Source organism: Oryctolagus cuniculus, chromosome 7 (assembly GCF_964237555.1).
Source record: "Oryctolagus cuniculus chromosome 7, mOryCun1.1, whole genome shotgun sequence".
In the NCBI taxonomy this organism is placed as follows: Eukaryota; Metazoa; Chordata; class Mammalia; order Lagomorpha; family Leporidae; genus Oryctolagus; species Oryctolagus cuniculus.
The window spans coordinates 13,933,411-14,005,499 of record NC_091438.1 but is presented as its reverse complement, the minus strand read 5'-3'; the positions used below and the strand labels follow the sequence as shown (position 1 = coordinate 14,005,499).

Below are 72,089 nucleotides of genomic sequence, written 5' to 3'. Positions count from 1 at the left end.
AACCTTAAGGAAAAATCTAGTTTTAACAACTAATAGGTATATCCTGTGACTTCAGTTTAAATTACAAACTGCAATCTTCATTAATTTCCTTTTATATTTGAATCAAGGCATTTTTTTCAGATACAAAATTAAAAATGTTAATTACTAACACATTTAAGAAAAATAAAGTGTAATTATTTCTTGCCCTATTGCACAAAGATTTGTTAAGCGAAAGACTGTGTTAATTTAAAAGCTATTACAGTTATGATTAATCTTAATAATTGCAATACTCATTAAGAATATAATTTGCTCAAACCTTTAATTAAAAGTTGAATAATCATTAAAACTGTGTAATGGGAAAAGAAAGGGTCCTGAGTTCAAACACTTTTAATTTAGTATTAAATCTGGTGAAAATTCAAATATTTTTCAGTGTACTAATTGAATTAAATGTTTGACAGAAACTTATATACTTTACTTCAGTTAGTAAGTCACAGCACACCAAAAATCCACTTTGTCTAAATGGTAACATCATTGATATCCATGAACTCAACACTTTTAAAACAGCAATAGACAAATATTAACCTCATTCAAATTCGACACATTTCCTGATTCTTTATGGATTCTAAGGCATCCTTGTCTTTGGAGAGTTAAAAGTGAAGTAACAGGGGTTGGTGTTGTGGTATAGCCAGTTGAGCTGCTGCCTGCAGGGCTGGCTGCTCCACCACTTCTAATCCAGTTCCCTGCTACTGTACCTGACAAAGCAGTAGAAGGTGGTCCAAGTCTCTGGGACCCTGCACCCACACAGGAGACCAGGACGAACCTCCTGTCTCCTGGTTTCAGATCAGCTCAAATCCAGCCATTACAGCCATTTGAGGAGTGAACCAGCAGATGGACAATCTCACTCTGACTTTCCCTCTTCTTCTCTCTTTCTCTAACTGTGACTTTAAAATAAATTAATAAATCTTTAAAAAAGTGAAGTAACAGTCATTTAAAAAATTAACCTATTGAGGCCGGCGCTGTGGCTCAGTGGGTTAACGTCCTGGCCTGAAGCACCAGCATCCCATATGGGTGCCAATTCGAGACCTGGCTGCTCCATTTCCAGTCCAGCTCTCTGCTATGCCTGGAAAAGCAGTAGCAGCTGGCCCAAATCCTTGGGCCCCTGCACCCATATGGGAGACCTGGAAAAAGCTCCTGGCTCCTGGCTTTGGATCAGCTCAGCTCCGGCCATTGTGGACAACTGGTGGAGTGAACCATCGGACAGAAGACTTTTTCTCTCTTTCTGCCTCTGCCTCTCCTCTCTCTATGTAACTCTCTCTTTCTCTCTTTCTCTCTCTCCTTCTTTCTTTCTTTCTTTCTTTCTTTCTTTCTTTCTTTCTTTCTTTCTTTCTTTCTTTCTTTCTTTCTTTCTTTATGACAGGCAGAGTTAGGCAATGAGAGAGAGAGAGAGACAGAGTGAAAGGTCTTCCTTTTTCCATTGGTTCACCCCCCAAGTGGCTGCTATGGCCAGTGCTTTGCGGCTGGCACGCTGCGCCGATCCGAAGCCAGGAGCCAGGTGCTTCCTCCTGGTCTCCCATGCGGGTGCACGGCCCAAATAACTCTGAGTTTCAAATAAATAAATACATCTTTAAAAAATTAATCTGTAATAAATAACAGCAATTATGACACTGGCGGATATTAATAATGCATGCAGTATCAATCACAACTTTGAGGCCAACACACTAAACTAAATTTCTATACTTTTGTTATCAGTTTCTGATTTTTTTTTTGATCTTTTTATAAAGAGAGAAATGAAAAATGAACTTTCCTTTGGGATGTGGAGTCTGAATTAAATTCCAAATAGACATGTGACAAGAATGGGATAGAGCCATCATGGAGAATTAAAAAAATACATATTTACTAAGAAGAATGGTTATTGCAAGTAGTGTTATCTTTCAGGATATTTTAAATTAAGTTTTTGAAGTGTGAATCACTTTTTTCATTACATAAATTTGTGAAAAATTTACTTTTTAAAATATTTTTATTTATATTAGATGACCAAATTTCATGTATTTCATATATACAGATTTAGGGCAGAATGATACTCCCCACTGCAGCCTCCCTACCTCCCATGCTCCGACCTTCCCAACACCTTCCTTTTATTCTTTTAATTTTTATAATGACATAGTTTCAGTTTATTTTATAATCATAAGCTTAATACTCCATTAAGTAAAGAATTCAATGACTAGCAAGAAGAATAAAAACACTGTTCCTCAACCATAGAGACAAGGTCTATAAACAATAATCAAAACTCAAAATGTCAATTTCATTCATATACATTACATTTTAAAGATTTATTTATTTATGAAAGAGTTACACAGAAAGAAAAAGAGAGGCAGAGAGAGAGAGAGAGGGAGAGAAAGATCTTCTATCTGATGGTTCACTCCCCAATTGGCTACAATGGCCGGAGCTGCGCCAATCTAAAGCCAGGAGCCAGGAGCTTCTTCTGGGTCTCCCATGCAGTGCAGAGGCATAAGGACTTGGGTCATCTTCTACTGCTTCCCCAGGCCATAGCAGCAAGCTGGATCAGAAGTGGAGCAACTGGGACTTGAACCAGCACCCATATGGATGCTGGCACTGCAGGTGGTGACTTTACCTGCTGTGCCACAGTGCTGGCCCCTACATTTTTTGTACTCTATTAGTTACCATAGATCAGGGGAAACATGGTATTTATCTTTTTGGAACTGGCTTATTTCACTAAGTATCATGGTTTCAAGTTGCATCCATCTTGTAGCAAAAGACAGAATTTCATTTTTTTAACCACTGTGTAGTATACCATGGTGTACAAATCCCATAATTTCTTTATCTAGTCTTCAGCTGATGGGCATCCAGGTTGATTCTCTATCTTATCTATTGTAAATTGATCTACAATAAAGGTAGGCATACAAATAACTCTTATACACATTGATTTCATTTCATTTTGGTAAATTCCAGGAATTGGATGGCTGGGTCATAAGGTAGACCTATTTTCAGATGGCTGCACTATTTTACACTCTCACCAACAGTGGGTTAGGGTATCCTTTCCCACACTTCCTTGCCTGTAGTTATTGTTTGTTGATTTCTCTATGAGAGCCATTCTGACTGGGGTGAGGTGAAACCTCCTTACGGTTTTGATCTGCATTCCCCTGCTATCTAATCATCCTGAGCATTCTTTCATGTGTCTGTTGGCCATTTGAATCTTCTTCTTTGAAAAACTACTGTTCAAGTCCTTTGCCCATTTCAAAACACACTGGATTATTTGTTTCATTGTTGAGTTTCTTGGCCTCTTTATACATTATGGATATTAATCAGTATCAGTATCAGTAGTGAGTTTGCAAATGTTTTTTCTCATTCTGTCAGTTGCCTGTTCACAGTTACTGAGTGTTTTCTTTGCAGTGCAGAAGCTTTTTAGCTGGAAGTAATACCATTTGTTAATTTGGCTTTGATTATGTCAGCTTCTGGAGTCTTTTCCACGAAATCTTTGCCTATGCCAATGATTTGTCATGTTTCCCCAATGTTCTTTGATCAATTTTGAATTGATTTTTGTAAAATATGTAAGGTAGGGATCTTGTTCCATACTTCTGAATGTGGAATGCTTTGACAACCAAAAGGTTAATGGTTCTCAAACTTGAGTGAGCATGGAAATCAACTAGAGAGCAAATTGCAAGTACAGATATCAAAGCTTCTCTACCAAAGATATTGGTTCATTATGTCTAGAAATAGATTTGCAAGTGTTTCAGATGATTTCTTTTGCAGGAGTCATATATCTTTATTTTCATATGCACTAGAATGGAGTATCATTTTACATGATAGCAAGTACTGGTTTGTTTCTCCCATGACAATGCCTTGAGGTTAGAATACTAGTGAAAGAAATTTACCTGCACCCATAGAGAAGAGGCGTGGGGACCCAATATCCAATACAAGAAAGCAATATGACATTTAGGATACTTACTAGCATGGCCAAGAAGGCCCAAACTGCAGAGACTTATTAATGCACCACATAAATGGCTCTCTATAATCCCAATAATAGTGAAAGGGAGCCAGGGTATTTATAGATCAACTCCTGAGAGTCAACAGTAGAAGTAAAACCATAACATAAATGTGAAACTAGAGGGGTGTTAATTTCTTATCACTTCCTGCCTGCTTGAGAAGATTAATTTAGCAGAGCTGATCTCCAGCACAGATGAAGTCCCATCATCAGAACACATAGCAGTGATGTTCATGATATCTAAGCGTCAGGGTCCAGGTACTGACATTGTCTACCACAATTTCACCGGATATATTTATACCTCCTTCTTTTATGTTATGGCATAAGAGACAACATACATATTTCTTAATAAATAAGCAATAAATGAATGAAAGAAGAAACATAGCAAGTGAATGAAGGGTGAATGCTATGTTCAAATATAACTACTCTCAATAGGAAGATGCAAAGACTTTACAAAAAGCATCATATTACAATACAATTGCTGGCTTCTAGTGAATGTCTTTTTATCCTCTGAATTAAATATTAATCCTTTTTATCTGATTTTTCTAATCTTGATGTTTATGCCAACAGGATTGTTTTTGCCTTCAGAAGAACAAATGTGAGAGTAGATCTGAAATTTTTAGTTTTAAAAAACAGCATAAGTGTGCTCGCTTCGGCAGCACATATACTAAAATTGGAACGATACAGAGAAGATTAGCATGGCCCCTGCGCAAGGATGACACGCAAATTCGTGAAGCGTTCCATATTTAAAAAAAAAAAAAACAGCATAAGTAAATATGTAACTGAACAACACTCAGATATAATCTCTCTCTCTTTCTCTCTCTCTCTCTCACACACACACACATACACACACATTACACACAAATTACATCTCTCAGTGATACATATCATCAACCTCTTGAACGTGCTGATCTAGATAGAAAGTAGGAAGGCCTTTCTAATCCTTTGTCCTTTCAATGTGTTTCAGATTTCTCTTCAACCCTAAACAAGTCAAGTTCACAGCACTGGAGGTTGAAAAAATTCAAAATCTCTAGTGACTGCTTACTATTCTGCTAGGAACTTGTATGGGGTTAGGAGGAGAGCGTGGTATATAAGCAAATAATCAAGAAGTCTAAATCATAATCCTCTCTCCCAAAGAACACAGTAAATAATCAGTTGTACATCCGTACCAATTACTTAATGAAATGCTGGAGTTAGAATTCTCAGGCTTAAAAACATTAAAATGATGACCCTGAGGTGTCATCTAGTCTAGGATATATTGGTGCATGACAAAGAGAAAGGTTAGAAATAAATTCTATGAACTGGACAGTATATATCTTGCCTTAATCAAATAAAATAGGCATAAAATCAGTGCCCACACATGCACACAGCTTCTGTCTTTTTTTTTATAACCAATATGTAGCACCTAATTTAGAGAGAAGTGTTCTCTCCCTTAAACAAAGCAGTCACATAGTTTCGATTTCAGGTGACTTCCTTAAACTGTAGTAGTAATTAATAACTATTTCAAATTTCTATTCTATTGTACAGTTAAACTTCTTGACACTTACTGTATTGTTTCAGAAAATGTTTGTATACTTGATGAAAGTCCAGAGCTGTAAACTGCCTACATGAAATACTTGTAGCCTAAATATTAAGCAATGATACAGAAGCTGCATATAACAGGACCTTCTGGTCCAGGGAGCAGAGTAAGGAAAGTTCATAATGGGTTCTCCAGAGTTGCTCTCCTCCATGCTTTGTTGGAATATAAGAAGTAGACACCCAAAGGGCATTATGTAAATGTCTTTTGCAATGCATCTTACATGTGGATCTAATCAAATTCTCTGACTTCCTTAATAGTGATGCACTCTTCAAATGACTTAAACAGCTTTGAGAAGTTCCTTAAATTGCTTTGTATAGGTACTATGAGGATCAGTGGAAATTATTTGGAGCATTTCACACAATGCTTGACATATAATGTTTTCAGTAATCATTGCTTATGTTATTTGATTATTAATATTATTATGCCTACCCAAAGACCAGTGAGGCAGAACACACAGGCAGCATTCAGAGAGTACTTAGCAGGAGAGAGAAATAAAAATAATAGCTGACATCCACTCAAGCATCACAAAGTTTCAAGAGCTGTACAAAGTGCATGAACTCATTTAATCTTTTCATCAATCCTATTTTATTTCCAATTGTACACATGAAGAATCTCAGCCTTGGAGTGATGAAGAATCTTGCCTGAGGTCATACAGGTGGGAATGGCAGAACTGGCATTTAAACCCAAGGAGTCTAGAATTAGAGGCAGGTTCTTGAACAATATCCTATATGATTTCTTGGTAATAAGAAAACAACTCTTTCAGTAACAACATGGATTTAAGTGCCGTGTAGGACATGCACAGAAGGAATGGGAAATATGGTTGAAAAATGAGAACAGGTATAGTTTCTTTCACTATAGCTGGCTCACATTCTATACCTCTAAGGAGTGAAAAGGAACCAGAATGAAACACTAGAGGTCTGCTCTATCAGAGGTGTCCCTGAGTGCTATGTTAATGAAGGTGTGATTTCTTTATGACTAAATAACCTTTATAGGTAGCTGCATAGTGGTATGTGGTATGTTCTATCACTATCAATTTATCTTTTGTTGTTTCATTTTTATTTTTATGTCTTAAAGTAAATATTCCTTTCTGAGATTGTTTTAATATTATGCTATATTACATAGTGCCTGACAATTGTTATTCTGATGTCTCTCTAGGGGAATGGTGTCTTTATTTACAAAATGGTCACTCAGTGTGAGACTTAGGTTTATGTGTATGTGTTCCCCATGGTTATTAAGTCTCATATAAATACATGCATACACTCATCTAAGAAACCAAATACTTTCATGCATGTGCATGGGCAAGTACATGTATCACCTAAACTAAAACAAACATATATATGGGGCATTTTGTTGCTTTGATTTATAGCATTCAATTGCACTTTGGAGCCACAGGTTTAAAACATTTTCTTAACATTATGGAGTTATTTTTTCACTAAGATCTATTTTCAATTAACTTTATACACATGATTAACTCTATGCTAAGTAAAGAGTTCAACAAATAGTAAGAAAGAAAAACTGTCCTTCAGCAGTCAAGACAAGGGCTGTTCAAAGTCAATGAATCTCAAAGTGTCCATTCCACTTCTATAGATTACTTTTAGATGCTCTATTAGGTGTCAGAGATCAGGGAGAATATATTCTTTAGGGATGGATTATTTCACTAAGTGTGATGTTTGCCAATTTTATCTATTTTGTTATAAATGACAAGACTTCATTTTTTTTACCGCTGTGTAGTATTCCATAATATCTTTATAGGTCTTCAGTTGATGGGCATTTGGGTGGATTACATATCTTAGCTATTATGAATTGAGCTGCAATAAACATAGGGGTACTGTTAACTCTTTCATATGCTGATTTCAGTTCCCTTGGGTAAATTTCGGATGTCTGGGTCTTATGGTAGGTCTATATTCATATTTCTGAAGTTGAATGTAGATATGTGGGTTGATTTCTGGAATTTCCATTCTGTTCCATTGGTCTATGCATCTGTTTTTGTACCAGTACCAGGCTGTTTTGATTATAACTGCCTTGTATTATCTTGAAATCTGGTATTGTGATACTACCAGCTTTGTTTTTTATGTATAAGCTCTGTTCAGTGCTCCAGAGTGAAAGGAGTGTCCAAATTGACACTAAGAAGGGTGTGGTAAATCTCTGCTTCTTTTTTTTTTATCAGAAGGGAGTTTGTTCTGCTCTGTTGGTGTAGTTTAATACTCACCTCCTCTCCTCAAAGGAGACCAATGCCTGGGCACTAGTGCCAGTGAGTACAATATTTGTCCCCCCGCCACAATGACCACACAAAGGATACATGCACTTATTGGTGTGAGCATGGATCCTGCAGCAATGATCCTCACCAGGGAATCAGGGGTCCCTGAGCATGGGGAACTGCCCACAGTGACTGCCTCAAGTCCTAGCCACACTCTGAACTCTCCCAGGAAGCCATAGTGTTTTCACAGTCCTGGCACACAAGGCCTCCACAGTCACGAGCACCCTACCCTTTGTCATCTCTCTCAGATAGACTCAGGCATCTCCTCTTGGCTGGTTGCTGGGTGCATGGGCACATGCTGGTGCAGCTGTTACATATGTCCAAAATGGCACATGCCCTCTCTCAGCTAGTTACAGGGGCCAGTGCTGGGTAGAGAGAGAAATGCCCCCCTTAATTTCCTTCGAGGTTGGTAGATACACTGGCCCCCACAGGCCTCCAAACAGGACTCACAAAGGCTCTTCCCACATTTTTATCACAAATGACTTTGGCTGCTCTAGTCTAGTTTCATCTCATTCTCCAAAGCTGGTGCTGAGCCTGTTGGCTGCTGGGGTCCTGAGTTGTGTGCATCCACACCTTCCATATATGTCCACAGATTCTGCTCCATGCTAGTATGCCTTGGAAAGCAATGGATGATGGCCTAAGTACTTGGGCTATAGTCACCCATGTGGAAGACATTGATCTAGTCCAGGCTCCCGGATTTGATCTGGCCTGGCCCCAGCTTTCACAGCCATTTGGGAATGCACCTGTGGGATGGAAGATCTACCCTCTCCCTGATCTCCCCCATCTCTCTGTCACACTATTTTTCAAATAAATAAAGATCTTGGGGCCAGCTGTGTGGCAAAGTGGGTTAAGCCTCCATCTGCAGTGCCAGCATCCCCATACAGGCCCTGCTTCAAGTCCCAATACTCCACTTAAGATCCTGCTCCCTGCTAATGTGCCTGGGGAAGCAGGGAGTTGGATTGGAAGTGGAACAACTAAGACTCAAACTGGTGCCCTTATGGGATCCTGGAGCTGCAGGCAGTAGTTGAACAATCTATACCACCGTGTTGGTTCTACTCCTTTACTTTTAATCAGAGAAATTAATCCATTTACATTTAAGGTAATTACTACTGCCAATTTTCTATTTGATTTCTAGTTTGTTGTAGTTCCTTCATTTATATTCCATCTCTCTGATAATCTTCACTTGTGGTTAGAATGATTTTTCTTTATTGTGTTTTGATTCCTTGCCTGTTATTTCTGGTAAATCTATTATAGATTTTTGCTTTGTGCTTACTATGATGCTTACACAATCTTCTTTTGCTTATACCAAACCATTTTTGATATAGTAGAAATGTAATATTGGTTGTAAAAATAGGGAAAGAAATAAAAAATAAATACTAGTAGAGCTCAACATTTGCACTCCATTCTTCATGTTTTTCATTTTTGATGTTTCTTTTAATATCCTCTGTATTGCTTATTTCAACATTTTAATGTAGTGATTAGTGTTTATTTCTATTTTTTATTCTTCATGCTGAAGATACAAATAGCTTATGAACTATGTCATATTATCTGATTATTCTGAATTTGTCCTTATAGTTACTCTTACCAGTGAGTTTCCTACCTTCTGATATTTTCTTCTTACTCATCAGCATCTGTTTCTTTCAGTTTGAAGAAATCTCTATCATTTCTTGTAAGATGTTTCTCAAGGTAATAAATTCTCTCACCCTTTGTTTTTCTGGGAATGTCTAGATGATAATACTTCCTGCATCCTCCTCCCACAGAATTTCTTATGTTTTTTTTTTTGTTTGACATCACCTGAACATTGAAGAATTGGTTATAATTTGTGGCTGCCTCTTGAAATTCTAAACAGTCTATTTTTTCTCAGTATTAATATACTGCTTTTTCATCACTATATGGCACTCTAAATTAAAGAGTGTTGCCATTCCACTTTGGTGTTTTTTTCACTGTTTCCATCCCAAAAGACTACCTAAGTTCAGAATTGTTCCTAATATGCAGTTTGTCTTTGTCTGTTGTTCAGAATAAACTGGGGGAAGTGTCTGAAAAGGAATGGTCCATCACTACAGGTCTGTTCCTGTGGCTGTGGTCGACTCAAGAGCCTGTTCCTCTGGCTACTAACATCATGATGCTATATCATATCCAGAACCTTCAGTCTACTTAGACTCATTCAACCCACCCTTCTGTTGTCTGTCTACTATTGAAGTGCATTTTCTGCCTGACACCATTCCTACCAACCAGCAATTTTGGTCTCTAGGATATAAGACAGTATAGCTGGGGCTCCAGATCTCCACAAGGCACCAAAGTCTCTGGAGGCTCCATGTGCAGGCATTGGCCTGATGGCAGGAACCATTAGGATCTGCTCATTATTGGGATTTACTGGCCTGGCCTTAAATACCAAAGTAGTCATGTGATTCCTTATTATTTCCTCAAGGTTTATGGAAGGGTGATTGAGGCAGCCCGAAAGGTGTCTAGGCAATCACTGTGGGAGAGGGGTCATCACACCTCAGAGTTATTAGGTCTGTGCAATTTGAGGGTGCACACATGGTCCACATGAGGCTGGCAGTGATACACACCAGAAACAAGTTTACCTTACAAGAGCACAGGTGTCCATCTGATATTGAAATCAGGCTGGATTTCACCTGGCTCTCAGTCACTAGGCTCTTAGGGGTGTATACTAGCTCCACTTGAGTCTTTTGCGGATGCACAAAGAAAAGAGTCTATTCACCAGAGTGCAGGTCTCTTGCTGAAACAAGACTAGAGGCTCCATCTGCAAGCACTGGACTCAGGTAGAGGCCTTTAGGATTTAACAGATGCTGTGTCCCTTGGCAGTGGGTCTGACCTTGAACTCCAAAGCAAAGTTTTAAACTCCCTCTCTTGTCTTACATGTTCCTTCCATTTTATTCAGGAGGTTGATAGAGAGGTGGCAGAGGTCACCTATCTATGAAAGGTACAGATACTTAATCTGCTAGAGCCCCGGGTCCCTGTATAACATTAAATTTAATCATATTAGACCTGGCACTGGGATTCAAACATAGGAAATGAACTTAATTCTTTCTCCCTCCCCCAGGAAGGAAGCATCTCTCTAGGTTGTGCTATGCGGTGCTAAGGGAGGGGTGATATGGGCAAGTTTTTCCTTCCTGCTTTCTTTAATGTGACTTTCTGAAGATCATATTAAAGGCAAGCATTGTTGTCCCTCACCCAGCTTCCACAGCTCTTCCAGATGTGACTTGGTGAGTGAACAACTGTTCACATTGGTGCTCCCATGTGGAGGGGGTCACTAAAATGTCTCGTTGTCTTGCATCTGAACCTTGCTTTTCCAAGCTTCTGTGTCCTCCATTGATAACTTTGCATAGGATTGGTCAGTTGACTGTACTGATTTTACAGGGTAGATTTCAGTGTCCTGTGGTGTTGTTTGGATATGCCCCATTAGCTTCTGTTTCAGGTGAGTGGTTTAGTAGAGTGTCCATATATCTTCTTCAGTTATAATCAACCTTCAGTGATATTTGAGGATTTATCCATTTGTTGGGTTGCTGGGGTTGTAAGACTTCCTTCAAGAGCCAACGGTGGATGAGTTGGGCTTAGTGTGTTCTTTTCAGGGCCTCCATGAGCCAAGCCTCTGAGAATGGGCTGCTCAATTGCTTTTAGGGGCAACAAGAAGACAGGTGAGGGCTCCCAGTTGTCTCCCTGGGGATACAGCATGGTGAGCACTCAGTCAAGGCTGCTTGGCTGCTTGTTGGCATTGTGAGTGGGTGGGTGGGTGGGCTGCTTGTCTGCTTCCCTGTATCTGTTTGGGCTGAGCTGTTCAGTGCTGCCTGCCTAGCTGTTTCAGAGTTTAGGGTGGGTAAATGAAGCTGACTGATTTCTAGGGCAGTGTGAGAGTGGGAAAGGCTTCTCTCTTCCTTGGAGCTCCTCACTGGGGCTTCAGTGTATTGAGCTGTTAGGTCTGGTTTCCTGGTTAAGTCCTGTGTTCAAGGGTGAACACACAGGTCATGTGCTTATGTCTGAGCCATGGAAGAATAGGGAAGACAACCTGATTATTTTTTCCTTCCTTCCTTCCTTCCTTCCTTCCTTCCTTCCTTCCTTCCTTCCTTCCTTCCTGTCTTTCTTTCTTTTCTGTCTTTTCACTTATTTCAAAGTCAGAGCCACACAGAGATAGCAGAAGAGGCAGAGAGAGAGAGAGAGAGAGAGAGAGAGAGGTCTTCCATCTGCTGGTTCACTCCCCAACTGGCTGCAATGGCCAGAGCTGGCAGATATGAATCCAGGAGCTAGGAGCTTTTTCCAAGTCCCCCATGCAGGTGCAGGGGCCCAAGGAGTTGGGCCATCTTCTCGTGCTTTTCCAGGCCATAGTAGAGAGCTGGATTGGAAGTGAAGCATCTGGGACTCAAACCGGCTCTCACATGGAATGCCAACACTGCAGGCAACGGCTTTACCCACTATGCCACAGCACTGGACCCAACCTGATTATTTTCTAAGGGCCTCTGCCTGCTGAGACACTAAGAGTGAGCCATCTGTTTTCTTCCCAGGGTTACGGCAGGTTGGGTACTGTCTTAGCAGGGTTGTGGAGCTAAGTTTAGCAGAGCTGTAGTTGTTTCAAAGGACCCTGGGTGGGCCGAGCGTTACCATGACTCTATGCAGCAGGAATCTGGGTGGAAAAGAGCAGAGTGTTTGCTGGAATATTGCTCCAGGACAGTGTAGCATTGTGTCTAAGGAGGAACTCTCCAGACTGGGCTCAGGACCTAAGAAGGCTGCAAGGGCATATGGTGGTAAACACTGCAAACGTCTTTGGCATTAGTGAGGACTCCTGAGGGGCTCCTACTTATCTTTGTGTTTTATCACCAAGTAAAGTACTTGTCTAGTGTGAATATTGTGAGATAGAACCTTGGATGCTGTGTGCTTAGTTCCTTCTTTATACGGCTATTGCGTATCTCTGTGTTCCATGGTATCTCTGCAACATCGCCACCACACTCTGATGCTCTGCCTCAAATATTCCAGTGATTTAACTGTTGCTGTTTTCTTTGGTTTGGTCATTTTTGTGTGGAGGGGAGTGCACCAGACACCTCATTTAGCCAACTTGCTGATGCCACTGCTTATTATTGTCTTCTGAAAAGTGACAGAGATCTATTTTCCTACATATTTACATCTTCTTTAATATCTTTCAACAATATGTTGTTGTTTTCAGTGTACAAATATTGAAATTTATTTAGTTTATTTCTAAAGCATTTTATTTTTTCTTGCTATTTTAAATGGAATTGATTTCCTAATGTCTTTTGGATGGTTAATCACTAGTATGCAGAAATACAATTGATTTTCATATATTATTCTTGTGCCCTAAAAGTGTGCAGAACTTGCTTAATAGTTCTAATAGATTTTATTGGATTTTTTAGTATTTTCTACAGATAAAATGATGTTATATGTAGTTTTACTCCATCCTTCCCATGATGACTGCCTTTTATTGGTTTTTCTCACCTAATTGTCCTGGCCAGAACTTTTAGTGCAGTGCTGAATGAAATGTGGCAGTGGACAACACCATCTTATTCCTGAACTTAAGGGGAAATCGAATTTTTTACCATTAAGTAAGACATTAGCTATGGGCTTTTGTAGATGCTCTTAATTAGGTAGAGGAAGTTCCCTTCTATTCCTTGTTTTTTGAGTGTTTTTATAATGGAAGAGTATTGGAGGGTTTCAAAGCATATTTTTTTCCTTTGCATTTACTGATATTATCACCTATTTTTGTAATCCCTGTTGGTGTGCTGTCTTACATTGTTTCCTAGCAAGATGTTAATCCTTTTTTTTTTTTTTCTTTCTTGGAGTAAAATATACTCGGGTATTGTGTGTGATACTTTTTATATAATACCTTATATGGCTTGATAGTATTTTGTTGAAGGTATTTATAACCAGATTCTTAAGCAGGCAGTTTTCCTCCTTTGTAATTTTTTATCTCATTTTAATATCAAGGCAACACTGGTCTCATAAGATTAGCTGCTAAAAATCATCTCTACTCTTTATTATGGGACAATTTGTAACTGGTTGAGGTTAATTATTTTTCAAATGTTTGGAGAAATTTTCATGTGAAGCTATGTGCACCTGGCTTTGCTTTGTGAGAAGTACCTTGATTAATAACTTAAACTCCTTACTTCATTTATATGTATATTTATATTTGATTTTTTTTCAAATCAGCTTCAACTGTTTGTGTCTTTCCAGGAATTGTCCTTTCCTCTAAGTTAACTAATTTGTTGGTATACACTTGTTAATAATATTCCCATATAATGCTTCTTATATATGCAAAGTTGTATTAGTGTCCTCTTTCACCCCAGGCGTAACTACATTGAGTCTCTTTTCCTTGTACTTCAGTATGTCTCCAGGATTGTAAATTTTGTTAATCCTTTCAGAAAACAAATTTGGGTCTTGTACATTGTCTCTGTTGTTTCTTTCTTTCTTCTTCTTCTTCTTTTTTTTTTTTTTTGACAGGCAGAGTGGACCGAGAGAGAGACAAGAGAGAAAGGTCTTCCTCTGCCATTGATTCACCCTCCAATGGCCTCCCATGTGGGTGCAGAGCCCAAGGACTTGGGCCATCCTCCACTGCACTCTTGGGCCATAGCAGAGAGCTGGCCTGAAAGAGGGGAAACCGGGACAGAATTCGGCTCCCCGACCTGGACTAGAACTCGGTGTGCCAGCACCACAGGCAGAAGATTAGCCTACTGAGCCACGGCGCAGGCCTTCTGATAGAATGGAAAAATTACTTGCAAACTATGCAACTGATAAAGGGTTAATATCTAGAATACATAAAGAGCTTAAGAAACTCAAAAACTATGAAACAAATAACCCAGTTAAGAAATGGACAAAAGACTTAAAAACAGATATTTTTCAAAAGAGGAAATCCAAATGGCCAACAGACATATAAAAAGTGCTAAGGATCACTAGCCATCAGAGAAATGCAAATAAAAACCACAATGAGCTTTCACTTCACCCCTATAGAATGCCTTTCATACAGAAATCAACAAACAAAAATGCAGGTGAATATGTGAGGAAAAAGGTACCTAATCCACTGTTGGTAGGAATGTTAACTGGTCCAGCCACTGTGGAATACAGAATGGAGTGACCTCAGAAAGTTGAACATAGACCATATGACCAGCATTCCACTCCTGGAAATTTACCTGAGGGAAATAAAATCAGCATATGAAAGAGCTAATAGTACCCCCTGTTTATTACAACACAAGTCACAATAACTAAGATATTGTATCAGCCCAAATGTCAAGTGAAGACTATAATTATGGGGTATGTACATCATGGAATACTGGAGAATGGTAAAAAACAACAACAAAACAAAATCCTATCATTTGCAACAAAATGGATGCAACTAGAAAACATAGTGAAATAAGCCAATTCCAAAAGGACAAATACCGTATGTTCTCCCTGATTTATGGTAACTAATACAACACCTAAAAGGTAATCTGTGGGGGTGAAATTGATGCTGTGAGATGCAATGACTTTGACTAGCTCTTTTCTAGACTGTATGGAAGAGGTTTATATTCCATACTATGTGTTGAATTCTTTACTTAGTATAGAATTGATCTTATGTGTTTAAAGTTAAATGAAAATAGATCTTAGTAAAAAATTAGAATGAGAATAGATGATGTAGGAAGAAGGGTGGAAGTGTTGGTGGGAGGGCAGGTGAGGTGAGAAGAATCACTATGTCCCTAAAGTTGTATTTATGAAATGCATGGAATTTATATAACTTAAATAAAAGTTTTCTGGGTTAAAAAACAGAAAAATTAAGGTAATTTGAGTATATTTATAATTTTGATAGTAATTAATGAATATGGAACAAGGATGAAATAAGGAAACAGTCATAGCAAGGTTTATTAGCTGTATACCTAGTGATTATTTTCCCTATATACATGAGCCCTGTTTTAGGTTGGAAGTATCCTTAATCTTTGCTAGATTATCATTTGGAGCCAGCCGTAGGATACTCTGTTGGATCCTGACATGAGTAAATCCAAGCTGAGGTTGCCTGAAAGTGGTGGTCCCCACAGCAAATGTCAAAACAGAAGTGCCCTGATTACAAGGGGTTAAATTCCATCTTTCCCTTGACACATTTGAATTAAGATTCTTCTTCTATATGCTTCCCCAGGAATACCTCCTTCATATTCATGTATTAGGGGATGAATTGACAAATGAATGTTCTGATTTTCTAGTTTCTATGGCTGCTATTATTCTTTTTAAATTCTATTAAAAATAAGTAGGTAGTTTCAATGGCAAAATTGGAGTAAACAGGAGGAGAGCACACTTATCATCTTGTCAGGAGTAAGAAGAATATTTTTGAGAAAGGAAAAGGAATGGAGGGAGAGAAGACAGAATTTCTAAGAGAGAGAGAAATTCTACTTTTATAAACAAAAAATAAATAAAAATATGAATAGCAACTTGAAAAGTAAAATTCATATTCTGGTACCCCTGATGTCATCAAAGCCATATTGCCAGGCAGGGCTTAGTTTGATTGTGCAAAGTGAAAATAAAACACAAAAGAAGTGGCAACATCTCATTGTTCATTTTTGTGTCTTTTGTGCTTCATGTCAGAGCTCATTTGATCTCAAAAGAAAAGGAAACTCTGAAAGAGTTTTACTTACAAGGAACACCAAGAACACAAACAAAAAAATACAGTTTAATAAGGAAGTGACAAATCTCTTTTGTCTCCTAAACAGTGTCTTCAATATGCAAATGAAAAAAATCAATCAAATCCAAGCTTGACCATATTATAACCATTTGGGGAAACTGCTTTGCTTTGCATGTCCCAATTCAATCTCAAATTATCCCAAGGCACATAACAGATATGGAATCAACCCTAAAAAATTCACATCTGAAAGTAATCTCTACAGAACTTAATTTTAGTGATCTTGTGGTCAAAAACTCCTTTGAGTATCTATGAAGACTATTCAGCTTTATTCTAGAGAAGAAAACTGCCTGTAATTTCAGGAATTTCAGATTTCTGTTTTAGTCTATCTTTGTTCTAAAGAACATTTTTCAAAGAGCAAAGATTAAGGGAATTTAGAGTTCCCTATGTTATCACTGTAATTTCTTTTTTAAGAATCCAGGTAATATTTTTCTACAGTGAAACACAAAGATTTTTCATTGATATCAGAGATTACTTAACAATCTCCCAAGTTTTCTTTGTTTTCATTGTCATTGCCACTGTCTTTAATTTAGACCATTTTATATATCTTCTTCTCATAGGTGCTTTTGGAAACCACACTACTCATTTAGTCTGTGCCTGCTGTGTTTAAATTCTGACTGACCATAAAGCAAAAATGAAGGGAAAGAGAACATTGAACATTATATCTAAATGAATCTTCAAACTACATTTCAGCATTCCTCATCCTAACAACCTGAGGCATTTTAAAAATTTCACACTGAGAGAATTGTTCATCTTTGTTTGGATTTATGTATAAATTAACCTCTGACATGAGTTTGATTCTGATCTGACATTGCCATCTTCCTCTCAATGACTATGATGCTTCAAACTGTAGAGAAAATTAAGTGATTCCTATTTAAGGCCACTGCAAGAATTCACAGTCATCAATCAATCATACTACTATTTGTGTTTTCATTTCTATTGAATACTGTATTCACCTTCATTTGTATTACCATATTGCAGGCTATAATTATCTCAAAAACACTTGGTAATTTTCAGATTAGCTTCAAACAGCTTTATAAGACTGTAAGAATTTTATAAAACTTTCTAAACTGTATGATTTCAGAAGCTTACTGTTTCTCTGCTAAAACACTACTAAAGGGATATAAGCTGTGTTAAAAAAATGTCAATGATGTTAACTGTAATTAAAATGACAGCCAATTATTTTTCAACACAAGAGTCTATATATAACACCGACTATATTAGCCTTGCTTTGAAGAAATCAATATTAGCCTTATGTAGAATATAAATGTAGGAGGTAAGAAAAAATTCTCTCATTCGGTACAAAGGTCCTTATACTAATTATAATATAAACTCTTATAGAATGGCATAATGGTGAAATCAGTAAGATGAAATTCTACAACTGAACAACAGGTAGTAATATTTAGCTATTATTTCTTATATACTAATTGGTCTGGTTCACAAATTCCCACCTATTTTTTTTTCTTTTTTAACCCAAACAGTGCCTAATATTTATTTGCAGAAAATACATGTCTGTATTCCCATCAATGCAAAGTTGAAAATTACATAAATAATATTGGCTTCAATGTTGATTAGTCTGAACTCTTTTATATGAAAGTGATAAATTGAAAAAGGCTTCAAAACATAAATAAATTAATTAATTAAAATGAAAGACATTTTGTTACAAATAGCTTCAATGTTCATTTAAAGAACAACTTTAGACTTACACAATTTCTTATGGAGCATAAATAGGATCAATAAATCTCAATCTTTCTCTTTCCATCTGGCCATGTGTTTATGTTTGTTTTATTTGCAGGTGAGTTTTCCATTATTGGGGTAACATATCTCTTAGTGGCCTGCGGCTACATTCAGACTCTTTAGAAATAGCCAGTAGGAAAAGCAAAATGATGCAAATAGTTTCACATAATGCAGACACACATACAGATTCATACAAACACTACCAACCAAGAATTGAGCTTCACCAGGCCTCATTGGCAGGAATTACATCAGGTGCTCTACCTTGAAGTTAAGAGCAGTAGCGCAAAGTACAAGTTTTTGAACTGAGTTTCCAGCTTTGTATTTACCCAAGAGACATTAAGATCATGTCAATAAAACAGAAAAAAGAAAGAAATGCAGACAAGGAAAGCCATATATATCCAGAATTGCTGTACTGCTCCTGGGTGATCAGCGCCTCTATATAGTCCACTTCTTAAACTGGAAATTTAATCATCAAAAAATAATCTAAGTTCATTATACTCTCTTTTATCTCTGGAATATTAAATATTTTCAATTCTTCACATGAAATGCGTTCTCCTTCTCTCTTTCCATGTCTGGCTGTATCTTATTTCTGTATATTAAAATCTTCATTTTGGGTATGAGTCCATATACAGTATCTGCCATAAGCAGCTGCTCAATAAGTATCTGCTGCATGATGAATCCATTTTTATTTCTATGAGATGAATCAAAATTTCTCAAGTGAACTTAAAAATGCAAACTTAAATAAAAATAGAGAGGATTCAAGAAGTAAAGAAAAGACGTACCATCTCTGGTCTCCTTGTCTTGATGATAATTTTGTGTGTGAGTGTGTGTTTTTGTGTGCTTTGTCCAGTTTATCATACATTTTATTTTCTTAGAGCAGTTTTAGGTTAATGGAAAATTGAATGAGCTGTACAGAGATTCCTTATATGCCCTCTAGCCCTTCCTGTGTGTAGCCTACCCATGATAATTCCTCTTACTGGAGCTGTGCCTTTGTTACAACTGATGAACCTACACTGACACATCATTATTAACTCTATGGTTCATATAAGGGTTCACATTTAGTGTCCATTTTATGAATCCTGCAATATATTCACTATTATAGAGCATACAGAGAAGCTTCAGTTTGAAGTGTCCCCATGGGCTTTTCCTTTTCATCCTCCTGGACCTTAATCTGGACCCTGACAATCACACTTCCGCCTTTTCCAGAGTTACACAGTTTGCATCATGAAGAATGTAGTCGTGAAATTTCCTTCATGTCATTTTAGGCTTGCTTGTTGATATTTCCAGTGCTTAATAATATTCTTCCAACTGGATTACCACAGTATATTTATCCGCTCATCTATTCAAGGACACTTAGGTTGCTTCCAAATTTTAGCAATTATGAATAAAACTGCTATACATATCCATATTCTTGCTTTAGTGCAGACATATGTTTCCAACATCTATAGCACCAAGAATAACAGAATTGGTTCATATGGTGAGATGTGTGCTGTTTTATAAGAACCAACCAAACTATCTGTCAATGTGGCTACACCATTTTGTATCCCCACCGTAAATGTATTACAGTCACTTTTGTTCCACATTCTCATCGGATTTGATGTTGTCCATATTCTGGATTTTGGCTGTGCCAATAGGTATTTAGTGTTACTACATCGTTGTTTTAATTTGCATTTCCCTGATGACATAATGTAGAACACCACTTTGCATGCTTATTTACAGTCTGAATATCTTTCCTGATGAGGGTTTGTATGTTTCACACATACAAATTATATTCAAGGAATTTTAATCACCTAAATTGTTTAGCATTTAAATAAATTTATTGCATTGATAATTATATTAATATCCCCTTTGCCACTAGATAGTAAGCTGTATAAAGGCAGAGGTAACTTTTTCTTGGGCACAGAAGTCAAATGAAAGACAAAACACATCTGTCTCAAAATACCACTAGTAATAAACACTAGTGCATAGTTGTACCTTCCAGAAATGACAATATCTGCAATAAAAATTCTTTTCCTCTTAGACATAATATATAGCATAGGTTGGTCAGCTCCACATATACTAGCTTCCTTTCTGTAATTAAAATATAGATAACATTTTTATAAGAAGAGTGTAGTGTTTTTTAACTGACAAAATCTAGTATATCTAAATAGAACTTTTGTGGGACATTTGATGACAATATATTTACTATGGTAAAATCTTGATAAGGTCTTGACATTTATTTCTGAAATTCTTTATTACATGTTAAAATGAGCATTCAAAATAATTTTTACAGATAATTTTATCTTTGTGATATTGCTTTTTATTTTATTTGGCTATTATTTCTATAATTTAGTTAAATTTATTTTTATTTATCTGAAAGGAGAAGGCCAGAGAGAAAGAGAGAGAGAGAAAGAGAATCTTCCATTCATGGGCCATTTGGAACTGGCAGGGTCTTGAACCTAGGCACTCTGATATGGGATGATAATGTTTTAACTACTGGGACAAATGTGTGCCTACATATTTCTATAATTAAATAAAAATTGAATTACCATTGATTATATTATGATAATGTGTTTGAGTATTCTAATTAAGCCTTTGTTATATATTTTTATTTTCAATTTCATAAATTTTTTTAAGATTTATTTATTTATTTGAAAGACAGAGTTACAGAGAGAGGTAGAGACAGAGAGAAAGGTCTTCTATCCGCTGGTTCACTCCCTAGATGGCCGCAATGGCCAGAGCAGTGCCGATCCAAAGTCAGGAGCCAGGAGCTTCTTCTGGGTCTCCCATGTAGGTGCAGGGGCCCAAGGACTTGGGCCATCTTCTACTGCTTTCCCAGGCCATAGCAGAGAGCTGGATCAGAAGAGGAGCAGCTGGGTCTCGAACCAACGTCCATATGGGATGCCTGCATTTCAGACCAGGTCTTTAACCCACTGTGCCACAGCGCCCACCCTTCATAAAGATATTTTGCAGATGTTAAATGCCTTTTTAGATGCCAACAAATCCTATGACCCAAATAAGTGATTTTGAACCCTAAAAGTATATAAAGGCCCTCATATGAAATATGAATTAGGTCCACTGTCATCATGTTAACACAGATTTCAGTAAATAACATTGTACTAACTTGTTGATGTTTTGACAAGTAAGAAGAATCACTGGGTTTTTAATAAGCATCTAATGCAATTGGCAAAATATCTACCAAATTTGCGGTTTTTAATAGATACTTGATGAATAACATAATAAATTACTTTATTTGCAGAAAAGCTTCATCTTTGCTACTCTTATGTCTCTTTTAGTAAATCTCCTTTGCAAGAGCTACATTCTTTTTTTCTTGGTGTGTTTCTGTTTGTTCCTAATGTGGTGACTATGTGAAGCATTTCTTCAATTTGCTTGTTTGCTGACATATGGCCTGTGAACCCCATGCTATTACAGTGTCTATTTAATTTAATATTAAAACAACATAGCAACAAGACCTGTTTCATTATAGTTATGGATAAACTAGCTCTGTGGTGATCTCAGAGATATTTTCCTCTGAATAAAATATCAATCATGCTTGCTATATATAGTTGACTTCTAATAGCACAAATGTTTCACGGGGCTGATTAAGAAATAAGTGTCTTTCCAAAGCAGCATCATTCATGCCACCTCTAAATGGCATTTAGAATCAGTTTCAATGTGTTCCTTGAGTGTTTCCTTCAGCTGCTTTACTAAATAAATTTGTTCAGTTGTCAAAATGTCTATGTTGCACATCTTGGGGACAGCTAGATTGGACAGAATAAACAATATCCTTTGGTGAAAGATCTAAGGTGCACATGTTTTGATATGAGTTGGTACAGGAAATCTAACTCCAAGCTGCCCCATTTAGCTTTTAAATAATTTCTTTTCGGAATTATTTTTTGAAAAGCTTATGCTCCTGGCCTGAATCTACTCAGCTTTTTCTTATTAAATTTTAAAGAACATATTTTAGACGTACATTTTCATGTTTTCAAAACCTTAAGTATCAATCAAATAAAAATGAACAAATCAATCTAACTCCAATGGGAACTTGTCTTATAAAGTAGATCAATAAGACTCCAGCTAAGCTCCTAAGAAAAGAAACATCATTCCCTTGCTAAGGGATCTGCATTTCAACAGGCTGTTTATGTGTTTACTCTGTTGAAAAGCAGTCAAATAATGTGGTTTTTACCTCTTAGCTTTTCCAAAGAGACTTTTTTTCCCTCTAAAATAAAGATGCATTCTAAAAGTGTGTAAAATGCTTTGCAACTCATTTACCTTTGCATATTGAAGGAGAATAGGTGTTGCATATAAAATATGGAACAAACACCAAACCCTGAGAATGTCTTAAATTAGAGCAAAAGATGTATTGTATTTAACATTTTACTGTGAAGTTTATGTTGGAATGGAGAAGTATTTTAGGAAGTGGCAAAATAGGTCAGCCAAAGTTTCATGACCACAGAGTCCCAGTGCATATGTGGTAAGAGAAAGATATCAAAACACATTGACAGAAATTCTTCACTCAACTGCTATCATCCAGAGCATGGGAGTCAGTGGTGACCAGTTTCTTGATCTTTGTAGATTCTGGTTACTAAACTGTTATCTGTTGCATAGTTTACAAATATTTTTCCAATTCTGTTGGTTGCCTCTTCACTTTCCTGACTGTTTCTTTTGCTGTACAGAAACTTCTAAATTTGATGTAATCCCAATTGTTAATTTTGGCTTTGACTGCCTGTGCCTCCAGGGTCTTTTCCATGAAGTCTTTGCCTGTGCCTATATCTTGCAGGGTTTCTCCGATGTTCTCTAAAAATTTGATGGTGTCGGATTGTAGATTTAGATCTTTAATCCATGTTGAGTGGATTTTTGTGCAAGGTGTAAGGTAGGGGTCTTACTTCATGCTTCTGCATGTGGGAATCCAGTTTTCCCAGCACCATTTGTTGAATAGATTGTCCTTGCTCCAGGAATTGGAGCAAATATAAGTTGATCAAATATAAGTTGGCTGCAGATGTTTGGATTGATTTCTGGTGTTTCTATTCTGTTCCATTGGTCTATTCATCTGATTCTGTACCAGTACCATGCTGTTTTGTTGATGCAGCTGGCAACACCTTTTCTGGTGTTAACCAAATCCTCTTCTGACGCTGACCACAGAACATGAATGGGGCCACAGTCTTTCATCAACAGATTCCCTTTCTTCCTTGTAAATTCTTTGAGATATTTTATCTACTAAGTTTATTTGCTGGCTAAACGTTTCAATAAAGTTACTCATTTCCATGAACTCCTCAGGGCGGTTTCTAGCTCCTCTCACGGAGGGCACCACTGCTCTGTCCCTTGCCCCATCCTGCTGAGCAATCTGGGCCCTTGCTTCCTGTGAGAAGACAGTCCCCATGCTTGTACAGTAAAAAAAAAAAAAAAAATCAATCAAGTCTTCATTAAATGTTAAAGTTGAGTGATCAGCAATTTGGTTAAACAATCTATCTAATGGCTTCCTTCGTGTCTCAGTGAAGTCATCATTAAAGCACTCCACCATTCCTTTCACTATAAATTTTCAGGTATTTCTGGAATAATCAGAGCGGGGTGTGCTTCCTCGAGTTTTCCCTTCAACCAAAGAAAATCTTGATAACATCTCTGAACTTCAGATTCACTGGAGTCAAATTCCCCACGAGACATCTTACTAATGATTCCATAAGTGATGAAAGTTTCAATTGTAGTGTGGCTTTCAGGTTCATTGACAGTCAGGAAGAGATCCTTTAAATCTGGCTCAGCTTCAAACCTGATTTGGTTTATCATTGATAAAGGGGATGTTGGCATCACAGGGCTGAAGGAATTCATGTCCCTCACTGAGGCATCCTATTCAACACAACATCAATTGTGGATTCAGTGTTGACTACCTAGATGCAGAAGAAGCTAGAAAAACACTCCAGTCAGAGCTTCTGAAGAAGTTGAGTATATTCTTACTGAACACCTCCAAATCGTACTTGTCCTCGTCTAGATCCTGCACCTCATCCTGCAGTAGGGCAGAGGAGCTGTTGCTGCCCAGGAAGGGGCTCTCCCTATTGCTGCCCCAAGGAGCAGCCCCGGTAAGCCCTCCATCCCTGTTTTATATATATTTATATTTGTGAATAAATATTTGTGTATAAAGTAATACAAAAGAACTAAGTACCCTGTTTTGGATCAAAAGGACACATGGTATCAAATGATTTTATCAATCATATGGTTTTCCTCTCTGTCATTAAAAACTACACAAAATTACTTTACTTTGTGTAGGACTGAACTGAGTAAAAAAATCAAAGCCTGGTTTTCTCTCTAGTTTAAAATAAAAGCATAGAGCTTATCTTTTTATATTTACCAGAAACCCATATTTTTAAAATTTATCTTAAAGTAGTGTATATTAATCATCACTTCTAAAATCTTTCCTTTCTCTCCCAGAAAGAAATGTGTGGTTCCTCCTTTTTCCCCTCCAAGAAGGGAAGGGGAAATTTCAATGACTATATGACCACAATTATAAAGTTATCATTTGGTCCTCCCATTTCCTGGGTATCCAATCTACTTATTTTTTCATCTATTTATTTAGTGTCAGACTGAAATATGACCAACTCCCTATGCAACCCACATCTACCTACACAAAGACACACACATAGTTTATTTCTACTTCTTTTCATTTTCTTCTCAACCATAACACTTGAATGAAATTACTACTATGGAAGACACTGATGATCTCTTCATTGCAAAATTAGTAGACTTACGACCAAAATTATATTTGATTTCTCTCTAACACTTAATAATACTTAGGAAGTCACTACTTCACACTCAACACAAAAATTTTCATCTGGGCTTCCATGACTCAACTATTGACTGTTCTGCATTATGGTGAATCTTTTTTGTTTGCTTAGATCATAAAGATTGGGTACACATATCATTCTGCCATTAAAATTTTTCTTTTCTGGATCATACCATGGATCATTTTATTCTCTAAAATGGCATTAGCTTTTCTCTGCATGTTTGTGTATCCAAAATCTGTGTCTCTGGCTTTGACTCTGTTTTTGTAACATGCTCTTATTTTCAAGACACTTTCTTTCGCCCTTGGATTTTGGCATGGCGATGGATTTAAAAACACCCCCAAATTCAGTGGTTGACTCAAGAAACACTTTACTTGTTTGTGATTCTGCAATTAGGTCTGAGCTCTGTTGGGCAGTGTTTCTGGCACTGCTATGATCTACTCCTCTTCATTTAACACATTGGTTAGCCAAGGTTTGGGATCAGTTGGGATTCTGAGATGATTGGGCTTTTCTCTTCCTGTGCACGTCTGAGACTCCTTTGCACGTCTGAGACTCCTTTGCCTCACAGGTAACAATAATGACTGTTCTCAGAGGAAAATGACAGCAACCTGAATACTGTACCTTTCTCTCCATCCAAACTGGTCATCAGTCCCATTGATTTTACTTAAGAAAAGTGTCTAAATTCTGCCCTCTTTGCTCAATGCTCAGTAACTTCCTTACTTCATTTTTCAACAATGCTCATTTGAAATATTTACACATTTAATTCTTCTATTTAAGAATAAACCACAAAATATTTAGTAGACCTATTGCATTTTTAGTTACTTATTACATTTTTCATGTTCAGGTTTTCAGTGGGGTCTGGTTTCTTAAAACCCCTATGTTTAGGAATCAGGAATATTCATTTTTAAAAACCCCATATGATCCAAATAAGCTCTAACACTAAAGGAGTACTCCTTTAGTCTATTGCAAGATGCTTTCTTTTTCATGTAATTTTGCTTTTCCTAAAAAGGACTTAACCCAATATGTTCTTGTCAACTTTTAGATGCAATGCGAACTACAACATTGTCAATGTTGCTTAAAATTTCTGATAATTTCAGCTTATATTCCTGTAATAGTCCTTATATATTTTTCAGTTTCTAATACAGCTTCTTCAAGTATATGGTTTAGTGTTCTTTAACTAATAAAAATTCATTCATTCATTGAGGCCAAAGCACTCTGGGCTCTTACTACTTCAGAGAAATCTTACTGAATCCATGATATGTGTCAGACACTCTTCTAATATTTAATGGTCAGGAGTGTACAAGATAAATAATAAATACAGCTGGATAGAGTCATATTCTTATAGGGATGATAGGAAAATATTCAAGTAAAATGCTTAATAAATAAGTTAACCTCAATAATGGGAAATATATTTAGTGGTATAGTAGAGAGAGAAATGGAAACAGAGGTAATGCTTATAGCATACAGGATGGTTCAAGGGAAGTTTCTTGGAAAAGGAATTATTTAAGCTGAGACCTCAAAAATGCTAGAAGTGAGATATTTAAGGTCCCAGGGAAGAGAGTGTTAGTTGTAAGAATCTGAAACCACATTTGTCTCTTAGTAATTTTAATGAAGAATTTCACTTCTTCAGAGCATTAAGAAATGCATACTTAGAAGTTATTCTTAAAACATTTAATAATACTTCTTATATTATCTAGAGTTGAACTTTTAAACTATTAGATTAATTGCATTCCAAACTGATTGGGATAATAGTTCATTCTAATTAATTGGTTTTCAGTGGAGGCAGGTGGAGAAAAATAGGTTGAGGGGAGATTGATACAAATAGAATATTGCTACCTAATACTCATTCTCGGCGTCTTCTTTGACTAAATACTTAAGAACACTGATTCTCCACATTTAAAAACAGAATTCATGTAGCTACTTTTGTGGCCTTTGGGTTATACCACAACTTGTGATGCCAGCATCCCATATTAGAGTGCTAGTTTGTCTTGGCTTCTCCACTTCCAATACAACTCCTTGCCAGTTGTGCCTGGAAAGGCACATGGCTGCCAAAGTACCTGGTATTCTTCTACCCATGGGGAGACCTGCATGAATTTCCTGGCTCTTGGCTTCTGCCTGGCCTAGCCCTGGCTTCTGCAGCCCTTTGATAAGTGAATCAGAGGATGGGAGATTTTCTCTCTCTCTCTCTCTCTCTCTCTCTCTCTCTCTCTCTCTCTCTCTTCCCATTCCTCTTTCACTCTTCCTTTTGCACAAATAAATGTTTAAAAATATTTCTCAGTGTATCTCTTTTCTGTGTTATAGCAATCTACCAGAAACTCAGTGGCTTAAAGTCAGCATACATTATCTTACCACAGTGTAGGTCAGAATACTGGTACAGGTTCAACAGCCTAATCTCAAAAGCACCAGCACCCTGGATTCTTTCTTCAGGCTCTCAGAGAACTCACATTTCTTTAACCATTGCAGCTTCTATATGCCTGTCACATTCTTCGCCTCATGATCACTTTCTCTATCTTTAAAACTATTGCAAGTTAATTCCTTCTTAAGTCACGTAACTTGTACTTGCTTTTCATGGGCAGATCTCTGACCCACAGGGGTAGGATTCTTGACTTGTAAGGATTTGTGATTGATTTGTAGTTATCCCAGTAGTCCAGGTTAATCTCCTTATCTCAAGATTTTAACAATTTCATCTGCAAAGAATCTTTTGTCAGATTAGGTAATAAATTAAAATTCTTGAGATTAAGACATATGTCTACAGGGAGCCACTGTTCACTCTGCTACACACAGAGACTTCCTTGCTCAAGGGCTAGCTGTGTGGCAAGGTGTGGTATCTCCTTAGCTAACAGAGTGTAGCACTTCTAGGAAAGACAGTATATAGGAAAACACACCAGGGGGTTTCATGGACTGTTTCTGCTTGATCCTGCACCACTGTGCTTTCTAAAATATGACCAAATAAGTGAAACCTCTAAGAACAGATAGAGGGTCCGGCACACTGGAATAGTGGGGAAAGCCACTGCCTGCAGTGCTGGCATCCCATATGGGCGTCAGTTAAAGACCCAGCTCCTCCACTTCCGATCCAGCTCTCTGCTGTGGCCTGGGAAAGCAGTAGAAAATGGCCCAAGTCCTTGGGCCCCTGCACCTGCGTGGAAGACCCAGAGGAAGCTCCTGGCTCCTGACTTTGGATTGGCGCAGCTCCAGCCATTGCAGCCAACTGGGGAGTGAACCAGCGGATGGAAGACCTCTCTCTCTCTGCCTCTCCTTCTCTCTCTATGTAACTCTGACTTTCAAATAAATAAGTCTTTATAACAAAAGTGCCACAAAGAAGAAAGATGCCAGTAGGCAGTCTCTAGGCTGACTAAATGTTAACTTTTTAAATGTAAGTGAAAAATAACCTTTAATTTATTTAAGTTATCATTTTAGTAGTTTTCTCTTGATAGCTTTTGGATAAATCCCTAACAAAGCTGGCTTAGTCATTATAAAAGGGAAAGACCTATGTTAATAGCACAATGAGTTTCTTTTTCATGGCTGACTTAGATTATCCATTCAGCAATCTTATTCGCTGGTAGCAGACTTTAACCAGTTGAATTGACAAACTATAGAAATCTGGACAAGTCAAGTTATCTAGAAAGACAATGCGGAGTTGATGTTCTAATAATAGCTTAGCCGTAATTAAGCCAACAGTCAGCCATCAATATGTCAGTATTATAAGAAAATAAATTTTGCTCCTAGAATAATATTGTAATAAATTTAATTAGAATTGTAATTAGTTTTTGAATCAGCAAATCTTAGCTGCCATAAATATTAGCACTTTAAGTTTGTCACATATATACTCAAGTTTATGTCTTACTTTAAAAATTATTTTCTCATGTAAAAAATCTAAAAATTGCATAATATTAAAAATTGGTAATTCCAAAATATGTAAAAGATCTTTGAGAGCTCAGTTTAAAACACGGACTAACAATATTTCTGTTAGATTACTAAAAAATCATATCATTTTTATTATTCTTTCTTCATAAGCCTGTCTAGGTATCTACAGTCTCAAGTTTTACTCAATGTCTCACTGCAGATTATTTCATATTTCTAAAAAGAAACAAACTTCCACAGTCACTGATCAATCCCAATTATCTTCTAATAGCATTAGAGGAATTTAAGTTATTGAATCAACAAATCACATAGAACTTGAGCTTGTTTTTGCCTTTTTGAATGAGTGCATTTTTACTTATTTTAGATAGGTCAAGTCTTAGCAGTATGTGTTCTGTGAACCATTTCTGATAAGTACAGCACTATGTCAGTTCATACTTCATATTCTGTGTTGCCACACTGCACACACAATGAATATCATCTGTCCCGAGATGCTTGGTCTAGTAACACTCTTATTTTGTTCTGCATTAGTGAGTAGGAAATTCAGTTTTGTAGCTTAGTTTGTTCATCTATTCTTTTTATATCTGTTAGTATAAAATCAAAATTTGAAAGCACTAGACAAATTGTACATTACATGTGCATACTAAATGACATACTAAACATAGTTTTTTTTTAAATGCCCAACTTTATGTTCTTCACTTGGAAAGAGGCTTAAATTTGAGGGGAAAAAACACCTAATTTATATTTTAAAAATAGTGCTATCATAATCTATTGAATCAAATGTTTAGATTATTAGATGGGGGTGTTTATATTTATCTCCAAATACAAATACTTGGATTCTGTGAATGTCACTTTATTTGGAAAAAAATGACTGGGGGCCGATAGATCAGGTAAAGCACAGAGGAAAAGAGAAGCTGCTTTGAAAATGGAGAAAGAGATCGCAGTGGTATAGCTGCAAACCGAGAAATCCCATGGCTAGCTCATAGCCCTCAGGGTCTAGGAGAGTGGCATGGAATAGATGCTTTCCCAGAGCTTCGCAGATTCATCTGTCCCAAGACCTCAGTATTGAGATCCTGACCTCCAGCACAGCGAGGGAAGCAGTTTTTGTTCTTTTCAGCCCCTTGATTGGTGGTGATTTCTTACAGTAGCTGCAAAACACAATTACAGCTATCATTGTGCAAATTATTTTCATGATTACCTGTTGTTGTACACCACATCATTTTTTTTCCAATTATTTTGCTGAAAAAAACAATAGTCTCTTTACTGGATAAAAAGATTCCCCAAAATTCAGATGAAAGGTGGCAGTGTAAATGTATACCATTTAAAGGGGAGCATTTGAAACAGTGTTTAAGATGTGGCTTGAGTCCTCTGTTTCCATATCAGAGTGCCTGGGTTCAAGTCCTGCCTCTGCCTCCAATTTCAGTTTCCTGAAAATAAGAACTCTAAGAGGTAGCAAATGATGATGGCTCAAGTACTTGGGTTCCTACCACCCATGTGGAAGCCCAGACTGATTTCCAGGGTCCTGGCTTTGGACTGATCCAGCCCCAGGTCTTGCAAGCCTTTGGGAAGTAAACCAGCAAATGGAAGGTCTCTCTCTCACTCTCTCTTAAATTAATGCAATTTAATAAAAAAGTTAAATATACTCCTTTTATTCCAGTTCTGACTTTCCACTGTAAGGATAACACAGCATTTTAATTTCTACACAAAATAATCAAGTGAAACGGAGGAAAGGGATAGGGAGCACAGTCTGGAAACCATAAAGCACAACAGCCAACAGGCATCTCTGAATCAGCAGACCAGAAACGTTGTACATTATCCCATTCATGGGCAAAACTGAATCCCACAGCAAAATGAACCATCCAAATAGGGGAGTCAGTAGAAAGTTTTTTAACACTGTCAGAATCATCCTTGAACTTCCTCAAGAATCCTTGTCCTTCTTTGGAGAGTGAGACAACTGCACTTCCCCCCAAATACATACATAAACATTCACCAAAAGACTATAGAGACTAGAAATTTATCCTGTATAGGTGGAAAAACAAAACATTTTCTTTCCTAGAGATACCTTAGAAGATACCCTTTCCTAGAGATAGTATTCATGTCCCTACAGTAAAACAGAGAAGTGAAGAGAAATTGAATTTTTTTTTGGGGGGGGGGATAGGCAGAGTTAGACAGTGAGAGAGAGAGACAGAGAGAAAGGTCTTCCTTCCGTTGGTTCACCACCCCCCCCAATGGCCACTACGGCTGGCTCATTGCACTGATCTGAAGCCAGGAGCCAGGTGCTTTTCCTGGTCTCCCATGCGGGTGCAGGAGCCCAAGCACTTGGGCCATCCTCCACTGCCATCCCGGGCCACAGCAGAGATCTGGACTGGAAGAAGAGCAACTGAGACAGGAACAGTGCCCCAACTGGGACTAGAACCTGGAGTACTGGTGCAGCAGGTGGAGAATTAGCCTAGTGAGCCGCGGTGCTAGCAGAGAAATTGAATTTCTTAAATAATGAGACCTCCTTGGTTCTTTCTGCTTTTGGTCTGAGTCAGTTGACTAATACTATTTGTGAAGAGTCTAGAAAATTTGTATCTAGGGATTTGGACCGATCAAAGGATAAAGATTCAAAGATAATGTCATCAGTGGTTCTCATCAGAAAAGTTCCAATCAGTTCATCCCACAGTGAAATTCACAGTCAGTAAAACAATCCTCTCTGTGTAGTTTCCATTCAGCTTTTAGTGTTACCCTCCTTAATGTGAGATGATATCCAAAAATAGCCAGAGACTGAGTAAAACTTCTAAGTGTAAAAGATCATAACCAAAAGCTTACTGGAAAATAGACGCCTAGTTGGGGAATAAAATTCCTGAGGGAGAATGGAAATATTTATCCTTAGAATCATTTTTTGAAGATTTCATTTATTTATTTGAGAGTGACACAGACAGTGAGAGGGAGAGATTCTCCAAATGACTTCAACAGCCGGAGCTGGGCTGATCGGAAGCCAGGAGCCAGGAGCTTCCTCCACATCTCCCAAGAAGCTGAGGGGGCCAAGCACTTGGGTCATCTTCTACTGCCTTCCCAGGCCACAGCAGAGGTGGATTGGAAGTGGAGCAGCTGAGACTAGAACTGGCACCTTTATGGGATGCCAGTGCTGCAAGTGGAGGGTTAACCTACTGAGCCACAATACCAGCCCCAGTATCATTAATAACTTAGAACTGATACAAAGTATATACATGAAAAAAGGAAATAAATATAAACTCCTAAAGCAATTTCAGTCTTCAAAATCTTATTAACAAAATTTGGAATCACTATAGAATTACAAATTAAACTGGGACTGTGCTGCAGCTCAATAGGCTAATCCTCCACCTGCGGCAGGGCACTCTGGGTTCTAGTCCCGGTCAGGGTGCCAGATTCTGTCCTGTTTGCTCCTCTTCCAGGCCAGCTCTCTGCTGTGGCCCAGGAGTGCAGTAGAGGATGGCCCAAGTCCTTGGGCCCTGCACCCGCATGGGAGACCAGGAGAAGAACCTGGCTCCTGGCTTCAGATCAGCGTGGTGCGCCAGCCACAGCAGCCATTGGAGGGTGAACCAGTGGAAAAGGAAGACCTTTCTTCTTTCTCTCTCTGACTGTCCACTCTGCCTGTCAAAAATAAATAAATAAATAAACCTGAGAAAATCTCCCTTAAATCACTCATTGATACATGTGGAAAATTAGAGGAAAATATTTTAACCATTGGAATTTGGGTGTGGAGTATAGCAATAAGATACTAGAAATCAGAAAAGGAAAAAATAAAACAAAAAAATGAAAATCATTGAACAAATACTTCAGTATATCTCATGGAATTGCGAAGTGTGTATTTCCAGTTTGAAAGCACTCAGTGAAGTACCAGAAACAGTTATTAAAATCGAACTATCCCAATGTGTATCATCAAAAATTTTCAGAATTTTAAGCTAAAAAACACTAAAGTACCAAATAAGAAAGGATACTTGAAATGATTAGGGACCAAAAAGTTGTTTAGCTTGTAAAAGGTAGCAATAAAATCAGTGAAATAATGGAGAAATGTTTGAAAAAATTAGAAGGTGACTGTTAACCTAGAATTCTGTGTTCAGCCATATTACCATTTAGTTAGGATAGAAAGCATATGGGATCTCATAAGTTTTACTTTAATGAATCCTTTCTCAATAAAGCTCTAACAAAATTAAGGTATAAACAGGAGGTCATAGGAACCAGAGTTTCAAGAGAGATGTCAAAAACTTCTCTGGAATAAAAGTTAAAGAAAACTCTTGGATGACAATTGTGGAACAAAAATAAATTATATTCCTCCGAAGACAATTTTAGATGATACTAAGTACTCCAAGAACCTGACATTGAGAAATACCTTTTATATTTCAATGCAGTAAAAGGAGATTTAGATAACTGCATGAAGAGAGTATTTGTGATTGAATTTTGATTAAGTATATAAGAGACTAACAAAATGAAAAACAAGTCAATTAACAAATTCATTGAAAGTCAGTTGCTCCAAAATGATAGATAATTGGATGCTATACATTAGAGATGGAAAGAAATTTATGAATTCTTTTTGTAAACAATGAATGATATTCTATATAAAACAACAAACTATAATATAATGAAAAATAATAAACAGGACAATAAAGTAGCTATTTAAATCTATAGATTCTATATTCACATACTACATAAGTGTTTCTGAATGTGAATGTGTGTAATGGATTGGTGTTGCAGTACGATATATCACATGGATAAAAGCTTGTATTCTGTTGCAGGTGATTAAAATTTTTCTAAAATTGATAGTTTTAAGAATTAAGTCTTATGGACCTATTCCTTAAATATATGGAAGTAAACTTTTCTGAAAAATATCAGGAACAGATAAAAGAGCAGGAAGTTATTGGTTCACAGATATCAAAACTAGATTGATACGGGGATTTGAGGGCTGATTTTAAACTATGTGTGGGGGAAATACTACAGGGGGGTATATCTCCTTGCATTCACAGCTTTGAGTGATCTCCCCTGAGTGTGGGCAGGATTTGAGGCAGGCTTACAACCAATAAAGCAAAGGTGATGGAATGTTAATGTTACTTTATATTAAATCTGTCTACATGGGAGCATGCACTCCAGAGACAAGAAGATGAGACCATCCCAGCAAGGCTAGTAAGACATGGCCATTAGTCCAAAAGTCTATGAGAAAGTAAATGTGGTCAATAATAAATGAGATCAGAAGAGGGTCATTCCTTGGTGAAGTCATCAGAGGAGACTAGAACCTGAGAAAAATTTCACACCAGCCTTGTACGACACTGAAGCAGAACATCCAGGGAAGCTGCAACCTGACTCCTGATCCACAGAAAGCCTGCGGTAATTAAGTGCCTTGTTTGAAGCAGTAACTTTGTGAAAATAGTGTTACAAAGAGACAATAACCCAATTAATAAATGATGTCTTGGTGAATATTTTGAGTTATTGATCATATGCATGTATTGCTTTGATGAGATTAAGAACTGAAATTAAAGAAAATGTAGATTCTTAGTGCAAAGAGCAATGTATACAATTTCCTAGATAAATTTTTCTTTAGATATTTCTTACCTCGGATTATATTTTGGTCCAAGGAATCAGGAATCATGCAGAGAAACCCAATTAGAGTGGGGATGCATTTCATATATTGAATTATAGACTAACATGCTACTAGTTGGCCATTTCTTCCTCCGTCTTTTTAGTGTGGCAAGATATGTTTCTGTTCCATTAAGAGGTTTATTTTTAAAATAAGCAAAGAAGGGTCTGGTGCTGCTGTGTAGCCTAGGGTGAAGCCACTGTTAGTGCTGCCAGTATTCCATGTGGGTTCTGGTTTGAGTCCTGGTGCTCCACTTCTGATTCAGCTCTCTGCTATGGCCTGGGAGAGCAGCGGAAGATGGACCAAGTCCTTGGGCCCCTGCACATACATGGGAGACCCAGAAGAAGCTCCTGGTTCCTGGCTTAAGATCAGCACAGCTCCTGCCATTGCAGCCATTTGAGGAGTGAAACAGCAGAAGGAACACATCTTTTCTCTCTCTCTCTCTTTCTCTCTCTCTCTCTTTCTTTCTTTTTCTCTTAGTCTGTCTCAATTGCTCTGCATTTCAAATTGATTAATCAATCTTAACAATGCAGAAAAAAGTGTAGATTTTTACTGTTTTATTGTGACTAAATGGAAAATATACTGGATGAGTTTCAACCTAGTACTTGGCTAAAATCTCTATTATGTACTGTTATTATTTACACTATTAGAAGCTAAGAGTTGTGAGCACTTTTCCTGCACTTAAAGCTTCTATGAGTTTTACATATATTAGTTTGTTTAACTTCATACCAACTCTATAAATAAATAGGACTTTTCTCTCCATTTTACATATGGAAAACAAATGTTTAGACATTAAAGAAAGTTATTCATGGAAGGAGAGAAGACAGCGGTAGAGTCAGGATTTGAAATTAACTTTAAAAATCTATCAAGACTCAATTTGTGGCTGAAAATATAATCTATAATGGAAAATTCTCCCATAGCTACTTAAGAAGACGTGTATTTTCATAGTAGACTCATAAAATGGCCGACACCCTAAACAGCACTCTGGCCTCAGAATCAGCCCTTAAGGCATTCGGATCTGGCTGAAAAGCCCATGACAGTATTTCAGGCATGGAAAGGCAAGACACTGTTGCAAAAAAAAAAAAAATGACCTAAATGAAAGATCTCTGTGAGTGAGATCCCAGCGGAAAGAATGGGCCATCAAAGAAGGAGGTACATTTCTCTGAAGGGAGGAGAGAACTTCCACTTTGACCATGGCCTTGTCAAATTAGGATCAGAGTTGGCAAACTCAAGAGGCTTGCATAGCTATGGAAGCTCATGACAAGATCCTAGGTTGATTACTGATGCCATCAACAAGAGTCTCAATTGTTAAATCAACAACAGGAGTCACTGTGCACTTACTCCCCATGTAGGATCTCTGTCCTTAATGTATTGTACTATGTGAATTAACGTTATAACTAGTACTCAAACAGTACTTTACACTTTGCGTTTCTGTGTGGGTGCAAACTGTTGAAATCTTTACTTAGTATATACTAAAGTGATCTTCTGTTATAAAGATAATTCAAAATGAATTGATGTGAATGGGATGGGAGAGGGAGTGGGAGATCGGATGGTTGTGGGTGGGAGGGAGGTTATGGGGGGGAAAAGCCACTGTAATCCAAAAGTTGTACATTGGAAATTTATATTTATTAAATAAAAGTTTATAAAAAGAGGACATGTATTTTAAAGGAAGAGTCAAACACATACACACACAGAAAGAGAGAGAGAGAGAGAGAGAGAGTGAGAGAGAGATTGATTGTTTATCCACTGGTTCATTCTTCAAATCCCTACAATAGCCAGAACTGGGCAGGCTGAAACCCAGAACCAGGAACTCCATCAGGGTCTCCTGTATGAGCTGCAGGGGCTCAGGCACTTGCCCCATCCATCATTCACTGCCTCTGAGAACACATCAGCAGAAATCTGGATCAAAAGCAGGGTAACTGGAACTTGGACTCACAAATAGCAGCTTAACCTGTTGTGTCGCAACATCTGCCCCAACCTATAGCTTTTCTTAATCTCTCTTTTTAGTTGATTTATTTTTGCAGAAAAACATTCAAAAAGCTTTCTCATTTCTTTCTATGTATATTCTTTTCCTCTGTTGTTACTATGAAAATTTCAATTAACATTTTAAAGTTATAAACACTCTAATGTGAGTTTATACCAACTTATTTTTATTACTGCACTAAAGCTCTCCTCATTTACAGTTCTACCTACCCTTTTCAAGTTTTGATGTAACAGAATTATATTTTGTGTATTTGTTAATAAATTTTAGTGCATTAGTCTTTTTATGTAGACAGAAAATTAAGTTATGAGTCTTTATTATAATAAACTAGCTTTTATGACTGCCCATATGTTTTTCTCTATTGATATATTTATTTATTCTTATGGCATTGAGTTTCCAGTATCCCTCCACTTCTACCTACAGGGTTCCCTTTAGGATTTCACACAATTGGTGGTGACATACTCCCTCAAGTATTTTTTTAAGATTTATTAATTTATTAGACAGGCCCAACTACAGAGAAGCAGAGGTAGATAAAGAGAGAGCAGGGACTTCCATCCACTGGTTCACTCCCCAAATAGCCGCAATGGCCGAGCTGTGCCAATCTGAAGCCAGAAGCCAGGAGCTTCTTCTGGGTCTCCCATGTGGGTGCAGGGGCCCAAGGACTTGGGCCATCTTTTACTGCTTTCTCAGGCCATAGCAGAGAGCTGGATTGGAAGTGGAGCAGCTGAGACTGGAACCAGTGCCCATATGAAATGCTGGCACTGCAGGTGGTGGCATTCCCCATTATGACGCAGTGCCACCCTCTGCCTAAAACAGATTTATCTAATAATGTGCTAATTTGTCCATCATTATTGAATAATAATTTTATACATACAAGATTGTAGACTGAAAGTTTTTCTTTTAGCACTTGTTAACCTTAGTCCACTGCATTCTCATCTTCAAATAAGAAATGTGTTGATAATCTTATTGTAATGTCACTAAACTGTTGCTATTTTCAAGATAATTTCTTTGTCTTTCAACAACTGGATTGAAATGTCGATATGGATTTATTTATTTATTGTTATAAAGTTAAGTAAACTAATGTCTGAAAAACTCATAGCAGTTTTGGGTGCAGGGAAAGAGTTCACTACTCTTAGCTTTTAACAATATTAATAATAACAGTGAATCATAGAGATTTTATCCAAGTTGTAAGTTTAGTCTCACCCAGGATATTTTCCATTTAGTCACAATAAAGCAATAAAAATCTATGCTTTTTTCTGCCATTTTTGATTGACTGATTAATTGATTTGAAAGGCAGAGCAATAGAGCCAGAATGAGAGACAGAAAGAGAGAGAGAGAATCATTGACCTGCTCGTTCACCCCCCAAGTGGTCCAAAGAGCCATGTTAGAATGTGTTGTGCTTTGCCAGTGTTGACACTCATGTCTTTCACTGGGAAATTTCTGTCCATTATTTCTTCAAAAATCTCTCTGCTCCTCTCTCTTGTTCTCTCCCTCAATACATGTGTGGGTCTGCTTGGCAGAGTCCTCAGATCTCTAACCTTTCTTCACTCTCACTCCATCCCACAAATTAACCATTTCAATCTTTTTGTCTTAAACTTATATGACGTTTTCTTCAGCCTACTCAAATAACCCTCTAAATCTTTCTAGCCATTTGGTTATATGGTTAGTGTAATTTTGAACTATAGAATTCTTTATGACTTCCTTTGGACTCTACCTTTATTTATATTTCTATACTATTCATGCATATTCATACATTAGATTCTTGACATTTTTCCTGTTTTCCTTGAGTTTTTTGAGCATTTTTAAAGTCTTTGTGTACTGTCTGCCATTGGTCTTATTCATGGATAGCTTCTTTTTTATTTATTTATTTATTTTTGACAGGCAGAGTGGACAGTGAGAGAGATAGAGACAGAGAGAAAGCTTCTTTTTTATTTTTATTTTTGTTTGTCTTGTAAATGATGCATATTTTTCCATTTCTTTATATGTCTTGTGATTTTTTGGAAATCTGAATCAAATAATGTGGTGACTTCTGAAATATAATCATTCCCTGGGGATTTCTATTTTTTAATTTTAGTTTCTGATATTTGTAGTCTGTCTCTATGCCAAAGATGAACCTAAGGTGTAAATGTAATGCCTTAGGTTTTCTCTGATGCTGCATTTCTATATGCATGCATGGTTAGTTTTTAATATTCCTTGTACAGCCATTCATTTTGCAAGTCATCTTCCTTAATGATTAGCTCTAAAAAAAAGAAAATGAGTAAAATCAAGGAAGCAAAGGCATTAGCACTTTAACTCCTCTGCACTTTAGCCACAGAGGAAGAGTTCACCATAGGGAAGGAAAAGAGCTGTATGTGGGCAAAAATTGCTCCGAGTCTCTTTGAACCTCTGTGATCAGGAGCAGAAATGAAGAGAACACAAACCCCACTATTTGAAAGACAAAATTTTGTCACCATGTAACCTCTCCAGGAGCACGTGCCTGGTTTCGTGCCACCAGATGTGAGGGAGGGAATGATAACAACTGCTGTGCCAGGTTTGAGCAAAGTTAATTCTAATTTACTGGTGATCTTTACCTTGGGAAGTGAAAGCTCTTCACAGTCTTGAGTTCTGAAGTAGTCACACCAGGCTAATTCTGCCTGTACAATTGTTGTCAAAGTGAGAAGAAAGATTTCTGTATTTCTTACTGTGTCATCTTAGAATCATGCTGCTAAAAAGTTATTTTTAAAAAGTTATTTGGAGGACCTGGATTACAAAATATAGAGAAAATATTGCCTCGGATTAGAAAATTAAATTAAAAGCAGAAATGTATAATATCAAAAACTACACAAATAATTTACTCTGAATTTAATCTCAGAATTATGTGTATTTTTCAAGGTTGATTACATCTAGCATAAGGCAGAATCCTATCAATTTAACATTTTGAATAACTAAAATCCGTCATATTTAAGGTAGTCACAATAGCTTTTACAATGAAAAGTAAAGATATTAACATCAGGCCAGTGCCAAGGCTCGATAGGCTAATCCTCCACCTGAGACACTGGCACACAGGGTTCTAGTCCTGGTCCGGGCGCCGGATCCTGTCCCGGTCACTCCTCTTCCAGTCCAGCTCTATGTTGTGGCCTGGCAGTGCAGTGGAGGATGGCCCAAGTCCTTGGGCCCTGCACCCGCATGGGAGACCGGGAGAAGCACCTGGCTCCTGGCTTCGGATCAGCATGGTGCGCCGGCCACAGTGGCCATTGGAGGGTGAACCAATAGAAAAGGAAGACCTTTCTCTCTGTCTCTCCTTCTCACTGTCCACTCTGCCTGTCAAAAAAAAACCCAAAAAACAAAAAACAAAAAAAAAAACAAAACAAAAAGATATTAACATCATACTTTATATGAATTTTAATGTAAATCATAAGATTTGTTTTTATTTGCATCTGTATTTTTGTTATGTTTTATGATTTGCTTTTGTTCCTAAATCAGTTAAGTTTAATATTTAGAGGATGAATATTTAATTTTAAAAGGGTAGATTAAATAAAGTCATAAATAAGCTTAATATGTTTGAATCAGTGTTTAAATAATAAATGATTGCAAGCATGATTCTTAAAATGTTTCATGCAGGAACACAAAATATTAGTTCTGCCATACCCAACCCTCTGAATAGGAGCCCAATTTGGTCTGGGTCACAGCTTGTCCCTTTAATTTGGAAAGTAACTGCTTGATTTGTCATATTCTACAGGTAAGAAACAGGTGTAAGAAAATCAGTTTGGTGTCTTCCCACTCTCATACAGTCATCCCACAGAGGTCAAATAAATAACAGGATAGATGTGACATTTAGGTAAAAATAATCTCAGACTATTTAAGATTCAGCTGATTCTTCCTTTTTTCTTAAACTCTACTATCATTTTTGTATTGACTTAAGAAAACTATTTGTTAAAAATAAAATTTGTCCTTCTTTCTATGGTATAATGCTAAATTATCAGTGTGTAGTTTCTTTGACCTGAACATTAAATATATGCATATATTTCATTTTATTGGTGACTAATATATATTAAAATGGATTTGTTAATTTATTCTAGAATGCACAATGATGATAAAGTTACCTTAACAGCTAACAGCTTTCCAGTAATTTTTCCTATTAAAATAGATCTGCCTTATTTACTGAGTTGTGAAACTCAGTAGGCGAAAACACCATATGCCTCTGAAAAGATCACTTTGAAAATCTATAGAAAGCAGGCAGGTATTTTCACTTCTGAAGTATTTGATTTCATTAAACAAAAGTGATAGTTAATTTCACAATTAAATTTTGAAAAGTATGGCCCCAGGCGAGCATTTAGTGTAAAATTTAAGATGCCACTTGGGATGCTCACATTCCACATCAGAGTACCTTGGTTTGAGTCACAACTCCACTCCCAATGCCAACTTCCTGTCAATGTGCACCCTTGGAGGTGGCAGCTGATGACTCAAGTACTTGGATCCCTGCCACCTACATGGAAAACTTGGATGCAGTTACAGGCCTAGGATTGAGCCTGTACCTTCCCTGACTGTTGTGGGCATTTAGGAAGTGAAAAAAACAGATGGAAAATCTCTATCTATCTGCTTTTCAAATAAGACAAATACATAAATATTTAAAAAATAAGAAAAAGATCATCTTGAGTGACATCTTCTTAATTGGTCTATTTGTGTGATTTTAGTATATATACATATATTATTACTTTAAACACTGCCAGTGAATTTTATTGTGCTGACATTCTGAATCAAAATTCCTAAAAGATATGAAGGATTATATTTTGCATTTACACTGTCCCAAAGAAGTAACAACCTTTGCATTATTTTAAATGCACATATTCCACAGATTGCATTTATATGTTTGAGTTATATTGAAAAGTAACACAACTTGACTGCCTTAAGTAACAGAAAATTTGCTGCTATAGCCAGAACTTTGAAATCAAGATACTGGCAGTTTTCTTTTTAGGGTAGTAAGAGAAGGATCCAGTTTAGGGCTTTCTGCTTGGTTTTTCGAGAGCTATCTTCTCCCCATCTCTCTTTACATGCAAAATCTCTCTGTGTGTATACATGTCCCCAAACTCTTTCCCTTTTCATAAGGGCACTGATCATGGGATTAAAGTCCATTGAATTGTTGCATTTTAACTTGGGAATCTCTATAAGAACCATCTTTTACAAATAAGGTCATATTATGAATTACTGAGATTTATTGCTTCAAAGAATGTACTTAAATATGGATACATTTAATTCAATGAATAACAGTAGTAAACAAATTAAATTATTATTATTTTTTTTTTTGACAGGCAGAGTGGACAGTGAGAGAGAGAGAGACAGAGAGAAAGGTCTTCCTTTGCCGTTGGTTCACCCTCCAATGGCCGCCGCGGCCGGCGCGCTGCGGCCGGTGCACCGCGCTGATCCGATGGCAGGAGCCAGGAGCCAGGTGCTTTTCCTGGTCTCCCATGGGGTGCAGGGCCCAAGCACTTGGGCCATCCTCCACTGCACTCCCTGGCCACAGCAGAGGGCTGGCCTGGAAGAGGGGCAACCGGGACAGAATCCGGCGCCCCGACCGGGACTAGAACCCGGTGTGCCGGCGCCGCAAGGCGGAGGATTAGCCTAGTGAGCCGCGGCGCCGGCCAAATTAAATTATTATTGAATGCTTTAAAAGAATTGTCTTATTTCACAAATACAGGCATAGTTATTTTCTTTCTTTAAGAATTTTGTTTTAACTGGTTAACAGTCTTTCTATAGGGCTATAGGCTAAGCAAAATTATATTAAATTGCACTTGTCTATATCTTTAGATCTAGATGATTCTCCCATTTTACTTTTAGGCCATCAATTTCAAGGGTGAAATTATAAATGTAAATGTTAATACACACACACATACCCTGTATATATTACATGATGATATTTTTCACTTTATCACAAGAAAATATTTTTGACATATTTTGTTATTGGTTAATAAAAAAGTTAAAAATTACCAATTTGGAAAAATACTAGGAAGAATTTAAAAACAGTAATATATGTGAATCAGGGTAAATTAAGAAATATGTTATCTTTTAAGGAAATCATTCTTAGTATTTTAGAAGCATAAAACATTTAAATATTGCTATAGCTATTATTCGTGCCAATGCTACATACTTGCAGATGAAAATGATTTATTGATGAATTGCAAGTATTTCTTTTAAAGATGAAAGTTAGAATGATTATCAACTAAAACTACAATGACAAATACTGCAGATATAATATCGAAAATATAGATAATTCTGTACTAGAATGCAACTTACCCAGTTTTCATTTTCATACATGCCATACTTGAAAACTTTTATATTCTCTTACAATTATAGTTGTTTGTTGTCACTGAATTTATAAAGATCTAATTTATTTGCTACTTAAAAAAAATAATATAGTTGAACATAGTTAAAGCAATTTCTGTAATTATTCTATCTACACTTTAAGGTATCACAAATGGCTTACTTTTCTTTATTTTTTACCTATTATTCCCAATGTGTCTTCCCAGATTTAGGCACCTAAATTTTCTAGAGCAGAAAGCTTTAGTGCACACTGCAAGATTAAGTCAGCTCTTTAAGATTCTGCACCCCCAGATTTTCTCTATTTATCAGCTCACTTGGTTCTTGCTAGTCCATGTTAGTAAACAGAAAACGGATCAGCCAGTAGCAGGTCTTCCAGATGAACAGACACATGACAACATCTCTATGTGAACTGTAGTACTCAGCACCATTCTTCATATTGGACAATTCCACGTGGTGAGATCTTTAAACAAATTATCTTCCAAGACCTAAGACTCAAGAGAAGGATTTTAGTAAATGCCATTAGTAGAGTAAAATTCAGGTTTAGAAATACATTTTTTAAAACAGACAATTACATTGCTTTTTAATTTGAATAATTTACTTCAGCTTTGCTGGCTGGGTTGTGATATTCTAAAAATGAGCAGATATTGATAAAATGCCTTTAAAACTTAGTATTTTATAACTTGTGTCTTTTATATGTCTTATAATCAAGATAATATTGGCAAATTTTTTACTTAGACCAGGAAAGTTCACTTTCAGAATAAACATGATTTTTCAAGCTAAGACAGTGAGAACAAAGAACTGAGAAGCCTGTGCAGGAAAGTAGAAACTCGAATTGTTCAGAAAACTTCTCTCAGACTCTATAAACATTTGAGAACCACTTTCCATAAATCAGAGATAGTGACCACTATTTAATACATCAATAAAACTTCTACTGGGAAAGTAGTCCTTTCCTCTCATTTTCTTTTTTCTTTTTTTTTTTTTTTTTTGACAGGCAGAATGGACAGTGAGAGAGAGAGACAGAGAGAAAGGTCTTCCTTTTGCCGTTGGTTCACCCTCCAATGGCCGCCGTGGCTGGCGCGCTGCGGCCAGCACACCGCGCTGATCCGATGGCAGGAGCCAGGAGCCAGGTGCTTTTCCTGGTCTCCCATGGGGTGCAGGGCCCAAGCACTTGGGCCATCCTCCACTGCACTCCCTGGCCACAGCAGAGGGCTGGCCTGGAAGAGGGGCAACCGGGACAGAATCCGGTGCCCCAACCGGGACTAGAACCCGGTGTGCCGGCGCCGCTAGGCGGAGGATTAGCCTAGTGAGCCGCGGCGCCGGCCACTTTCCTCTCATTTTCTGAAAGTCTTTGAATTTGGCTTTACAATACATTGCTATTGTATATTTAACATTTTCTTTTATATTTCTGTCTTCCTCAAAGCATCTGTAGTTTTACACTGTGAAAATAATATCCTTAGTACCTCTGCTTCAGAGTTTGATGTACATAAAATATTTTCAAACTGAGGAGACCGTGGTGCGTTGTGTTTAGGTGCCATTTGGAATACTGGTATCCTGTGTCCGAGTGGCAGGTCGAGTCCCAGCTGCTCCTCTTCTGATACTGTGTCTGAGAAGGAAGGCCGTGGTAGCCCAAGTGCTTGGGCATCTGCCACCCAAGTGTGAGACTACGATGGAGTTCCTGGCTACTGGTTTTGGCCTGACCCAGACACCTGGCTGTTGTAGCCATTTGGGAATGCACCAGTGAATGGAAGGCCTCTCTCTTTGTCTTGTCCTCTCTCTCTCTATTCTGCCTTTCAATTAAATTAGTAAATAAAGTCCTAATAAAAAATGGAAGCCAGATCTGGCATTGTGGTACAGTGATGTCAGCATCCCTTATGGGTGCCGGTTCCTGTCCTGGTGGTTCCACTTCTGATCCAGCTTCTTGCTAATGCATCTGGGAATGCAGTGGAAGATTGCCCAAGTGTTTTGTGGGAGATCAAATGAAGCCCTTAGGGCCTGGCTTCAGCTTGACCCAAAGCTAGCTGTTACAGGTATCTGAGGGCTTAAGCAGTGGATGGAAGATATCTCTCTCTCTCTCTCTCTCTCTCTCTCTCTCTCTAACTCTGACTTACAAATAAATAAATGAGTCTTAAAAAAACAGAAATGAATGGAGGAATCCTTTTACTTCATGTATTATATGCCTGGAATGTCCCTAATTTTGGTAACGATATCATGAGAAATAATCCATATTGTGAGGGAAAGCCAATATTCTTTTTTTTTATTAACACTTGATTCTTTGTGAATTCTATATGAATTACTTGGAGAAATTCACATGATGCAGAAAAAAGTAACTGCCTACCAACGAAAGGTGTACCTTGTATTAAAAACAAATTTAGACTTCTCTTCTAAAATCTTGATATCAGGAGAAATAAGTAAAAGTCAAAGTTTTAGAAGCACCAAGCATCAGTTAAGAGGCAACTATTAATATATAAACAAATGTAATGTTTGCTATCCAAAGAGAACTGAGTTAATAACTTAATTCTTATTCAGACATACATATTTTGACCCTTAATAATACCACAGATTATTGACCAGGTGCTCAAGCAGAAAGAATTAGTAGAAAATGCAATTTATGTTGGAATCAAATTGGCCATTATCAATTAATAAAAAGAATCAAATTTTTACCATTGTTTGTCTAAAGGCATCCCAACTCTACCCACACATATGAAGACACATAAAATGGGTGATATAGGCTTAGATATAGGACAACTGTTTTTAAAAAAAGCAGATTTCTCACAAATGTGCTATTTAAATAAAGTGTTGATCAACTTCAAAATGTGAACATTAAAATCCATTAATAAATCCAAAGCAATATGCAATGTCAAGTGTGTGCCAAGCACTGTTTTTTTTAAACTTTTATTTAATGAATATAAATTTCCAAAGTACAGCTTATGGATTACAATGGCTTCACCCCCCATAACGTCCCTCCCACCCGCAACCCTCCCCTTTCCCACTCTCTCTCCCCTTCCATTCACATCAAGATTCATTTTCATTTCTCTTTATATACAGAAGATCAGTTTAGCATACATTAAGTAAAGATTTCAACAGTTTGCTCCCACACAGAAACATAAAGTGAAAAATACTGTTTGAGTAGTAGTTATAGCATTAAATCTCAATGTACTACACACTAAGGACAAAGATCCTACATGAGGAGTAAGTGCACAGTGACTCCTGTTGTTGACTTAACAAATTGACACTCTTGTTTATGGCATCAGTAATCAACCTAGGATCTTGTCATGAGCTACCAAGGCTATGGAAGCCCCCTGAGTTCACTGATTCTGATAATTTTTAGACAAGGCCATGGTCAAAGTGGAAGTTCTCTCCTCCCTTCAGAGAAAGGTACCTCCTTCTTTGATGACCCGTTCTTTCCACTGGAATCTCACTCGTGGAGTTCTTTCATTTAGGTTTTTGTTTTCCCCCAGAGTGTCTTGGCTTTCCATGCCTGAAATACTCTCATGGGCTTTTCAGCTGGATCCGTATGCCTTAAGGGCTGATTCTGAGGCCAGAGTGCTGTTTAGAACATCTGCCATTCTATGGGTCTGCTGTGTATCTCACTTCCCATGTTGGATCATTCTCTCCCTTTTTTATTCTATCAGCTAATATTTGCAGACACTATTCTTGCTTATGTGATCCCTTTGGTTCTTAGTCCTATTATTATGATCAATTGTGAACAGAAATTGATCACTGGGACTAGTGAGATGGCATTGGTACATGCCACCTTGATGGGATTGAATTGGAATCCCCTGGTATGTTTCTAACTTTACCGTTCGAGGTAAGTCAGCTTGAGCATGTCCCGAATTGCACATCTCTCCCCTCTCTTATTCCCACTCTTATATTTAACAGTGATCATTTTTCAGTTAAGTTTCAGCACTTAAGAAGAATTGTGTATTTATTACAGTATTCAACCAAAAGTATTAAGTAGAACAAACAAACAAAAAATACTAAGAGGGATAACATATCAAGTTGCTCATCGATAGTCAGGGTGAGGGCTGATCAAGTCACCGTTTCTCATAGTGTTCATTTCACTTTAACAGGTTTCCTTTTTGGTGCTCAGTTAGTTGTCACCTATCAAGGAGAACAAGTGGTATTTGTCCCTTTGGGATTGGTGTATTTCACTCAGCATAATGTTTTCCAAATTCCTAGCAGGGATCACTTTTCAGTTAAAATTTAAACACCTAAGAATAATTGTGTGTTAATTACAGAGTTTAACCAATGGTACTAGAACAAAAAAAATACTAAAATGGATAAAGTATTACATTGTACATCAACCGTCAGAACAAGAGCTGATCAAGTCACTGTTTCTCATAGTGTCCATTTCATTTCAACAAGTTTCCCCTTTGGTGCTCAGTTAGTTGTTGCCGATCAGGGAGAACATATGATATTTTCCCTTTGGGACTGGCTTATTTCACTCAGCATGATGTGTTCCAGATTCCTCCATTTGATATTTATATATTTGTTTCCATCTACTTGAAAGGCAGAATTACAAAGAGAAAGACTGTTGCCTCCCACTTACTGGTTCACTCCCTCAAATGCATGCAAAGATGTGGCTGGACAAAGCTGAAACCAGTCTAGAATTCCATCCAAGTCTACCATGTCAGTGGCAGGAGTTCAAGCCCTTGAGCCACCATCTGCTCCCGCCCATGCTGCATTAGCAGGAAGTTTTACTGGAAGCAGAGCATTCACAATTTAAATCAGCACTTTGATATATGACGTGGAAATTCCAAGTTGTACTTTAACTTATTGAGCCAAAATGCCTGCCTTTTATACATTGATTGGTTTCTGAATGTCAAAACATCTTTGCATCATAGGAAGAAATCCCACTTTATCTTAATACATAATCTTTGTGATGTAATGCTATATTTGGCTGCTAATATCTTGTTGAGAACTTTTGCATCTATGATCATCAAGGATATTGGTCTTTAGTTTCCTTTTTTATTTTTAATTGTTTAAATATTTACTTGTTTATTTATTTGACAGGTAGAGTTACAGACAGAGAGAGAGAGAGAGAGAGAGAGAGAGAAAGGTCTTCCCTCCATTGGTTCACTCCCCAAGTGGCCTCAACAGCCGGAGCTACGCTGATCCGAAACCAGGAGCCAGGTGCCTCTTCCCAGTCTCCTATGCAGGTGCAGGGGCCCAAGCACTTGGGCCATCCTCCACTGCCCTCTCGGGCCACAGCAGAGAGCTGGACAGGAAGAGGAGCAACCAGGACCAGAACGTGATGTCCATTTTAGTTTCCTTTTTATGCTGTGCTTTTATTTATATAATTTTATTTATTTTGTTGGGTATCAGAGTAATGCTGGCCTCAAAAAATAATTTGGTGAAGTTTCAGCCTTTTCATTATTTTAAAGTTTGAGCAGTATTGGAGGCAGCACCTCTTTAAGTGTTTCATAAATTTTTGAGTTACAGGGGACAGCATTGTGGTGTAGTGTGTAAAGCCTCTGCCTATAATTCCAGCACCCCATATGGGCACCAATTTGAGGCCTGGATGCTCCAGTTCCAATCCAGCTCCCTGCTAATGTGACTGGGAATGCAGCAGAAGATGACCCAAGTCCCTGGGCTCCTGCCACCCATGTGGGAGATCCAAAAGAAACTCCTAGTTTCTGGCTTTGGATCAGCCCAGCTCTGAACTTTGCAGCCATTTGGGGAGGGAACCAATTAATGGAAGATCTCTCAATCTCTCTCTCTATCTCTCTCTCTCCTTCTCTGTGTGTGTGTGTCTCCCTCTCCATCTCTCCCTTCAAATAAAAAAATAAATGTTGCAAAGCCACCTGGTTCTGAGATAAGATTAACCTTATACTAAGAGTTCAACAAATAGTATGTAGAAAAAAAAACTGTTTCTCAACAGTTGAGACAAGCGCTCAAAGTCTCTATTTCACTCCTATACCTTTTAGGTACTTTATTAGTTACCACAGATTATGAAGAACATTTGGTATTTGTCTTTTGGGGACTGACTTATTTCACTACATATAATGGTTTCTTTAGTAATCCATCAGTCATTCAGGAACATATTGCTCAATTTTCACATATTTGTAAGTTTTATATTGTTCCTCTTGTGTTATTTATAGTTTTATGCTTTTGTGGTCTAGAAGACACATGGTATGAGGTCATTATTTTTAAATTTGTTAAAAATATTTGATCACTAAATGGCATCTCATTTCTTCATTCATTTTAAAAATTGTTTTTCTCTGACTTGGTTATTTCAAAAACCTTGTCCTCAATAGCAGAAATTCTTCACTTCTGCTTGGTCTATTCTGTTTTTGAAACTCTCAGTTGTATTATTTATTTCATTGATTGAAAGTTTTAGCTCCAAACTGTATTAGTTCTTTTGAATGATCTCTCTTAGCTGAATTTCTCATCAATGTTATGCATTGTTTTCTTCATTTATTTGAATTGTTTATCTGTATTCTCCCTCACTACGCTAAGTTTCCTCAGGATCATTATTTGAATTCCTCTTAAGGCACTTCACCATTTTTTCTCAACTCAAGGTTCTATTTCTGAAAAACTCCTGAATTCTTTGCAAGTTGCCATGTTCCCTTGCTTTTTCACATTCCCAGTGTCCCTGTGTTGTCATCTTTGCATCAGGTTTAACAGTTCTTTCATCTTCATGGAGCAGCTTTTTTTTTTTTTTTGACAGGCAGAGTGGACAGTGAGAGAGAGAGATAGAGAGAAAGGTCTTCTTTTTCCATTGGTCACTGCCCAATGGCCACTGTGGCCGGCGCACCACACTGATCTGAAGCCAGGAGCCAGGTGCTTCTCCTGGACTCCCATGCAGGTGCAGAGCCCAAGCACTTGGGCCATCCTCCACTGCACTCCCTGGCCACAGCAGAGAGCTGGACTGGAAGAGGAGCCACTGGGACAGAATCCGGTGCCCTGACCAGGAGTAGAACCCGGTGTGCTGGCGCCTCAGGCATTGGATTAGCCTACTGAGCCACAGTGCTGGCCATGGAGCAGTTTTCATGAGAAAAACTGTTTTGTTTAGATGAAAGGCAGTTTCAGTTAGGTTGTTGCTTTTGCTTTGGTTTCATATGAGCTCAGAAGCGTAAACATTTAGTGATTTCTTTAGCTGTAATCAGTGTAAGTTATCTATGGGAGCCATAGTTGTCTAGTTTATAGTCTGTAGCAGCTCGTGGAGGTAGTAGTCTGACTTTAAAGTGGACATGGACTTCCAAAGGTGTGTACTTTCAAGCCACAAAGAGTTGTCAATCATGTTGGAGTTTGTGATGGCAGTAGCTATATTCCTGGCACCCCATCAGACAAGCCTGAGTAACATTGGGGCTTCTGGCACCCATAGCTATGGCCCTGGAACTGTGTAATATGGATGGGACCCTCCCTAGATTCTTTCCTGCAGGTCTTGTTGATTGCAGGGCTTATAGCATCAACATTCCCAGTTCTAGCCCTGGGTGATATGAGAAAATCCTTATGTATGGGGATGTACGTGGGTACTTGTGAGCCTGGAATAGTTGAATCCATGTAGGGTCTTCCCAAGGTCCTGTGATATGGGTCCTGGTAACTCTGAGGAATGTAGTGCCAATAGTCACAGCCTGGAGCTGCAGGACAAGAAGGATACCTTGCTGAGTTACCATGGGAAAATCATAGGCTATGCTGGGGATTGTACACTGGTAGCCATGGACCTGTAGCATCGAAATGGAGAAAGAGGCTTCTCCAGGTCCACAAGGTCAAGGATAGTTGTTTCCAGGATTCAGAGAGTCAAGAATCACAGTCCTAGGGCTGCAGAATGCAGTGGATATCTTAACCAGGTCTCACATTTGACATTCAGTGTATGCCTGGGGTTACACACTGACAAGCATGCGTCTGGGGCACTAGAATTCAGATAGAGTTCTCCCAGTTCCCATGGATCGATCTGCAGTGACTATGTGGAATATTGACCCAACAGTCGCAGTCCCTGAGCTGAAGACATTGAGGGATAACTTACTACACCCTACAGGTTGACCACAGGTTGTGCTGGGGGTTGTGCAATAGCAGCTGCAACCCTAGATCAACGGGTTTCAGTGAGGGCCTTTCCCAGGTCCCAGGACTCATGTAATAGTCAATACCCAGATCTGCAGAATGCACTGGGGTCCTTAGGTACTTCAGAGGGAACTCAGGTTACCGTAGAATAAAACAACAGTCACAGTACCAGAGCTGTACTCAGAAGGTACCTTACTAAGGTATTACATGGTTATTTCAGGTTATACTGGGATTGCTCATTAGCAGGTTCAGGTGCAAGCCTGGAGAGAGAGAAATATAGATAGGGCCTTCCTCTGGTCCCACAGGAGAGCACAGGTGTCCCTGTAACTTATTAAATCAAGACTCATGGTTCCAGAGCTTCAGAATGCAGCAGAATCCTTCCCCAGGTCCCACAGGTGAGAACAGGTTTTCCTGGGGATTTTGGTTCTGTAGCTGCCAACTTGAAGCACAGGAACATCTACAGAATCCTCCTTATCCCACATTTGGGTTTAAGTTACTCCATAGATTGTAGCACCAACAGTCACTGTTCCAGAGCTTCAGTACAGAGAAAAGATATCCCCCAATTCCCACAGAGCTTGCAATGCTGATGCTGGGGTTTGTGCCCTGGCCACCCAGCACCCTGTTCTAGGAGATGCGGGGGTGGGGGGTTCCTCGGGTCTGGTCTTCGTGGCTTGTGTATAGGTTGCTGCTGGTACCAAGCTCCAAGAAGCAGTAGAATCTCCCCTAGATCATGGTGGGTAAGTAAGCATCGCTCCTGCAGCTTCAGGATGCAAAAGGTCCTGTTCTCTGCCCTGTGAGGAACCCTGGTTGCAGCTCCTGGGAGCTTCTGGTAGCAGTGGGGTTTCTTGCAGTTCGTTAAGGCAAAATGGAGTTTGAAAGCAACTGTACCACAGCTGCTCAGGTCTGGAGCTGTAGGGGTGGGGGTAGCCAATGTGGGTATCTTTTTTGGAGAAAAGCAGTTGCTTGGACCCCAGTCAAGCTATTAGGCCAGTGAGGACTGTGAAATTCTGTGTGAGGACTGTCAGTATGTGAAAATGATGGGGGGAGGGATCATAAAGCTTTTCCCTTATCTTTTCCCAGCAAAATGGCCTCCCCCTGACCTCCCAGCCAGGGTAGAAAGTGTGATGTACTTTATTCCCTCTCTCTCTCTCTCTCTGCTGGCTTGTGAAGTCTCTGCCATTCAGGGTTCCTATCACACCTTTACTGAAATTCTCTCTCAATCTCCTGGAAATGTAGTCCTTCCTTTGATGTTCTGGTTCTCTTCTGTGGTGGAGGCAAGTGCAGGGCCTCTCTGTGCAGCTATTCTGGAACCAATCTGGCACATTATAATTTTTGTTTGTATTTCACTGTTGCCACCATGACAGCTCCTGAGGGAAGAGACTATTTTATCTACCACATTTATCTGCAGTACCTTACACATTACAAGCCAGAAATGATATTCAATAAAGTTCACTAAATGGTGGATGAATTAATAACTGGTTAGTTAGAGTAACAGGAAGAAAAGAGCATACATAACATTTGAAGCAATGTAAGCTTTGATGTATTGTTTTAATCTCTGAGTCTCTGATTCTTCCTCCATAAAAGGAGGATAGTTTCTATCTCTGAAGATGAAGTAAAATGTAAAATGTCATTAGTAGGGTGCCAACAACAAAGCAGGCATTCATTGGATGATATCTACACACGATTTATACCTTATATACCCTGTGTGTGTGTGCAAACCCGGCTTCCTGACCAAGAGTCATCTGTCTATGACTGCTAGTGGCATGACTACTTTTATAATCTCTTATCTTCTATCTTTCATTCCAAGTATCAAATTAGGTAAAGCTGTCCTTGCTGTTGGCTTTCTGTATTTCACTCACAGACAGAGGGAGGTAATAAGGAAAGCTTCAATCCAACAAGAATGTAGGCTCTGTGTGGATAATGTAGAGTTTTTGGTCCTCTTTTTATGACCTTCTATATACTTAGGTCCTAAAGCAATGCTCAGTACATATACATTGGAAGTTGAATGAATTTGCTTTTGGACCCAAGAAATGAGGAACTCATACTGGAGAAAACATATAAATTCACATTTGGCCCAGCTTTTTCACAAAGTGTGCATGAGTGCCCAGCACTGATCTGACCTGATTTTTACTTGCTTAATGCCTGATGACATAGTTCCCTTGCAAATTTTCAAGGGGAAGGTGTAACCAGCAGAAACCCTTTGGACAACCTCTAATCTTCCGGTTTTATACCATCACATATAGCTTCACTATGAGATTTTTCAAAAAAATATGAAACCTAGCTGACACACTTAAAGAAGGACTGAATGCATGTAAATAGGAGAAGTCTTCAAAAAGTTCATGAAACATATATTATGAAAAACTGTACATTAATTTCAATTTTTGCATCAAACTAAATTTATCTTTTGATTCCATTTTCCATGTTCCTGGATGAGGATTTTCAATATTATAAAGGTGTCACTTCCCCTCCAAATAAATCTATGAATTCAATGACATTCAATTAGAATCTCAATAGAATGTTGTTGAAGAAGATATAAAAGTAAGCTGTAATAAATTTTACAACCTAGATAAAATTTACTTGAATAAGTAAATATAAAAAAATTATTTAAATTTCAAAGTTAAAAAAAAAATAAAAAATCTGAGGCAGATTTTATGACTAAAATATAAATCCCTGAAGAACTGTTTACGATGGAAATTCTGAAAAACTGTAACAATATCAGTGCTAGCTGGCACCGCTGCAATACCAAACATCATCAGCCAATTCACCTCTCATTCATGTCTGTTGCTAAGTGTTTAGTTACTGTAAATGCTTTAGATTTCGCATAATTTATGTAAATTATTAAACACCTGTTCTCTTCCCAGAAAATGAAGATATGAAACAGTCTCCTTAGTTTAATTGATTCCTGGATTGAGTTCTGTCATTGTTTCCCCAGCAACTACAAAGGAGTTGTAGCTCCCTAATGGTCAGATATTGTTGAAAGAGACAGATGTTAGGAATTGGTCTCTGAGATACATATATCTATGCAGCTTCACATGTGGATGAACAAGCATGTAAATGAATAAACTTAAATATCATTGTTCCTCCTGAATGCATTTAGGACAAAATGTGCACACTTTCAATAACACTTCTTTGGTAAGTAATTTTGCTGCTTTTTCCATACTGTTTTTTTTTTTTTTCACATTTTCAGCATTAGCCTTAAATTGAAAAAAAAAAGGGGGGGGGGTCATATTTTCCTTAAAGAAACCATCCATATCCTCTTCTAAATACCTAGATCAAATCGCATGCTTCAAAAATTTCCAAACAGCTAATTCAAGAGAATGATGCTTATGGTGAATTGAAAACCAAAGGTGCTGGCTTGAAGTCTGTTAGATAAACACCACATCATGTGAAAAACCAGTAATTGCTATTATTACTCTCCTCTGTAAATGGCCCAAAAGTTTCCAGACCAAAATAATATTGGAACCATCTACCACCCTAGACAGGGATTTTAATTGGCTCTTTATTACACAAAATCATATATAAAATACAATTTGTAGTTACACTGAACCAGTTGAAATATAATGTATTAGTTCTATAAATAAAATCTTTCTATGAAATTAAAAAAAATTCAAAGTTCAATACAGAAGGGAGAACTTGTGATGTCAGGTATCAAAATATATGAAAGTATGAAAACTAAAATGGTGTTATACAATAATATAACAAGAACACAAATTGATTAGATCAATTGAAAAGCTTAGAAACATGTAAAAGCTAAAAAAGAAATAGCATAGAAATATAGGTAAAAATTGAGAAAATATGTATTTAGTATGTATTAACATAACATTAATTTCTTTTAATATAAATTAGGGGACAGTTTTCCATAAGTTCATTTGAAGAAAAATAATATGGTTGAACACTTTATGCTGTATGCAGAGTGAATAGTCTAAGTAAAAATTTAAAATATTACAGAGAAACTAATAGCATATGTTAATTAGCTCAGTGTCAGGAATATTTCATAAGCTTGCATAGTACCAAAATTCCCAAAGGAGAAGTGTATATATCAGATAACAAAATGTTAAAAACTTCAGAAAATGCATCATTATAAATAAATCTGATAAGAAAAAAACCATAAATAACCTGAAAGATAAATGCTAGTTTTGATGAGAATATTTAAAGACAAAATATACAAAACATTATTAGCAGATAAAGAGATTTTACAAAGCAAGAAAAGGACAAACAACCTCAGTAAACTAACAAAGGATAGGATTAAGCAATTCACAATCAATTAACACTAGACAATTTAAGTAAAATGTATCACAGTAAGCAAGTGGATGTGTATTAAAACCATTTAAATAGAATTTAAGATGTAATTTAATCACACATTTTAAAATATTTTGTGGCAGTCAATGTTTATAAGAAGATATGGTAATAGGTATCCTTCTACTCTGATTATGGTATATTTCAGCAAGGCAACTTTGCAAAATCTAGCAAATATGTGTACCCTTGGACTCTGCAATTCCACTTCTATCTTTTAAGAAATAGGAAATACATAAGGTTATGTGTACATGTGTATTTCCCAAAATTTCTGATGAACATGAAACCATAGGTATAGGAAGCTCACAGAACATCAAATGGAAAGAATACCAAGAAGTCTACACCTATGAATACTATAGTCAAACTACAGAGAATAAAACAAATGCATGATGAAAGAAAACACATTACCTACAGAGGAATAAGAATATCAGTTACACCAGACAATTATTCAGAAAACATGCAACCAATAAGAGAGTAGAGTAAAACATTTGAAGAATAGGAGCAACCACAACAACAAAAATCCACCAATGTATAATTTGGTTATTCAGTGAAAGAATACTTCAAACACAAAGAACAAAGACCATCTCAACAAATAAAAAGTAAGGGAATCAGCAAGACATAGTGTGAGAAATATAAAAAGAAAGTCTACAGAGAGAACAAACTTAAGGACATTTTGAAAAAGCAGGAGCTGGCATTGTGGTGTGGTGGGCTAAGTTGCCTCTGGCATCACTGGTATGCTATATGGGCCCAGGTTCCAGTCCTGGCTGATCCACTTTCCCATCCAGCACCCCACTAATGCACCTGGGAAAGAATCAGAAGACAGCTGACATGCTTGGGTCCCTGCCACCCATATGGCAGAACTGGGTGAAAACTGGATGACGTTCCTGGCTCCTGGCTTCTGTCTTCAGCTTGGCCCAGTCCCAGTCATTTGGGGAATGAACCAATGAATTCTCTATCTCTATCTCTATCTCTATCTCTATCTCTATCTCTATCTCTATCTCTATCTCTATCTCTCTCCTCTCTCTATAACTCTGCCTTTCAAATAAATAAATCTTTAAAATGAAAAAGGCAAAACTGGAGATACAGTGAAAAGATCAGCAATTTCCAGGCCTAGTCAGGCGTAGGAAAGGATAGGTGGAGTACATAGGATACCATAAAGGCAGATACTTGCAGGGATGTGGTTGTCAAAAGACACAGAACTTTGCAACATCACGAGTGTACCCTAATGTAAACTATGGACTTTATTCAGTAGTAGTGTACTAACATAGGTTTATCAATTGAAACAAGTTACCACACAACTATTAATAATGCACATAGTGGGAACAACAAGAACAAGACAGAACATATGGCAACCCTTAACATATGCTCCTCAATTCTTCTTCAAATCTAAAATTCCTCTTAAAAATAAAAACTATTACCTAACTAAATTTAGAAATGTTTAAAACAAATACGTAGCAAAAGGAAATTATATTCTTAAGACATGGTTGGGGTAGGAGTGGAACATTAATTGTCTGAGTAATATTTTTTATTTTTAACTAAAATCAAAATATGCATATCTATATGATACTCTGTGACATTTAGGTACATTTATACATTGTGTGATGTCCAATTAGGGTAAGCATATATATTTTTTGAAATAGTGATCATTCTCTGTGATGAAAACATTTAAAATCTTTCCTTCCAGTTTATTTTTAGAAAAATATATAGTGCATTTTCATTCTGGACCATTCTTAAATACACCATTTCAGCTTTAGAAATCAAGAAATCATTAAAAAGAATATTTTTTAAAACTCTTGCTATTTATTTTTCTTACTACATTTAACTTCATCACCTGGGTGATGTCAGGATATGTTGGAAACACATCCTGTGGCCCACTATGTTCCCACAGAAAGGATGCAATAGAAAAATAGCACACAGGCAAAGTAAATGATTAGACTTTGTTATTACAAAGAAAATTTTTGGTATACCACTTAATACATTGGAAATTGCACCCTGTACCCCAGGATCTCACATCTGTCTTTCTGCCATCTAATTTCTCTGTCAGAATGTTAGAGCCACCACAGAATACCTTAAAGACTTTTTCCACACAGCACTCATACTTGAATCCCGCATTTTTAGTCTCTTGCTGTGGTGATGTCATTCAGATGGCCAATGCATAGAAGATGACTGGACTGAAGTGCCTGCATCCAATAAAACCCTGAAATGGGTTAGTTGGCGTTTACTGCTCCATTTCCTCACCTTTCTTCATCCTCCCTTTTCCCTCATGGTATGTGTGTGACCATTACATTCAGAGAAATGGGGAGATGGTAAAGTGTTTGAATTAGAGTGAATGGTAGGACAACATATTCACATTTCAATAAATAATATTTGTGGAAAAACAGCAGAATGTAGCAAACATGGACATGGGTTGACCTACTAAGAGGCAGATATGGTCTTGTAGATTTGAGATGATTTTTTCTTCCAAAGGACATCAGCTTTTAGCAGTTGATAATCCCTTCTCTAAAAGGAAGGAGGAGAATTTCAAACACTTTTAACAATTGTTTAAGGAATGCATTTTGAATAGTCCCAAAGCCCCTTAAATTCTCTTTCAATATTAATATACTTTTTAAAATTCAGGTAAAAATAATGCAATCAATCTCATTATTTTTAATTTGATTACTCACTCAATGACTTTTGGGTCACAGAATCCACATCTCATACTCTGATTGCTGGGATAAATTTAGACCCAATTTTTCATCTGATGGATCCATTTTAGTTGAGTAGAGTTGTGTGATTTTCCAAATTTCAAATAATCTTTAAATTTCATTGGCAAAAATGATTAATTTGATTTGATCAGTATGGCTTGTATACATATAAATTAAATGTTAATCTATAGGCCATAAATATGTACAAGTTAGTTAAAAATAAATATTTTCCATGTTAAAAAATCTTAGGTGATATAATCAACATTTAAAGGAAAATATAGAGGAAGTAAAACATACATAGTATGTTTTCATACCTACATACAGGTATGTATGAAACAGCATACTAACACTGCATAACCTCTGTTTGTATACCTATTCCATAGTGACTTACAAATACATAATATCTGCTTTTACAAAAAATTCTATAAAATGCCAGAAATAGAATTCAAAGTAATGATCCTAAGAAAATTCAACATGATAGTAGGAAATACAGATAGTTTAAAAAATGGGGAGGGGTGTTGGGTGACATGAATAAAAAATTTACTATGAAGATAGAAATCATTAAAAAGTCTGAATAGAAATTTTGAAGCTGAAAACTTCAATTAATGAAATAAAAATATAATGATTTTGACAGCAGAATACATAAAACAAAGAAAAGAAGGACAAAGCCTTTTCAAATATCACAGTCACATATAAATAAAATGAAAAAAAAAACTTACTTGAAATATGGGGTACCATTAAATCACAAAATATGTGCTTTATAGGAATTTCTGAGGGAAAAGAGAAGGAAAAAGGCATTTAGAAACTGCTACATAAAAAAGTTGAAATTTCCCTATGTATGAAAGGCATGTGGATATCCAGATACAGGAAACACAAAGGATCCCATGAAGAGTCAACCAAAAATTACTTTCTCCAAGGCATTTTGTAGTCTAATTGTCAAAAGTTAAGGACAAGGAGACATTCTTAAGTGCAAAAAATATAAAAGCATTGAGTTACATATAAAGGAATACTAGTTGGGCTAACACAGACTGCATTTAAGTGGTGTTGCTTGTAATGTCTCTTTTTCAACTCTAATTTATTTTTTTCTCTTTAATTTTTTGTTGATCTGATATATTGTTTTATCTACTCCAAAACCAGCTATTTTTCTTGATCCTTCCAATTTTATTTATTTTCTGATCTTATTATTTCTCATGTCCTGCTAATTTTAAATTAGATTTATTCTTGTTTTACTGTCTTCAAGACACATTGTTGGATAATTTATTTGAGACATTTCTCTTTTTTAATATAAGCTCTTAATGCTCTAAATGTCCCTCTTAATTTCTGCTTTTGCAGTGTCACACAGGTTTTGATATGTTGTGTTTTCATTTTCATTTATTTCAGGAAAGATTTAGATTTCCCGTTTAATTTCTGTTATGATCTATGGATCACTTAGTAGCATGCAACTAATTTCATTATATTCCTAAATGTTATATTGTTCCTTTTTGTTGACTTCTAATTTCATTCTTTGTGATATGAGTAGATACAAGATATGATTTCAATTTTTTTAGTTACTGACACTTGAGTTGTGGCTTAATATATTGGTCTGTCATAGAAAATTTTCCATGTGCTAATGAGAGAAATGTTATTCTGTACCTGTTGGGAGAAATGTCCTGCAAATTTCTGTCAGGTCCATTTGCTCAATAATATGGTTCCAGTCTGATTTATTTTTGTTCATCTTCTGTCTGGAACACCTATTCTTTACTAGCAGATGGGTGTTGAAGTCAACCACTGTTTTTGTATTGGTGTCAATCTCTCTAAGTCTAATAGTATTTGCTGTATGTGTCTGAGTGTTCTTGTGTTGGTATTGTTTATGTTTATTACTGTTACATCTTCTTGGAGAATTGAGCTTTTATAAATTGAACTTCCTTTTCTATCTTTTTACTTTTGGATTTAAAGTCCATTTTATGTGATATGAGTATAGCTATTGCTACTCAATTTTGGTTTCCATTTGCCTGTATTTTTTCCCAGCCCTTCACTTCAAATCTATCTATATCTCTATTAGTGAAGTGAGTTTCTTGTAAGCAGTATATATTCAGGTCTGATTTTTTTTTTAATCCATTTGGCCAACCTAAATTTTTTGGTAGGAGAATTTAATCCATTGACATTCAAGGTTAGTATTGATAGATAAGGACTAACATTTATCATTTTGTTGACTGGTCACTGATTTATTCTGGTCTGTTCATGAACTTGGTAGTGTCATATGTTTCCTTGTCCACTTCTAATGCAGGACTCATTTCAGAATTTCCTGTAAGGCTGGTCTGGAGATGGTGAAATACAATTTCTTGTCAAGTGGTCTGGAAGAAAATACCTAATTTCTCCTTCTCTTCCAAAGGATAACTTCTCTGGAGATAATCTTCCTGGTTGGAAATATTTTTTGATTCATTTATTTATTTGAAAGTCAGAGTTAGATAAAAAGAAGGATAGACAGAGAGAGCTCCCATTCACTGCTTCACTCCCTAGAAGGCTGCAATGGCCAGGGATGAGCCAAGCTGAAGCCAGGAGCCAAGAGCCTCCTCCAAATCTCCAAGGTTAGCAGCAGGGGCCCAAATACTTGGATCATTTTCTGCCGCTTTTCCCAGGCTATTAGCAAAGAGCTGAATCAGAAGTGGAGCTTCTGGGAAACAAACCAGCACCCACATGGGATGCTGGTATTGAAGGCAGTGGCTTTACCTGCTATTCCACAACACCAGCCCCGGAGAATTTTTTCTTTTAAGAAAATTTATATATCATCCCACTCTCTTGTGATTGTTGTATTTCTGCAGAGACATCTGCTGTTAGTCTAATTGGTTTTCCTTTATATTCAATTTGATATTTTTTCTATCTTTAAGGTTCTCCTCTTGTCCTTAATTTTGACAATTTGAACATCTTGGAGATTTTTTTAGTTGAATCTGCTTGAGGTCCTTTGAGCTACCTGTATCATGATGTCCATGTCTTTTCAAGACCTATGTGATTTTCAAATACTGTTTCATTAAGCAAATCCTCAATGTTTTTTCCTTCTCTTCTCTTTCAGGAATCCCTATAACAGAAATAAATCATCATGTAATGGTATCCCATATTTCAGGTAGGACTTTTTTCATCCCTTTCTCTTTATTTGTGTATGGTTGAGTCACTTCAAAAGACTTGTCCTCCAGACAAGAAATTCATTCCTTCACTTGGTCTATTGTCCCATGAATCCCTCAATCATATTTTTTGTTTCAATGATTAAGGTTATCACCTCCAAAATTTCTGATTTGTTCTTCTTAATCATTTATATATCCCTTAGTGCAAAAATTCTTGACAAAATTCTGGCAAACTGAATCTAACAGCATAGCAAAATTTATACACCACTACCAATCGGGATTTATTTCTGCAATGAAAGGTTGTTTCAACATAAACAGATCAATCAGGTGATACACCAAATCAACAGATTGAAAGATAAAATCTACTTGATATTCTCAACAGATGCAGAAAACTATTTAACAAAGTTTATAATCCATTCATAATAAAACCTCTCAATAAACTAAGCATAGAAGTATCTTAAGTCAGTACAATAGAGGCCATCTATGACAAATATACAACAAACATAAAAATCAATAGGGAAAATTGGAAATATTTTCTAAAAGATTTGGTAAAATAAAAGGGCACCCATTCTCCTTGCTTCCATGCAATATATTACTGGAAGACCTCCAGAGCAGTTAGACCATAAAAGGAATTAATGCCATCCAAATCATAAAGCAAGAAATAAAATAGTCCCAGTTTGCAGATATAAAGTCTTACATATAGAAACCTAAAGACCCAAAAACTATTAGAACTTATAAGCAAATTAAGTAAAGTTGAAGAACACAAAAATCTACATGTAAATAAAAGTAACCATTTGTACACTAATAACAAACCATCTTTAAAATGAAATTAAAACCACATCATTTCTAATAGCATCAAAATAATGAATTACTCAGGAATAAATTTAACAGAGGAAGTGAAAGATCTCTACATTAAAAACTACAAAATGCAATCAAAGCACAAATAAACAGAAAGTCATCACATATTTATGGATTTGGATAATTAAAGAGTTCATAAATACGCAAACTATAGAATAATGCAATCTCTCTCAAAATTCCAATGGCATTTTCCATAGAAATTGAAAAAGTATATCTTAAAATTCACATAGAACTACAAAAGACCCCAGCAGAGTCAAACTAAGGTTGGGAAGAACATAGTAAGAAGTATCACATTTCTTGACAAAGTTGTATTGCAAAGCTATAGTGTATAGTTTACTTATTTGAAGGAACAGAAATACAGGGATATATAGATAGATCTTCTATTTATTGCTTCACTCCTTAAATTTCTACAATAGCCAGATCTGGGACAAGATGAACCAGGAGCCAGGAACTCCCTCCCAACATCCCACATGGAGAGCAGTGGTCCACGTACTTGGCCATCTTTTGCTCTCATCCCAGATACATTAGCAAGATGCAGAATTGGAAGAAGAGCAGGACATGAACCAGCAGTCCGACATGGGATGCCAACAGTAGCCCTTTTCTCTTTCTGTTGCCTTCTCTTCAATATAATACGTCATTGCTCACACTAAGACTTTTCCAATAGCCTACTTCTAGGTTATCACTCTTCCACATTACCCTTAGTTATTCTCCTCCAAACATTGTTGTTAATTATCACCTCCCAGCTTAAAATCATGCATACTGATCCTCATTAGCACAACCACTGGCTCACCCATCAAGAGCCACTATGAAATTCTAACTTCCCCATCCATTCAGTGCCTATCTAAGGCAGAGAACTTCCCAACCCACCTGCTCTCCAGGCTACTGGATCTTTAATAATTAGTTCCTTATTCTGGCCCAAGGTCCTATCATAGCCCTGGTGTCTACACTGAACCTGTGCTCCCAATGATGATGCCTTGGCAGTGTGGCACACGTGTCTTAGAAAACAATGTGACTAAGTGAGAGGAGGCAGAGTGTAGCTGGGTTATGGCCAATCACACAGTAATGCTGCACACTCTCAATGCTCCTTGGCTGCCCAGAGCAGCTCATAGGAGAGAGAACTATGCTCACAAAAAGGACTGTGCAGATCATGTGTAGTACATAAGGTGGTACAGATGAGTGTTGAACACAATGAGGGCTAGCACTTGGGCATTCCTCAGCTTGGAGGAGAAGGTGTGGTTACAACAAAAGGTGACCAAGGACTGGTCACATCAACAAAGGTGACCACTCCTCTCTATCCAGTTAACCACAAGAGAGCTACCACACCCAACCTGGGTGTTACCCTGGATACTCACCCCATCCTGGAGCACTGACCAGAGCTCCTTGGCCACACTCACCACACACCTCTTGGTATTCACTTGATGTGCAGACAAACCACTAAGCCACAGAGGCTTAGCTCAAAGATAAAAGCCATCAGAGGGGACAAAAATTCTACAAATGCCTAAAACTAAATGCAGAACTTCAAGAAACAAGAAAAAGGGAGACACTGTGACCCCCCCAAAAGTACACAACATTCCAATATTATAATGTGAAGATGAATATTGAGGCAATACCAGAAATGGAATTCAAAAAATTAATCATAGTTTTACTCAAAAGAATTGGAAGCAAATCCATGAACTAAAGAAAACCATATATGTTATGAATGAAAATTTTTCCAGGAAATTGAGATTTTTAAAAAGAAATGAAAATGATATACTACAATGATTAATTCAACTGATCAAATAAAAATGCAGTGGAAACCTATAACAACAGAATTGATGAGACAGAAGAAAGAATATCTGAGTTAGAAGACAAATCTTGGAAGAATGTCCAGCATATGGGTCTTAGGAGTTTCTAAAGGTGTGGAAAAGAGAAAGGACTAGAAGACCTACTCAATAAAATAATCACAGAAAAATTCCATTACTTGGAGAAAGAAACAAATGTCCAAGTACAGGAAGCACATAGAACTCCTAACAGATAATGAGAATAGATCTTCACCTCACCATGACACATTGTACTTAGACTTTTCACAGTTAAGCATAAAGAAAAGATTCTAAAGTGTGCATGATAAAAATGTCAGATTACTATCAGAGGATCTCCAATTAGACTCACAACTGACTTCTCATCAGAAACCCCACAGGCTAGAAGATGATGTCAAAATATAGTCCAAACAGTAAGAGAAAGAAACTGTCAACCTAGAATACTGTACCCTGCAAAGCTCTCATCTATGAATGAAGGTGAAATAAAGACCTTCTATAAGAAACAGAAATTGAAATAATTTATCACCATGCATTCAACCTTACAAAAGATTCATAAGGATGTGCTACACACAGAAACACATCAAGAAAGTCATCATCAAGAAAGACTACAAACACAGTGAAAAACAGTAAAATTACAAAATAAATCCAAAGTAAACAATAGGAATATTCACAGAAAAATGACAGGATCAAGTAGTTACTTATCAATAGTTACCTGAATGTAAATGGCCTCAGCTCTCCAGTTAAGAGATACAGACTGCCCGAATGGATTAAAAAACAAGACCATCTATATGCTTATTACAAGAAACACCTAATCAACAAAGATACATGTACACTGAAAATGAAAGGGTGGAAAAAGATATTCCATGATAATGGGAAAAAAGGGCTGTGTAGCCATCCTAATATCAAACAAAATAGGCTTTAACACAAAACTGTTAAAAGAGACAAAGACAGACACTATGTAATGATTAAAGGATCAATACATAGGAAGATGTGACTATAATAAATGTATATGCACCCCATTAGAGAGAGTAGCTATTTAAAAGAACTGTTAACAGATCTAAAGGGAGACATAGACTTTGATTCCTAGTAATGGGGGACTTCAACATCCCACTTTCATCAATGGATAGATCTAACAGATAGAAAATCATCAAGGAAACAACAGAGCTAACTGACACTATAGACCAAATGGACCTAACTGATATCAACAGAACTTTTCACCCCACCGTTGCAGAATACACATTCTTCTCAGTGGTGCATGGACTCTCTCTAGGATAGACCATACACTAGGCCATAAAGCAAGTCTCAGCAAATTCAAAAAAATCAAAACCATACCATCCACCTTCTCGGATCACAATGGATTAAAGCTCAAAACCAACAACTCAAGAATCTCAAGAATGTGTGCAAACACCTGGAGACTGAACAACATGCTTCTAAATAAACAGTGTGTTGTAAGAGAAATCAAAAAATTCTGGGAGTGAGTGAAGATGACCTTACCTCATATCAAAACTTACAGATTTGCATTTAAGTGTTAAAGTGTCGTAAACTTCATACAACATGTCCTGACCAAGCAAATCTTTTGTTCAAGCTAAGCTCCTCTCAGCAGTAGCACATTTGTTAAGAAATCTCGGGGAACAGGAGTTTGGAGGAAAGAAATCGCAGGTGTCACGAAGCCTGGAGTGACTGAGGCACCGAGTCAGAGGCGTCACACACGAGAAAAAGGTGTGATATGTTAGTTTAATTGCTGGTCTACCACAGCATGTTGCTTCCTTCTGACTGTCAAGACACCGGTTCACCTGAAACTTGTCAGCGCGTCCCGCGTGCCTGGCTGAGCCCCCAGCAGCCCGGCCTGCCTCGCACCCGCGTCGGTGCTGTCCTGGGCTCGCTGACAGGTCCCTGCTCCTGACGCGTCACCTCCCAGCCCCAGTGAATCTCCGCAGCCCACTCGGACTGCAGCCTGTTCGCCACCTCGTCCTCCCATTGTAGCAGCAGCAGCGGCCGCGCCGACCCCGAGGGAAAGGGCAGACCCAGCGGGAGCGACCGGCGGGCAGGGCTTCCGAAGCAGCAATGGGCAGGGAGGCGCGACGGGAGTCCATCACAGGTAAACGGGGCGGCGAGGCGCAGGGCAGCGCGCAGGCACCCAGCGACTTCCAGGCACGCAGCCCCGCCTCCAGGGCGCGCTCCCTCCCGTGCTCCCGCGCCGCTCGCTCGCAGCCCCAGCAGCAGCCGCCGCAGCATCACTTCACACAAAGGACTGTAACCCGCCAAGCAGCTCCGCCACCTCCGCGTCGTCCTCCGGCGACAGCAACCCCGACAGCGCGGCTCGGGCGCGGCGGCTCGGAACCTATCGCTCCCTGCAGCCGAGGCGGCGGAGCGGCTTTTTTTCTTAATTTTGCTTTTTTTTTTTTCCTCCCCTCACACCTCTTCGCCTTTCTGTGATTCCACCCACTTCTTCCCCACCTCTTCCCATAAACAACATTCCTACCCCCCCCCATAAATAAATAGGAGGAGGAGGGTGGGGAGAGGGGGGAGGAGGAGAAGGAAAAGGGAGGCAGCGCCAGAGAGCGAGGCAGAGTCCCACCCAACAGCCAGCAGCCTGCGCGCACCTCACACCTTGAGAAGGCGACGCGCCCCGCGCCCTTCCGGCAGTCCGGGCCCCGCCGCCCCCACGCCACAGCCGCCGCCGCTGCTGCTGGTGCTTCCGCTGGGGACCGCGGCCCTGGCGCCGGGGGCGGCGGCCGGCGACGACTCGGCTCCCGCGGGGGCTCGGTGTGCTACTCGTCCCGCCCAGCGCGGGCTCGGTGCAGGAGCCGGCTCAGCGCGCCGCCGCGGTGATCCAGGGAAAGGTGCGCCCCCCGCGGCGGCAGCAGGGGGCGCTCGACAGGAACGCGGCGGCGGCGGCCGGCGAGGCAGGGGCGTGGGGCGGCGAGCGCCAGCCGCCAGCCGCCAGCCGCCAGCCGCCAGCCGCCAGCCGCCGGCCGGGGGCGCTGGGGCTGCCCGCCGAGGACCCGCTGTCCGCCGCCCACGGGACCCTGCCCTCCCGGCCCACGACCCCGGCGCCCAGCCCCGGCGAGCCTGCGGAGGAGGAGGCGCCCTCTCTGGTGAAGGTGCACCAGGTGTGGGCGGTGAAAGCCGGGGCTTGAAGAAGGACTCTGCTCACGGTGCGCCTGCGGACCTGGGGCCACCCGGCTTCCCCGTCCTGCGGGAGGCTCAAGGAGGACAGCAGCTACATCTTCTTCATGGAGCCGGAGACCGACAGCAGCAGCAGCAGCCGCGCGCCGGCCACCTTCCGAGCCTCTTCCGGAACCTCAAGAAAGGGGTCGGCCGAGTGCTGTGCAAGCGGTGCGGTAAGTTGCTGGCGCCCGGGGGCGTGCTCCGCGGGCGAGGGGGCGCGGGGCTTCCACGGCGGCGGGACGGAAGCGGCCCCCTTGCAAGGGAATCTTCGCGGCACCCACGCTTCCTGGCCGCGTCTTGGGCTCTGCTGCCGGTGAAAAGCCCAAGTTTGCGCCTTGGTGGGGCGGCCTGAAACTTTTTTTAATTTAGATTTTTGGGGGTTGCTTCACTGCGTGGCCCGAAACGTGTCGGTGGCTTTCTCCGCGTGTGGCTGCTTGAAGTTGGCTGTGGCGAGGAGGCGCTGGTGCTGGGCCGCCCCGTGAGGGCTTTTTCCTGGGAAGGAGGACGGGTCAGACAGGACTGGGCCTGGGCGCCCCGAGTGTGGAGATGGTCGCGGCTTGGTGCGTGTGGAGAGCGGGCAGGCGGAGGACGGTCGCCCACAGAGCTGGCGGGAAACTGTGGGGGACTCCATGTCCCGCAGATGGGTGCAGTGTGCACCTTGTGAGTCTCTCTGGGTGTGAGAACGCTAAAGTTTTGTTGAACAGAATTAGAGAGTGGTGCGTGGAAGGCCCTGGAGAAGATAAGCGTCGCAGCCGGTTTCCCACACCTTCTCCCTTTAGGCCATTGAAGTGTGCTTGCCCCAGGGGTGCCTGTTAGGATCAGGTTGGCGAAATCAGCTGAAAAATTTCACTACCGTTCTAAAGTAGCATTTCGTTTATGCCATTCGTAAAATAATGTCTGTGACCTAAAACATCTGTGTAACTTACTGATAACCTGCTGTGTGTTGATGACTACATGGTATTCTTCTCAAACCACAAATTCACATGATTACACATCACCAATTCTAATACACCTAGTAGCATTCTCCCTCTGTCTTTATGCCTCTACTAGATGGTTGGGTTAATTGAATTTTCACAAAACTCAGCACCAGGCCATGCTCTGTCTGCCTATAATACAGAGTGTGTCAGATCTTCTCAATTTGTGTCCGGTGATGGCCAATTATTTAAGTTTCGGTCGACATTTGGGGGGGCTTTTGTCCTACTGTTAATTAATACCTAATGATTTGGCTTTCATGAGAGGAAAGAGCATTGTTCACTCGCGGTTCCCTTATTTTAGCAATGGACTTGGTGTGCCAGAGACCTGTTAAGACTGCACCACTCTGTGGCAGAAGCTGTTCAGAGAGCGGTGCTGAAGCAGCTGAGTGACGCTGGGACTCCCTGAGACTGGCTGACAGGTGTCACTGGGGAACATGGCAAGCACTCTGCTGGGAGCTCTCTTACTAGGGAACACAGAAGCTCAGCAGTGTTGGGGTGCAGCATATGTTCCTCTGTTACAGAATCCAAAACAAAACCTTTTAAGCCACATGCTGTCCAGTTTTCACATGTTTGATATGTAATTGGGGAAGGATGTTTGCCTTTACCCCCAACTGAATGGGTTTTGGTGGGAAGCTAACATCAAGAGGATTAGGTTTGCAGGGATGCCTGGAATTGGGGTGCATTGCTAGGGTAGCAATGGGGTGGTTATACCTTTTAACTAGAAATACATGTCAGACTTCAAGGGTAAAGTTCCTAACAGCATCAAGAGGATGTTTGGACGTGTAAAATGCATGGTCTGGAAGAAGAATAATGTATTTTTATGTTTCTTTGGGGGTGAGGGGGAAGCTTTACTGTAGGTAGTATGGTTTGGCCCTTTTGTTTTCTAGTCAAAAGAAATACATAGCTGTAACTTGTGGCATGTCAAAGAGGGTTGGTCTATAATGAATTGGAAATCCCCCTACATGTCATTGGGTAGATGTATAAATCAGAGTTCCTGCTCTGGGTTTGTGTGACTAAGTGTGCGCTTGGTGATTTTCGTGTTACGTAACAAAGTTGGATATTGCATGGAATCAACAGATAGAGCTAAGGAGTGAGAGAAGTCGTCCTGAAAGTTTCTCTTGAATTTCCATCAACAGAGTCTTTACCATGGTATCCAAGGATGAAAGTAAATGGTACAGAGATTTTTCCAGTCAGCACTGAAGAAAATTATTCTTAACAAAATCTATATTAAGGAAGTAGCAATAGTAAGAGATACAGCTTGACTGCTTGTACTTCATACATACACATGTAAATATAATTTCCCAAGTGATTGTGACTGCTCTCTTTAAGCCAAAAAATGTTGCTGTCAAAAATCTATACTGGGTTTAAAACACTTCCTTCTGTTGAGAAGAGACTAATGTATGAATGTATTTATATTAATGCTAAAAAATGAAACTGAGATCATTTGGGAAAACAATTCCTTAGAATAAACACATTTAAAAATGGATTTAAATATCTCAGGACATTTTACCAGCACGAGGGGATAGTTTTCATTGGCTGTGGGGGATCTATAAATCCTCGGAATTTAGGGAAAGCTTTACCATATGTCTTAATGTGTTAGGCAACACTGGGAAGCTTAAACAACCCTAAGGATCAAAACAAGGAGCTGTCTTTCCCTGGCCTGTATATTTTTAGCAAATGAAAGTGAAAGATGTGATTGGGGGGGTTATTGCCCTTGTCAAATATAATCTCTTCATTGTTCATGAAATCTCCTTGACTTCAATACCCGTTTTCTTCCTGTTTTTTTTTTTTTTTAGTTATAAACACATCATATTTTAAAGCCTATTTTTACATCTGAGTTAAAATTTATGAATTGGCCAGCTGTTCAAAGACCTTCAAGCACTTGTCTTCCTTTAGTACTTAACAATACCTGGATTTTTACTGTTTGTTTTTAATCTCAAATTATATGAAAATAATCTCTAAATGACTCTTTCTGAATGGATATTTTGACTAGCTTTATGTAAGTAAATGATAGTGAAATTCGGTAAACAATAGCTTTTTAACTGACTGAAGCAATTTGTTACAAAGAAAAGTAAAATGACAAAAGTTTTTGTGAGGAATTGAAAACATTGTTAGAATTTTTATTTTTAAATAGCAAAAATGGACATTACAGACAGTTTTCAATGCATATATGAGTTCTCTAAATTTTGTTACTGTGTGTTCTAGATGATCAGAAAATTTAAGTTAGTGATGTTATGTAAGAATGGATGGATGACCTGTATTCCCCCAAATATCTATTTCTTTATAATATTTGAACAACTGCCAAGTGGCATGCTCTGTTTGAATCTAAAGTTGAATAATTTGAGCATTTACAGAAGGATTGTGCTATCTGCAAGCTTGTGTTTTCAAATTTCCCAAGTATAGTGCTACAGCGTACTCAAAGCAAACCTGTTTCTGAAGACTTGCCTCCTGAATTTCCTGCCCAAATGAACTGCATGGGTTAGAGTAGACAAAAGCAACTTTGGTGAATTTGAAATCTAAACGTGGGTTGGCATGGATCCAATTATTAAGAAACAATTCCCCCCAATGTAGCCATCTTGGAGAGAGATGCTTAAGAGGTAATTTTCATTAGTTTTTGATGTTGTTCAAGAAAATCAGGATTTTTGTCCCAGTGGAACATTTTTTCCTAGGAAACTATTTTTTAACCAAAAAGCTTTTATTTAAATTATACAAACTTCATGCATTTCATAAATACAACTTTAGGAATATAGTGATTCTTCTAACCCTACCCACCATCTCATCTGGACTCCCACCCTTCTTCCTCCTCACTCTCCTATTCCCATTCCTGTTTAAAAAATATATTTTTAAAATTTTGTTGTTGTTGTTTATTTGAAAGTCAGAATTACACAGAGAGAGGAGAGGCAGAGAGAGAGAGAGGTCATCCATCTGAGGGTTCACTCCCCAATTGGCCACAACGGCCAGAGCTTGGTCTCCGGGTCTCCCATGTGGGTGCAGGGACCCAAGGACTTGGGTCATCTTCTACTGCTTTCCCAGGCCATAGCAGAGAGCTGGATCAGAAATGGAGGAGCCAGGACTCGAACCAGCACCCATATGTGATGCTAGTGCTTCGGGCCAGGCTGTTAACCTGCTGTGCCACAGCGCCAGCCCCATTCCATTCCTTTTTTTTTTTTTTTTACTAAGATCTATGTTCTTTAAATATCATTCAGAAACTAACCTTTAAGAAATAAACAGAGATCTTAGCCCCAACACTGTTTTTACTATGTTTGTTTATTGGATCAACAAAAAATATTCTCTTGAGAATAGGAATCATATGTTTTAACACACCAAAGAGAGTATATCCAAGGTATTACCCATTGGAACTGTAACTACCATTTGTTGATCACCTATGAAGTTTTAAGTCAATGGGTTTATTCATCTGTGTCCTCAGTCCATCACATGTTAAACAAGCAAGACCCCTACCTTTCATCTTACACAAAAATCCACTCAACATGGATTAAAGACCTAAATCTATGACCAGACACTATCAAATTATTAGAGAACATTGGAGAAACCCTGAAAGATAGGTACTGGCAAAGACTTCTTGGAAAAGACCCTGGAAGCACAGGGAGTCAAAACCTAAATTAACATTTGGGATTGCATCAAATTGAGAAGTTTCTGTACTGCAAACGAAACAGGAAAGTGAAGAAGCAACCAAGAGAATGGAAAAAAAATATTTGCAAACTATGCAACAGATAAAGGGTTAATAACCAGAATCTACAAAGAGATCAAGAAACTCCATAACAACAAAACAAACAACCAATCAAGAGATGGGCCAAGGACCTAAACAGACATTTTTCAAAAGAGGAAATCCAAATGGCCAACAGACACATGAAAAAATATTCAGGATCACTAGATATTAGGGAAATGCAAATCAAAACCACAATGAGGTTTCACCTCACCTCAGTTATAATGGCTCACATAGAGAAATCTACCAACAACAGATGCTGGTGAGGATGTGGGGGAAAAGGGACACTAACCTACTTTTGGTGAGAATGCAAACTGGTAAAGCCAGTATGGAAGTCAGTCTGGAGATTCCTCAGAAACCTGAATATAACCCTACCATACAACCCAGCCATCCCACTCCTTGGAATTTACCCAAAGGAAATTAAATTGGCAAATAAAAGAGCTGTCTGTACTGCAATGTTTATTGCAGCTCAATTCACAATAGCTAAGACTTGGAATCAACCCAAATGCCCATCCACAGTAAACTGGATAAAGAAATTTTGGGACATGTACTCTATAGAATGCTATACAGCAGTGAAAAACAATGAAATCCAGGCATTTGCAGTAAAATGGAGGAATCTGGAACACATCATGCTGAGTGAAATAAGCCAGTCCCAAAGGGACAAATATCACCCTGATCGCTGACAACTAGCTGAGCACCAAAAAGGAAACCAGTTGAAGTAAAGTGGACACTATGAGAAACAGTGACTTGACCAGCCCTTGTCCTGACTGTTGATGTACAACTTAATAC

General features: G+C 38.3%; 1 non-coding gene and 1 pseudogene across 1 annotated transcript; one reads left to right on the top strand and one right to left on the bottom strand.

Moving 5' to 3' along the window:
- Positions 1-4,625: 4,625 nt before the first annotated feature.
- LOC138850752 (U6 spliceosomal RNA) lies at positions 4,626-4,732 on the top strand. Its single transcript, XR_011390932.1, has one exon. It is a non-coding gene; the product is annotated as a U6 spliceosomal RNA (small nuclear RNA).
- Positions 4,733-23,137: 18,405 nt separating this feature from the next.
- On the bottom strand, positions 23,138-65,409 carry LOC103345830 (sorting nexin-7-like; annotated as a pseudogene).
- Positions 65,410-72,089: the final 6,680 nt, after the last annotated feature.